The sequence below is a fragment of the Bos taurus genome, chromosome 3 (genome assembly GCF_002263795.3).
Source record: "Bos taurus isolate L1 Dominette 01449 registration number 42190680 breed Hereford chromosome 3, ARS-UCD2.0, whole genome shotgun sequence".
Taxonomy (NCBI): Eukaryota; Metazoa; Chordata; class Mammalia; order Artiodactyla; family Bovidae; genus Bos; species Bos taurus.
Window position 1 is genome coordinate 40,878,916 of NC_037330.1, and position 72,089 is coordinate 40,951,004.

The 72,089-nt window shown below is 36.1% G+C and overlaps 1 pseudogene; it reads left to right on the top strand.

The window, feature by feature from the left end:
• The first annotated feature begins 35,888 nt into the window (after positions 1-35,888).
• On the top strand, positions 35,889-39,314 carry LOC112445904 (large ribosomal subunit protein uL30-like; annotated as a pseudogene).
• Positions 39,315-72,089: the final 32,775 nt, after the last annotated feature.

Consider the following 72,089-nt stretch of genomic DNA (forward strand, 5'->3'; position numbering starts at 1 on the left):
ACAGGTTTGGTTCTTGGGTTGGGAAACCCTGGAGAAGGAAATGGCAACCCACTCCAGTATTCTTGCCTGGAAAATCCCATGGACAGAGGAGCCTGGCAGGCTACAGTAGCAAAGAGTCAGATAGGACGTAGCGACTGAATAACAACAACAATCTATCTTCCTGGCCAACTCACATTTTTTTAAATCCTCTGCTGGCTTTAAAGGAGCATGATGTCATGAAGTAGCTTTCATGCTTAGATACCTATGTGGCAAGAAATTGCAAGCAGGCACCAGGTTCTGAGGGTGACCTCCAGAACAAATCTAACACACTGAGACCTGCAACCATAAGGAAATAAATTATGTCAACAACCAAGGGATCTTGGAAATATACCATTCTTCACTTGAGCCTCTACCATGACTAGAGTCGCAGAAGACAACTGAATTGCTACAATTCTCTGTCATTTATCTGCTTCTCTATTTCCTGAACATGTCAATCACAATTATTTAAAAGTTATGGGATAAGCCTTATATATAGATTGGTTATAATCTTTTTTTATTGACTATTTTCTTGTGTTTTAGGTCATACAATCTGAATCTTGGAATATTCACTAACCTTTTAAAGTGTAAAATATTGTATATAAAACAAAATATTGTAGAGAATCCAGATGATTTATCCTCTCCTAGAGATAGCTGAAGGTTTTTTTCTAGTAGGCAGAGAGAGATGGAACCTAATTACTTTAATCCAAACATGGACTGAACAGAGTCAAGCCTCAATTATAGTATTAGTAAATTCACTCTACCTTTCAGATTTTGCTCCTAATGAAAGTGAAATTTTTAGCTGCTCATTTGTCTCTTACTCTTTGAGACTGTCATGGACTGTAGCCCATCAGGTTCCTCTGTCCATGGGATTCTCCAGGTAGGAATACTGAAGTTAGTAGCCATTCCCTTCTCCAGGGATCGAACTCAGGTCTCCTACATTGCGGGCAGATTCTGTAGTGTCTGAGCTACAATGAAACCGTATACAAGGACCAGTGTCCTTGTCTTATAAAGTAAAACACTGACTTAAGAGTTAATGACTGGGAAAGGTGAAGACAGAAAATGTAAAAACAAAGAATAGCTGTTGGGCTTGGGAACTGGTAACAATTTAGACTGTGAATCTACCTCATAGTGGAATCACCAAATTCACAGTTCTCAGACAGATACAGATAAAAGCCTGACACACATTCCTCAGTTGTTTTTACAGGAAGCATACCCACATCAGATGAAAAGTGCTGATCATAAGAACATAGACACTACACTGATTTGAACCCAAAGGTTGATGATGCAGATTCCCCATTACCTCATTACCAACCAACCAATCAGAAGAACGTCCACAAGCCGATCACATCCTGCTCCTTGAACTAGTACTATAAGATTCCTTGCTATCCTGTCCAGGACAGGACACACAGCCTTGAGGGCAAGAGACTGCTGTGCCCCTCTTTGCCTGGCAAAGCAATAAAGCTATTCTTTTCTGCTTCACCCAAAACCCCTCAAGATTCAGTGTAGTGCCTGTGTACAGAGGCCAAGATTCAGTAACCCAAGGATAGATCTTTAGAAAGGGACATGGTTTCAGTGTTCACCAGGAATCCTTCTTCTGAGGACTTTCAAATCAGTTGTCATCTTCTCAGCCTTCTGAGAACTGTATATTGCTCTGAAATTTTCTTTTTTTGCCTTTTAGGTGCCTGATCCATTTAGCTTCAAATTAGAAAACATATTGATGGTAAAAGGAGGGTAGATTTGAAGTCTCTCAAGTATCAAACTTTGTATGTTCAGCACCTCCTAGGGAATATTAAAAGCTCTGCTTGTTTCTCCATCAACCTGGGGATTATTTTTATTTGAGTAATACCTGGATTTGAGAATTCTATGTCCTCATTGTCCTGTCCAGTACCAGAAATGGAAATATTCCCCAGGGAAAAGTGGCTACTCAAAGGCAGCTTATCTCTTCATTTTCTTTCTTCTCTAGAATCTTAACCCATCCATGCTTTATGCTTTAGAACCCCTCTGACACCTTTAAACAGATAACAAATAAATCAGTGGATTCATTGATTTTTGAAGTTAGTCCAGTCTGCCTAGAAGCAAAAGTCCTTCCACATTCATTTTCATTTCCTAGCATATACATATGGAGACAGAGAGAGAGAGATTGATTTTTTTCAGGCAAATGTGAAACAAGATAATTTCCCTTAATGTTTTTGCACTGGTACTTTAAAAAATTTTTACTTGAAATTCTTCAAATAAATTCACGACAAGCTGATAAACCATTTCCCAAACACAGGTATATTTTCAACTTTGTTTAGCTTCATTCATATGCCTGAAAAAAAAGTTACATGCTTCATCCTATAGATGTTTCATGCTTCTTAAGATGTATATCATTGTTTGTTCTCATTTTTCTCCTTATTTTTTATTGTAATTTGCATAAATATATGTGTGTGTGTGTATATATATATACATATTTGAAGACAAATATTTCTTCCAGTGTCTAGAATTAAATAATAATATAAAAATGTTATGTTACTTTTGACACTAATTCCATATTCCATACACATTATTTGAAAGTCTTGTGATTTTAGATGCAGATTATTATAGTAAATTTGATTTTAATATTATATACCTTACATTAAGTAATTATATATTAACATATGCATTAATTATCATACTGAAAACATAATTTAAATATTAACTTCAAGTTTTACTGGTTTTAATGTTTACATCATTTATTTGATATGTTGTTGTTGTTCAGTTGCTCAGGTCTGTCAGACTCTTTGGAACTCCATAACTGCAGCAAGCCAGGGTTCCCTGCCCTTCACCATGTCCTGGAGCTTGCTCAAACTCATGTTTATTGAGTCAGTGATGCCATCCAACCATCTCATCCTCTATTGTCACCTTCTCCTATGCCTTCAATCTTTTCCAGCATCAGCATCTTTTCAAATGAGTCAGTTTTTTTGCATCAGGTGGCAAAAGTATTGGAGTTTCAGATTCAGCATCAGTCCTTCCAAAGAATATTTAGGATTGATTTCCTTTAGGATTGACTGGTTTGATCTCCTTGCAGTCCAAGGGACTCTCAAGAGTCTTTTCCAACACCACAGTTCAAAAGCATTAATTCTTCAGTGCTCAGCTTTCTTTATATTCCAACGCTCATATCCACGTGTGACTACTGCAAAAACCATGACTTTGACTAGATAGACCTTTGTCAGCAAAGTAATGTCTCTGCTTTTTAATATGCTGTTTAGGTTGGTCATAGCTTTTCTTCCAAAGAGCAACTGTCTTTTAATTTTGTGGCTTCCATCACCATCTGCAGTGATTTTGGAGCCCAAGAAAATACTCTCTCACTGTTTCCATTGATTCTCCATCTATTTGCCATGAACTGATGGGACTGGATGCCATGATTTTTGTTTTATGAATGTTGGGTTTTAAGCCAGCTTTTTCACTCTCATCCTTCATCTTCATCAAGAGGCTCTTTAGTTCTTCTTCGCTTTCTGCCATAAGGGTGGTGTCATCTGCATATCTAAGATTATTAATATTTCTCCTGGCGATTTTGACTCCAGCTTGTGCTTCATCCAGCCCAGCATTTTGCATGATGTACTCTGCATAGAAGTTAAACAAGCAGGGTAACCATATACAGCCTTGCCATACTCCTTTCCCGATTTGGAACCAGTTCATTGTTCCATGTCTGGTTCTAACTGTTGTTTCTTTATCTGCATACAGGTTTCACAGGAGACAAGTAAGGTGGTGTGGTATTCCCATCCCTTTAAGAATTTTCCACAGTTTGTTGTGATCCACACAAAGGCTTTAACATAATCTATGAAACAGAAGTATATGTTTTTCTGGAACTCGCTTGCTTTTTCAGTGATCCAATAGATGTTGGTAATTTGATTTCTGGTTCCTCTGCATTTGTAAATCCAGCTTGAACATTTGGGAGTTCTTGGTTTACGTAATGTTGAAGCCTGGCTTGGAGAATTTTGAGCATTACTTTGCTAGCATGTGAAATGAGTGCAATTGTGAGGTAGTTTGAACATTCTTTGGCATTGCCCTTCTTTTGGACTGGAATGAAAGCTGAACTTTTTCAGTCCTGTGGCCACTGCTGCCTTTTCCATATTTCTTGGCATATTGTGTGCAGCACCTTAACAGCATCTTCTTTTAGGATTTGAAATAGCTCAGCTAGTATTCCACCACCTCTACTCACTTAGTTTGTAGTGATGTTTCCTAAGGCCCACTTGACTTTGCATTCCAAGGTGTCTGGCTCTAGGTTAGTGATCACACCATCATGGTTATTTGGTCAGTAAGATCTTTTTTTGTATAGGTCTTGTATTCTTGCCACCTCTTCTTTATATCTTCTGCTTTTATATATAACATTCCTTATTGCTTCTTTTATATGTAGCATTCCTTATTATTGAGTTCTCTATGTGATTTATTTCTCAAAATACTAGTATTTTTCAAATACTATTTGACATATTTATTTATCAGAAGTGTAATGATTCCTAGTCTTTTGTATTAGTCTGCTTCACAAATGTGTATTAGCCTGGCTGCATATATAATATTTTCTACAGTATTTTATAGGGGGAAGAATTGTTGTAGATACACGGCTCTGAAGTGCTGCCTATGCACCATTCACCATCCTGGATTTCCTGCATATTTGAAGGACATTTACCCTGCATTAATAGCAGTGGTGCATAATTTCAGTGGCTTTCTAATGCTAAATTTCTACATAGAGGATAATTCATTATCTATCATGGGAGAGTTAAGCTTAGTGTAATTTCCCAGGAGTTTTACTTATGTTCCCTTTTGATGTTTGAAGAAGGGAAAAGTAATTGTTTTGGGTAACTTACTATGGATTTGTATTTACAAAGAAGAAAATTGGGGTGTGTCAGAGCAAGGGAGTTATATATGGTTTGTGGGGGACAGTTGGTGCATATTATTTTCTGTTTGATCCTCATAGGAGTTTTTCATTCTGAAAAAATTAGCTATAATATATCTGTGCTTTATAAATGGTTGATAATTTGTAGAACTTTGGGAAATTTTTTCAGATAAGGAAAATTTTATTCTATACTTTAAAACAAAATTGCTTCTTCTATGTTTTCTATTTTCTTATTTACATTTTAAATAGCTGAGTTTTTCTGGCTTTATTCATATATTTTATCCTTTTGCATATCTTTTTAATCTCTATGCTTGTCACTAAGCAACATTTGAATTCATTGTACAAATTAATGCTTTCTTCTCTAAGATAGCGAGCTGGTTTATTTCATATTACTTATTGGAATAAATCTCTTAAAGACTATGTGATCTTTCTTTTAAAAGAGCCACTGCCCAAATTTGGACTCTAGTGACACACTCTGGCTACGAATTCTGTAATACTATGTAAGTGAAGTACAGAGAGCATGGGATGGTGTCAGCAGGTCATTGCAGAGTGAGCAAGCCATGGTATAAGTGCTGATGGCATTTGCTTTACCTTCCAAAAAAAGTCTGTTTCACCACTGACTACATTTATTGTTTCTCTGAGCCTGTGGTTTTGGTAGTAGCAGTGGTGGAGGGGTGATTCTCCTGGGGAGGGATTTCATCTTCTCAATTCCCAGGCAATTTTTTTTTAAGCAAGTAATTTGGTTAGTGTTTCACACTAACTTCCATTTGAAATGCATAAGCGTGTCTTAAAATTTCTGGCATGTTTTGTCATCTCTCAGTCTTTCACTATATTCAGCTTGAAGTGACTTAAGTTAAATACGTAGGTTCAAATAGAAATCCTAAAATCTAATCATACACCTTGAAAATAACTAGATATTAATAAACTTTCCTACATATGGTTAGGTTTTTTGGGGGGAGTTATTTTGTGATCATTTTATTTTTGCTTAGATTTGATGTTAAAATACATACTAGTATCTAAAGAATAATGATTATATCCTTTCCACTTACATGTATGAAAAGATAGAAAGTAAATCCATGGTTTTCAAAGGAGTAAAGAAAAAATACAGTGGTCTTACTGTAATGATTACACATTATAGAAGTTGATTAATTAATCAATTAATTCCACCAACATTTATTGCATACTTTATGTACGGAGCACATTATAAAGTGCTGAAATACAGAGATAATAATATATATGATTAACTTTGGCACTGTTATTCAACATGTACATTGTTCATTGTCATTTAGCTGCTTCTTTTATGTACTGTAAAATTTTAGATTTTAGCTTCAGAATATTATAATTATATTAAGAATATTTTGTTTAATATTTTTTTATTATTTTAACTGCTTCATTTTCAGAAATAAGATTTTTTTTTTTAATACTAACCAGTCAACACTATAGTAGCATTCTTTGTGACTTAGTTTGGATGTTACTTGCCACACTAAAGGCAATGAAGACTTTTCAGATGGAAATTAAAAATTTTTTCCAAGAATATTGGTTTTTATTACAATTTCAGGTGTCCAATAATGAGAGCAAACTAATTTTTTATAAAATACCTTCAATGTTTATTAGCTTTTCAGAGATACTCAGGAAGAAAAATTTGTCTCCTTTAACATAGAATCGAGAAAGATTGATATGTTCACCTTAAAAATCAGAATAATCTGATTCTCTACTGTAATGAACACCTGATTAATGTGAAACTTCACATAGTGTCATTAAAGAGAGACAATATGATTGATTAGGTCAGGACAACTATGCATTTCACCAGTCTGTGTCATTTATGGAATAGTGGGTGTATGAATGAATAGTGAATGAAAGCAATTAATGTCACAGGTAAATAAATTTCAGCTAGAAATCTAGATTGATATAACATTTATAGAAACTGATATATGTGATGAAATTTGAATTAAAAGGCAAAAAATGGAGCATTGAAAATTGTTGAGACTTTAAATAGAGGTAAACACATCACTAATAGTTGGCAAACTATTTGAAAAATATTTCAGATTTATGAACACTACTTGAAAGATATTCCTACATTTGAATTATGAAAAATCACATGTAGATACTGAAACATTTTGCTATTATTTACTTCAATTTAAACTATCATGGATGGTAGAGAGCATTCTGAGCTAACTGGCAAAGAGTCAATGACAAATGAATCAATGAAGTATTCATTAGAGAAATTCAGTAGGAATCCTTAACCATCTCCAACCCCATTAAAATTTGCAAAATACTTCTGTGCTCTACTTTCAATCCTTTCAAAAGGTTATGAAAAACATCAATTTTAAATTAGGACATGGCTGCTATGATTGCTTAGAGCAATATTGGTCTTTATGGTGTCTAATAATGTCATGAGAGCAGCAACATTATGATCCCAAAGTAAATCACAAGATTAAACTTTTGCTCAGGACTTTTGGGTTGCTCCATCATGTTGCATGGAGTATCTTGTCTATTTAATCAGCAAATGACCACAAATCTTTAAGGGATAAAATTATTATAAAATAAGCATAAGAAAGCTATCTCATTTCTTTCCTTACTTTCTTCATTTATGGGAAAAAAGTCCATTTATTTATGGAACGTACATTCCATTCTAGGCTTTTTCATTACTGTTATTACTGGTAATTCATTCATAATAATTCAAAATATATAAAAAAAAACTCTATTCTCATGGGACTTACAGAAAGAGATAGAAAATAAATAAGCGAACAAGTAACATATGTATTATATTAAATATTGGCAAGTGGTGAGAAGAAAAGGAATACATCAGTGAAGAAGTGTGTATGAGGTTGAAAGGTTAGAATGGGCAAGAAAAGTTTCTCTAAAAAGTGAATTTTTAATAAATCTTGAATATAAGTTCCCTGTCACAAGCCTGGCATGTTCAGTGAAAATGAGACTTTCTGCCTGGGTGTAGACTGTGAGAGCGGAGTAGAAGAAACGAGACTAGAGAAATAAGAGAGTGAGGGAGCGACAATAGGAGCTCTAGAGATATTGAAAGGACTTCGGCATTTACTCTGAGCAAAAAAAAAAGAAAAGAAAACTATGATTAGCAGAGTTCAAGCAACGAGTGACACAATGTGACATGTATACTCTCCCTGTGGAGAGTTCTTACTTTGGGTTTATGAAATCATTCATTTATACAGTTAAATTTTTAGATTTACATGCATGTGTGCTAAAAAGTCTCTTCAGTTGTGTCTGAGTCTGCGACCACGTGGACTCTCCATGGGATTCTCTAAGCGAGAATACTGGAGTGGTTCTCCATGCCTTCCTCTAGGGGATCTTCTCAACCCAGGGCCTGAACCCACATCTCTTATGTCTTCTGCACTGGTAGACAGGTCCTTTACTACTAGCACCACCATAGATCTTCCAAATTCTTGATGCCAGTCATATATATCTCAAATTTATTAACATATAATCCATCCAGTGTTTCTAGAATTTACATGTCTTACTTGTATGATCAACCTGTTATAGAATTTCTGTGCAGAAAAAAAGATAAAGTTTAAAGAATGTATTCTTAAGAAATGTATTCTTAAGAAACTAAGTTAATTAGTTTAATGCTGCAGGGCAAAGTTAACCAGAAAGCTAGAAAAACCATGAATTATAGAAATTTTGTAAATGCAAAATGAAAATCTTGAGAAATCAAGCCAACATCTATTACTAAATCCCTAATATTGTATACAAGCTGCCGTTAATTTCTATAAACTTTTACTTCAGTTTTACTTTTATACTTAGTGCCTTTTTGTGCACTAAGAAATCTTTGCCACATGATAGTGAAATTTTATCCTATGCCTTTTTCCTACAACCTTTATAGCATTAGTTTGCTTTTAGGTCTTGTAATTATGTATGTGAGAGTGTGTGTGAGTGTATTGTGAGGTAAGGGTCAAATCCATTTTTTTTTCCTTGAATACATCCAGTTGTTTAAGCTCCATTTGTTGAAAATCTGTTTTTTCACATTAAATTGCTTTGGTTATTTTGTTGAGAAATGATTAGCACATATATTCATTCATTAATGGACACTCTCTTCTCTTCCATTGACTTATTTATACCACTTCAGTATTCTTGCCTTGAGAACCCCATGAATGGTATGAAAAGGCAAAAAGATAGAACACTGAAAGATGAACTCCCCAGGCCGGTAGGTGCCCAGTATACTACTGGAGATCAGTGCAGAAATAATTCCAGAAAGAATGAAGAGTTGCAGTCAAATTTGGAAAACCTAGCAGGGGCCACAAGACTGGTAAAGGTCAGTTTTCATTCCAATCCCAAAGAAAGGCAATGCCAAAGAATAATCAAACTACCTCACAATTGCACTAATCTCACAAGCTAGCAAAGTAGTGCTCAAAATTCTCCAAGCCATGCTTCAGCAATTCGTGAAACATGAACTTCCAGATGTTCAAGGTGGTTTTAGAAAAGGCAGAGGAACTCTAGGTCAAATTGCCAACATCTGCTGGATTATCGAAAAAGCAAAAGAGTTCCAGAAAAACATCTGTTGCTGCTTTATTGACTATGCCAAAGCCTTTGACTGTGTGGATCACAACAAATTGTGGAAAATTCTGAAAGAGATAGGCATACCAGACCAGCTGATCCGCCTCTTGAGAAATCTGTATGCAGGACAGGAAGCAAGAGTTAGAAGTGAACATGGAACAACAGACTGTTTCCTAATAGGAAAAGGAGTACATCAAGACTGTATATTGTCACCCTACTTATTTAACTTATATGCAGATTACATCATGACAAAAATCTGGGCTAGAGGAAGCACAAGCTGTAATCAAGATTGCTGGGAGAAATATCAATAACCTAAGATATGCAGATGACATCACATTAATGGCAGAAAGTGAATAAGAAAAAAAGAGCCTTTTGGTGAACGTGAAAGAAGAGAATGAAAATGTTGGCTTAAAACTCAACATTCAGAAAACTAAGATTACGGCATCTGTTCCCATCACTTCATGGCAAATAGATGGGGAAACAATGGAAACAATGAGAGACTTTATTTTTTTGGTCTCCAAATCACTGCAGATGGTGACTGCAGCCATGAAATTAAAAAGCTGCAGCCAGCTTACTCCTGGAAGAAAAGCTATGACCAAACTAGACAGCATATTAAAAAGCCCAGACTTTACTTTGCAAACAAAGGTCCATCTAGTCAAGGCTATGCTTTTTCCACTGGTCATTTATGGGTGTGAGAGTTGGAGTACAAAGAAAACTGTGTGCCAAAGAATTGATGCTTTTGAACTGTGGTTGTTGGAGAAGACCCTTGAGAGTCCCTTGGACTGAAAAGACATCCAACCAGTCTATCCTAAGGGAGATCAGTCCTGAATGTTCATTGGAAGGACTGATGCTGAACCTGAAACTCCAATACTTTTTGGCCACCTGTTGCAAAGAAACTGACTTATTTGAAAAGACACTTGTGCTGAGAAAGATTGAAGGTGGGAGGAGAAGGGGACGACAGAGGATGAGATGGTTGGATCACATCACCTGCTCAGTGGAACTGAGTTTGAGTAAGCTCCGGGAGTTGTTGATATACAGGGAAGTCTGGCATGCTGGCATGGGATTGCAAACAGTTAGACACAACTGAGCAACTGAACTGAACTGAACTGATGACAATACTAAGATATCTTGATTATTGAAGGTATATAGTATTTCTGAAACATTAGTTGAGTCCTCTAAAGTTTTTCTCATCTTTTTGCTTATTATTTGTTTATTTAGGATTTTTGCAATTCTATTTGGAAAATGTAATAGTTTATGTTTGGATTGGGTAGGATTGAAGGATCTTTATTTGGCCTAAGTAGGGGATATTCTGTGGGGTTATGCAATTGCATTCAAAAGGGTGAGGTGAGCAGGTGACTGAAGAAGAATAAAGGATGTTTTTATATATGTGTTATCATGTAATGGGGCTCCCTGGTGGCTCAGACAGTAAAGAATCTGCCTGCAATGTGGGGGACCCTGCTTCTATCTCCTGGAGAAGGGAATGGCAACCCACTCCCATATTCTTGCCTGAAAAATTCCATGGACAGAGGAGCCTGATGGGCTACATTCCTTAGGATCGCAAAGAGTCAGACACAACTAAAGCAACTGAGCAGAGGGCAAAGTAGTGATTGTGTGATTTAAGACCAGCATATGACATGCTTCAGCAGTTGAGCGACAAACACACTATTATGTAATACAGTCACATGTTTTAGGTATATTTACATTTTTTTGTCAGTTGTTTTTCTTAGGTTCAATTCTAGGTATGTGATGTTGTTTGATATAATGTACACGTATCTTTACATAAAAGGCATATTCTAAATCTTTTTGTTGTAAACATAAACTGATACAAATTTATATAAACAAGTTGATTTTAATTGACCTTCTGGCTAGCCAGTGAAGTTATCTGGATCAAAAGGTTTCTTTGAGGATATTTGAATTACAATTTCTGTTTCCTTAATATCTTTAGAAAAAACTTATGTTTTCCATTTCTTGTAACAATTTTGATAAATTATGTTTATTGGGAACTTGCATTTGAAAAACATATTTACTTAAAGGTGCATATATGTTGATATAAACTATTCCTAATATATACTCATGACTTTTTAAAAGTCTAAATAATCTGTAGCATTACCATTTTCTAAACCTGTTACTGGCAACATGCATTCCTCTTTTCTTATGATTAGTCTTGAGAGGTATTTTTAATTTTGTATTGTTTATTCAGAGACTATGTGTATATATGTATATATTTATCATTAAAATCAATTTTCTTTAAAACTAATGTTCTTGGCATCACTATATATATATATTATACAGGGATCAAGCCATCTCCAAGATAAAGAAATGCAAAAAAGCAAAATGGCTCTCTGAGGAGGCCTTACAAATAGCTGTGAAAAGAAGAGAAGTGAAAAGTAAAGGAGAAAGGGAAAGATATACCCATTTGAATGCAGAGTTCCAAAGAATAGCAAGGAGAGATAAGAAAGCCTTTCTCAATGATCAGTACAAAGAAAAAGAGGAAAACAATAGAATGGGGAAGAAACACTAGAGCTCTCTTCACGAAAATTAGAGATTCCAAGGGAACTTTTCATGCAAAGATGGGCTCAATAAAGGACAGAAATGGTATGAACCTAACAGAAGTGGAAGATATTAAGAAGAGGTGGTGAGAATACACAGAAGAACTGTACAAAAAAGATCTTCACAACCCAGATAATCAGGATGATGTGATCACTCACTAGAGCCAGACATCCTGGAATGTGAAGTCAAGTGGGCCTTAAGCATCCCTACGAACAAAGCAAGTGGAGGTGATGGAATTCCACTTGGGCTATTTTAGTTCCTAAAAGACAATGTGATGAAAGTGCTACACTCAATACACCAGCAAATTTGGAAAACTCAGCATCGGCCGCAGGACTGGAAAAGGTCAGTTTTCATTTCCAATCCCAAAGAAAGGCAATGCCAAAGAATGCTCAAACTGCCACACAATTGCACTCATCTCACACGCTAGTAAGGTGATGCTCAAAATTCTCCAAATCCGGCTTCAACAATATGTGAACCATGAACCACCAGATGTTCAAGCTAAATTTAGAAAAGGCAGAGGAACCAGAGATGAAATTGCCAACATCTGCTGGATCATCAAAAAAGCAAGAGAGTTCCAGAAAAACATCTGTTTCTGCTTTATTGACTATGCCAAAACCTTTGACTGTGTGGATCACAATAAATTGTTTAAAATACTGAAAGAGATGGGAATACCTGATCACCTGACCTGCCTCTTGAGAAATCTGTATACAGGTCAGGAAGCAACAGTTAAAACTGGACATGGAACAAAAGACTGGTTCCAAAAAGGAAAAGGAGTATGTTAAGACTATATATTGTCACTCTACTTATTTAACTTATATGCAGAGTACATCATGAGAAATGCTGGGCTGAATGAAGCACAAGCTGGAATCAAGATTGCCAGGAGAAATTATCAGTAACCTCAGATATGCAGATGACATCATCTTTATGGCAGAAAGTGAGGAAGAATTAAAGAGCCTCTTGATGAAAGTGAAAGAAGAGAGTGAAAATGTTGGCTTAAAACTCAAGATTCAGAAAACTGAGATCATGGCATCTGGTTCCATCACTTCATGGGAAATAGATGAGGAAACACTGGAAACAGTGGTGGACTTTATTTTTTTGAGCTCCAAAATCACTGCAGATGGTGACTGCAGCCATGAATATAAAGACGCTTACTCCTTGGAAGGAAAGTTATGACCAACCTAGACAGCATATTAAAAAGCAGAGACATTACTTTGCCAACAAAGGTCCATCTAGTCAAGGCTATGCTTTTTCCAGTAGTCATGTATGGATGTGAGAGTTAGACTAGAAAGAAAGCTCAGAGCTGAAGAATTGATGCTTTTGAACTGTAGTGTTGGAGAAGACTCTTGAGAGTCCCTTGGACTCCAAGGAGATCCAACCAGTCTATCCTGAAGGAAATCAGTCCTGAATATTCATTGGAAGGACTGATATTGAAGCTGAAACTCCAATACTTTGGCTACCTGTTACAAAGAACTGACTTATTTGAAAAGACCCTGATGCTGAGAAAGATTGAAGGCAGGAGGATAAGGGGATGACAGATGATCGGATGGTTGGATGGCATCACCAACTCAATGGACATGAGTTGGGTAAACACCAGAAGTTGGTTATGGACAGGGAGGCCTGAAGTGCTGCAGTCCATAGGGTCACAAAGAGACAGAACTGAGTTACTGAACTCAACTGATATACATTATAAATGTCATACATGTTTTGTTTAAAAATTTTAAGCTCCATTATAAGCAAAATATTTTAAAAATAAAAATATTACTTGATAAGTCTCATAATTGCTTTTGTTAATGAGTTACATATATTTGTAAACATCCCTAAGCTTCATTATGCATTTACCTGAAACATAGGAATAAACATTTCTAAAGATGGTTACCCAAGACAGGATTTATGATTGTAGACAAGTAAGCAAAAACAGCTTTACTGATAATTATTAAAGGATGTCATACACATTTCAAAAAGAAATGTTCTTATTTGGAAGCTTATAAATGCAATTTTTCTAGTTAATTATAGCTAAATATATATATATATATATAATTATAGTTAAATATATATATTTATAGCTAAATATAGCTATAGCTGTATATACTGATATACAAATATCAGTATATTTGTATACTACATATAAATATATACTATATATATAATTTTATGTATATATACAATTATATGTATAATTTTATATATATATTTCACATATAAAATGTATATATTTAAATTATATATATTTAATATATATATATATATAATTTAAGCATGCTAAAATAGCACATCATTTTCATTAACCAAATACAAAATGCAAACAAGATGCCAAGAAACTATGAAATTTGATTGGGGTAGACTGGAAATATACATTAATTTTTATCATATGTTTTAATTCAAATATCTGAATACATTGTTTTGCAGTTTACACTAATTAGCTAAGTTTAAGTATAATTAAAAATAATAAACATTTGAAGGCTTCAGTAAAGTATTCTTTTAAAAACATAACTTCAGGGATGTGGCCAAGATAGTGGAACAAGAAGACCCTGAGCTCACCTCCTCCCATGACAAAACCAAAATTATAACCACTTACAGAGAAACTATCAATGAGATGACTTGAAGAGCATCAGAAATTATTTTCCACAACTAAGAACATGGAGGAACCACAAGATGGGTAGGAAAAGCAGAGAAACAATATAGTCAGGACCCACACCCATAAATAGGCAACCCACAAATGGAATGATTATCACAATTAGAGAGGTCTTCCCCAGGAGGCGTCTGAGCTCCATATCAAGCTACCCAGAGAGGGGGTCCTTCACTGGGAAAAGATGCCTCAGAATGTCTAGTATTTAAAATCAGTGGGATGCTTGGGAGAGCCAGAGAGCAGTAGGAAACAAGAGACTTCACTTTTAAAGGACACATACAAAACCTCGCATGATTCAAGTCCCAGTGTGGAGGTAGCAGTTTGAAAGGAACTAGGGTCAGATTCACTTGCTGATCTTGCAGAGCCTTCAGAGGGGCAGGGGACATCTGGGAGCCCCCTTGGGGATGGGGAAGCTCATGGCAGCCATTTTAAGGGCTCATTCTACTGTAACACCAGCACAAGAAAAGTAGCTAATTGTGTAAAAGGAACTCACATGAGACTATCAGTTGACTTTTCAGCAGCAACTTTGTAGGCCAGAAGGAAGAGACAATATATTCAAAGTGATGATAGGAAAACACTTATAAAACTAAGATTACTGCTGAGATTTGAAGAGAAAAAGAATTTCATGAACAAGCAAAAGCTGAAAGAGTTCAGCACCACTAAACCAACTTTACAAGAAATATTAATTGGAATTCTCCAAGCAGAAAGAAAAGACCCAAACAGAAATATAAAAATAGTGAAATTAAAATTCTCACTGGTAAAGACAAACATACAGGAAAGGTAGCAGAAAACTGCCTATAAAGCTAGTAGACAGGTTAAAAGATAAAAGTAGTAAACGTATCTTTATCTACAATAAGTACCTAAAGGTATACACAAATAAAAAGATATAAGGTTTATGGGAAAAGATGTAAAATATTGTCAAAAACATTGAGTGTGGCTGGGGGAGTAAATATTTAAAGTTGTTGAAATGTATTCTACCTTGACATCACCAACTTAAATCACATATATACATATATAGAAGTTATTATATATGGACCTCATGATAATGACAAATCAAAAACCTATAATAGATACACAATTAATTCAGTTCAGTCACTCAGTCATGTCCAACTCTTTGCAACCCCATGGACCACAGCACGCCAGGCCTCCCTGTCCATCAACAACTCCTGGAGTCCACTCAGACACATGTCCATTGAGTTGGTGATGCCATCCAACCATCGCATCCTCTGTTGTGTCCTTCACCTCCCGCCTTCAATCTTTCCCAGCATCAGGGTCTTTTCCAATAGGTCAGTTGTTCATGTCAGGTGGCCAAAGTACTGGAGTTTAAGCTTCAACATCGCTCCTTCCAATGAATATTCAGGACTGATCTCCTTTAGGATTGATTGGCTGGATCTCCTTGCAGTCCAAGGGACTCTCAAGAGTCTTCTCCAACACCACAATTCAAAAGCATCAATTCTCCATGCTCAGCTTTCTATAGTACAATTCTCACATCCATACATGACTACTGGAAAAACCATAGCCTTGAGTAAATGGGCCTTTGTTGGCAAAGTAATGTCTCTGCTTTTTAATATGCCTTCTAGTTTGGTCATAACTTTCCTTCCAAGGAGCAAGTGTCTTTTAATTTCATGGCTGCAGTCACCATTTGAAGTGATTTTGGAGCTCAAAAAAATAAAGTCTATCACTGTTTCCCCATCTATATGCCATGAAATGATGGGACCAGATGCCATGATCTTAGTTTTCTGAATGTTGAGCTTTTTTTAAAAAATTTTTTTATTATTATTACTATTATTTTTTTTTTTACTTTACAATATTGTATTGGTTTTGCCATACATCAACATGCATCTGCCATGGGTGTACACGTGTTCTCCATCCTGAACCCCCCTCCCACCTCCCTCTCCATACCATCCCTCTGGGTCATCCCAGTGCACCAGCCCCAAGCTTCCTGTATCCTGCATCAAACCTGGACTGGTGATTCATTTCTTACATGATATTATACATGTTTTAATGCCATTCTCCCATATCATCACCCCCCTCCCTCTCCCACAGAGTGCAAAAGACTGTTCTATACATCTGTGTCTCTTCTGCTATCTCGCATACAGGGTTGTCATTACCATCTTTCTAAATTCCATATATATGCATTAGTATACTGTATTGGTGTTTTTCTTTCTGGCTTACTTCACTGAATGTTGAGCTTTAAGCCAACTTTTTTACTCTCTTCTTTCACTTTCATCAAGAGGCTCTTTAGGTCTTCTTCACTTTCTTCCATAAGGGTGGTGTCATCTGCATATCTGAGGTTATTGATATTTCTCCTAACAATCTTGATTCCAGCTTGTACTTCATCCAGCCCAGCATTTTACATGATGAGCTCTGGTGAAAATATACAGCCTTGATGTACTCCTTTTCCTACTTGGAACCAATCTGTTGTTCCACGTCCAGTTCTAACTGTTGTTTCCTGACCTGCATACAGATTTCTCAAGAGGCAGGTCAGGTGATCTGGTATTCCGATCACTTTCAGTATTTTCCACCATTTGTTGTGATCCACATAGTCAAAGGCATAGTCAATAAAACAGAAATAGATGTTTTTCTGGAACTTTCTTGCTTTTTCAAGGACCCAGCAGATGTTGGCAATTATATCTCTAAATAAATAAATAATAAAATAACATAAAATATGGTGAAGAAATAACTTATTCATTTGGAAGATCAAATTTTTATTTCCTACTAGCCAAATAAAGTGTCAGACTTTATTTTTTGGGGCTCCCAAATCACTGCAGATGGTGATTGAAGCCATGAAATTAAAAGATGCTTACTCCTTGGAAGGAAAGTTATGATCAACCTAGATAGCATATTGAAAAGCAGAGATATTACTTTGTCAACAAAGGTCCATTTAGTCAAAAACCACTGGTTTTTCCAGTAGTCATCTATGGATGTGAGAGTTGGACTGTGAAGAAAGCTGAGTGCCAAAGAATTGATGCTTTTGAACTGTGGTGTTGGAGAAGACTCTTGAGAGTCCCTTGGACTGCAAGGAGATCCAACCAGTCCATCCTAAAGAAGATCAGTCCTGGGTGTTCATTGGAAGGACTGATGCTGAAGCTGAAACTCCAGTACTTTGGCCACCTCATGCGAAAAGTTGACTCATTGGAAAAGACCCTGATGCTGGGAGGGATTGAGGGTAGGAGGAGAAGGGGACGACAGAGGATGAGATGGCTGGATGGCATCACCGACTCAATGTACATGAGTTTGAGTGAACTCCAGGAGTTGGTGATGGACAGGGAGGCCTGGTGTGCTGCAGTTCATGGGGTCGAAAAGAGTCGGACATGACTGAGTGACTGAACTGAACTGAGCCAATATTTTTGCATTTCCTTCAATAATAGTTAGAAAATATTAATTTTGTCATGATTTATTGAAACACTTAAAGAAAATGTTTATTAGCTGATTTTGAAAGAAATAACTCATTTTGATGCAGATTACCACTAATTTATCAGAACAAATTGTGGGACTAAATATGCTTCTGTGTTGCTTCATCAGAGCTATAAGCACATATAGTGAAAGCACTTAAAATGAATTAGTTTGATTCTTTTGTCATTTCCCTATGGCATTTAAACATTTGATATTTTTAAAAAAATACATTATCAAATACATATAAATATGTCATACTAAAGATTTTCTGTTTCTTTCATACTAGCAAAACAGTATTTATATCGGTAGTGTTATGCCAATTATACTTCATACATGACTTTGCATTATTATATTTATGATGGCTTGTTTGCATGCATGCATGTATGCTAAGTCGCTTCAGTCATGTCCAACTCTGTGCGACCCCATAGACAGCAGCCCACCAGGCTCCCCTGCCCCTGGGATTCTCCAGACAAGAGTACTGGAGTGGGTTGCCATTTCTTTCTCCAGTATAGGAAAGTTAAAAGTGAAAGTGAAGTCGCTCAGTCATGTCCGACTCTTAGCGACCCCATGGACTGCAGCCTAGCAGGCTCCTTCTGATGGCTTGTTTAAATACTACCTAATACACTATTCTTGCCTCTGAAATTCCATGGACAAGAGGAGCCTGGCAGGCTACAGTCCATGGGGTCACAAAAGAGTCAGACACAACTTAGTGACCAAACAACAACAAATAAAAATAGGCATATAGATCAATCATTGGAATATTTATTTTCCAAATATGTATTATAGATATTCTTTTGAACCGTAGGTCCTACCTTTTGAAGACCCTCTGGATTCAATGTTCAAATGATTTTACATTACTTTTAATAGATGTAGATCAAAGATCATTTGCAAAGCTCCTTTGTTTGATGCACTGTCAAAGTGCTGGAAGTTCAGTTGTGAAAATAAAGTGTCTCCAAAATATTGGGGGTAGATAGTTAATAAGCAAGTAAATGCATGAAGTAAATTTCAGGTGGAAATAAAAGCCACAGAACAACAGGATGATATGGTAAAAAGCATCATGTTTGGGGTGAGGTTATCTGAGACAGATACTCAAGAAATGTCCTTTGAAAAGACAATATTGAACAGAGGATAGAATAATAGAATAACTGTCCAGTAAAGAATTAGGAATAAGTCAGCAAATTTGGGGTTCATAGTGAAGGACACTGTAAGCATAGGGAGAGGTAGATATGAGGTAAAAGTGGAAAGCTGGACAAGAGATGCACATTTTTTTACACCATGATAAGCTAAAGCAATTTAATACCATAGTAAATATACACAGTGCAGTTGTCAGTAGGTGACTGGTTAACAAGACTGGAGTCACTAGCATAAGTCAGCGTGAAACCACAGGGCTAACTAAGTTTCTCAGGGGATACTATACAGACAGAGTGAAAAGGGTCCAGATTTCATTCTTTAAATTAAGATATTAAAAAGCTATATAGGCACGATGAATCTAAGTAGTATCTGAAATCAGAGAAGGCAATGCCACCCCACTCCAGTACTCTTGCCTGGAAAATCCCATGGATGGAGGAGCCTGGTGGGCTGTAGTCCATGGGGTTGCTGAGTCAGATATGACTGAGCGACTTCACTTTCACTTTTCACTTTCATGCATTGGAGAAGGAAATGGCAACCCACTCCAGTGTTCTTGCCTGGAGAATCCTAGGGATGGGGGAGCCTGAAGAGCTGACGTCTATGGGGTCGCACAGAGTTGGACACGACTGAAGTGACCTAGCAGCAGCAGCAGTATCTGAAATTTATCAAATTGCCATTGACCTAATATATGTAATACTGCCTCTTCAGCAATAATAATTGCTAAAATACACTAATTATGTGCGCAACACTGTTTTAAGTGTTTTATTTATTTAAACTAAACACAATTATGTGGTATGTTCTAAAGTCAACTGCATTTAAAGGATGGAGGAAGCCAGGCTAAGGAGGATAAATCACTCTAGATATGCTCAGCTTGTAAGTTTTAGAAACAGGACTAGAATCCAGGCAGTTTGACACCACAGCTCACTACCTATTTCTACTTCAAAAGTCATTATATGCATATATTGGGCTTATCTTTCCAAAGGTCTAGCATTAAATTTCCTGGAGACATGAAGATTTTTAATGAACTGGTTAAAAACCCAGAGCAAATTTTCTACCTATATCCATGTTGAAATGTGACTGTTGAAATATGACTTTGTAACTTAATTCCTCACATCAAGAGTCTCTCTCTCTTGAAACTGTGAGATTCATGTGATTGACTGTGAATCAACAAAATATAAACAGGATAACACTCTTCACAAATATTAGGGCAATGACAATCTGATTAATTTCAGATCTTACTGAGAAGACATTCTGCCTTTAAGTTCTTAAGGTTGTTGTTTACTTGCTAAGTCATGTTTGACTTTTTTGAGACCCCCCATATACTGTAGATCACCAGGCTCCTCTGTCCATGGGATTTCCCAGGCAAGGATACTGCAATGGGTTGCCATTTCCTTTTCTAGGGCATATTCCCAACCCAGGGATAGAACCCGCATCTCCTGCATTGGCAGGCAGATTTTTTTGTTTTTACAACTGAGCCACTTCCGAGGCCCATAAGCTCTTAATATAGAAAAGCAAATTAAAGCAAGGTATTCTTTCTCTGTGTGCTTTTATCGATGGCTGGTGCTGGCAGAAGTGACTGGGTAACAGATTAGGCCTCAGGAGTCCAGGCATGCTTCTACTCTCTCAGGACTTTGCTACCACCAAACAGCAAGACTGTACTCATCAGCTGGAGGATAAGAAAACAGATGGAGGCAAACCCAACAGTTCACACTGAGGTCACTCTAAATCACTCAAAGGCAGTAGAAAATGTAAGTTTAACATTTAAAATGTAAATTATTTAACTATATTATCAACATTGGGGGAGAAAATCACAGGATCATCTCAGAGGCAAAAATCTTGATGAAACCTTTTAGCAAGTCTATGGAAAGAGAACTTACTTTTATAAATTGTACCTATAAAAAATAAACAAAATCTTAAAAATGAACAACATATTTTATCACTAACTTTTTAAGGGTTGGCAAGAATAAATCAATAAGGTACATATAAAAATAAGATAGAAATGACTTATTTTTACCAATTCTGCCACATTTAGGTAAAAGCCTTAGTTAACACAATAAGACACACAAAATGAAAAGTCATATGAAATGAATGATAATAAATAAAAGTCTTATTTTATATAGATTGTATGTGTTGAAGATGTGAAAGTATACAAAAGACAAATTATAAGGCTAAGTAGGTGAGTACAGCAGAAGTATTGGTTGTGATCTTGGCAAGAAAGACTTGGCAGATTCACAAGTAGTAACTGAAAAGTTTAATGAAGAAACTATCTCAATGGCTGCAAGCAACCTCAAGAGAAGTTAACAAGATATGGGCTTCCCCTGTGGCTCAGCTGGTAAAAATCCGCTGATACGGTGAAACTTGCAGTGACGGACAAGAGTAGGAAGCCTGACTTGAAGGACCAAAGAATGGGAAATATGACCAGTATTTGAGAACTGCAGCTGTAGTGTAGTGCCACCACACATTATCTGTTTTCTTTAGTAAGGGAATATGGCTACCTTTAAACCATAGCTTGAAAGAGATAGAGCCTGTAAGATAAATTCCCATGCCTGTGTTTCCTCCTGCTCTCCTCTCTCCTGATAGTGCCTCCTAGTGGGTCCGCCAAAAGGTAAAGGGATTAGGAAACCAGTTGATGCTATCCATGAATATCAGATTTTAGAAGCAAGGAAATGGGAGTTTGGGATGTATATTAGATCTGGAAGGGCAGAATTTGTCAGAGAATATGCAACAACATGGGGCTTCCCTGGTAGCTCAGCTGGTAAAGAACCCTTCTGCAATGCAGGAGACCCCAGTTTGATTCCTAGCATGGGAAGATCCCCTAGAGAAGGGATAGGCTACCCACTCCAGTACTCTTGGGCTTCCCTGGTGGCCCAGATGGTAAAGAATCTGCCTGCAATGAGTAAGACCTGGGCTTGATCCCTGGGTTGGAAGATCCCCTGGAGGAGGTCATGGCAACCCACTCCAGTTTTCTTGCCTGGAGAATTCCCATGGACAGAGGATCTTGGTGGATTCCAGTCCATGGAGTCACAAAGAGTAGGACATGACTGAGTGACCAAGCACAGCACAGCACAGCACGTGCAACATCAACAACAAAAGTACATTCATTTTCTGTAAAAGTCCAATATAAAAAGATAGTTGTATTTTTATATCTATCAGTGACTGGTTAAATCAGTTCAGTTCAGTTCAGTTGCTCAGTCGTGTCTGACTCTTTGTGACCCCATGAATTGCAGCACGCCAGGACTCCCTGTCCATCACCAACTCCCGGAGTTCACTCAGACTCACGTCTATCGAGTCAGTGATGCCATCCAGCCAATAGTGTCCCCCCAAATTCATGTCCACTTAGAACCTCAGAGTAGCACTTTATTTGGAAATGTCTTTGGAGGTGAATTAAAGACTTTGAGACAGTATCATACTAGATTTATGCTGGGCCCTAAATTCAATAACTAGTATCCTTCTAAGAAGAGGAGAGGAAACAGAGAGACATAGGGAAAGAGGCCCTGTAAAGACAAATGTAGAGACTGAAGCTATGCTTCCACAAGCCAACGTACACCAGGAGCCATCAGATATTGGAAAAGGCAGGTAAGGGATTATCTCCCAAGCCTCTCATTAATCCTGCCAACATTTTGATTTTGTCCTTCTGATCTACAGAATTCTAAGAGAATAAATTGTTTTTTTTAATTAAACAGCCCAGTTTGGGGTAATTTGTTTTTTTACCTGTGAAAAATTAATAAATGTACCAAGAGTTATAGTTGAAATTGAAATTGAGAATGAAATTAATCAACTGAATGCCCAACTAAACTTCTAAACAGAAAGCTATAAAGGTAAATTTAAGAATAAAATTTTTAAAAAATTAAGTAAATGGAGGGACACAGAGAAAAATGGATTAGAAGTCTCAACTTTTGTAAAAACACCAATTTCCCTCTAAGTCATCTCCATTTTAAATATATTACCAAGCAAAATTTCAATAGATATTTTTGTTGAACTAGATAAACCCTTTACAAACCTTACAAGCAAATGATCAAGAATAGCAAAGACATTCTTGAAAAAATTGGAGCAAAAGAGGAGCAATTTCTCTACTGAATTTCAATAATTATAAACCTGCTAATTAGGTCATGTGATATTAATACCGATTAAGTACATTCAAGAATAAACAAATCGACCAATGAAAAATAATTGAGGGCCTAAAAAAGACTTATATACAAATAAATTCTTGATTTACGGTCAATGGAGTATTGTACAATAGAGTAGTGAGATAATAATTATTATTTCAATAAACTGTGCTGCCTATATTGACATCCTTCTGCATGATTAAAAAAAAAAAAACAAAAACCAAAAAACCGCCTTTGAGCTTCCAACATTTGCAAAATCAGTTTCAGTTTGATTGGCTCCTTAAGTGTGAAAGGCAAAAAAAAAAAAAATCTCTTTCTGGAAAGGATATTAGAAAATAAAATTATCTTGAACAAGAGAAAGAGTTCTTAAATAAAACATAAAATCACCAAATATGAAGATAAAGCTTGATAAAATAAACTATATTAAAATTAAGAGCTGTTGACAATCAAATTATGTCCTGTTGTGCTGTCCAAAATGATAACCAATAGCCACAAATGACTGTTAAATTTTAAATTAGATAAATTTAAATAAATTTACAAATTTATTTTCTTAGTTGCACTAGCCACATTTTGGGTGCTAATGGCTAAGTCGTATAGGAGAGTGGAGAAAAATCTGTGAAAAACACAGTTGTGTAGCTGCTCTAGAGTGAGTTAAATAAAAAAGACACAGAGTTGAGGAAGCTCTTTAAAATACATAAAATTCTTATAACCAGAATATATAAAAACTTCTACAAATCAACAAATAAGACAACATAATAATGAACAACAGACTTAAGACTCTAAACCTAGAGAATACCTTGCATACAGAGGGACTAAGTAGCAAAAAGAGCTATAGAAAATGAGATTAGTGAGATAACCAGTGGGAAACAACAGCAGGACATTACATTCTAAATGTGATGAGAAAACACATCTGGAAGATTGTAAATGAGAAGTGGCATGGATTGTTGTCATTTTTAAGGATCTCTCTGGCTGTGTGCATAGACTGAGGGTTATAAAAGTGGAAACCCAGAGATTAGTGAGGATACAATATACCTGTGAGACATAACAGAGGTTTGGACTATATGAAAAACGTGAAGTTAGCAACGACTAGGATCAAGATGTATTTTGAGAATAGTTCTGATAGTATTTGTTGTTTGATTTAAGTATATGAATGGATTCTGGATTAACTAACATAAAAAAAATGGAGAAGAATGAATGATTTGAGATGAATGAATCTATGAATCTAAGTCCTGCTTTGGACTTATTTTGGTATATAGAATCAATTTTTCTGGAAGACGTTTGGATATATGAGCTTGAAAATTAAGAGAGTCATAGATAAAGAAAAAGATGTAGGAGCCATCTTAATTTTGCTTAATATGAAGTTGTGCAGATGGAATATTCAGAAATATTTTCAAACTACATATCAGATAAGGGAATAATATCCAACATATAAAAGGAACTCGTACAACTCAATAACAAAGCAAAGTAAAATAATCCAGATTTTAAAAAATGGGCAAAGGACGTGAATAGATGTATTTTCCAAAGAGCACATACAATGGCCCAACAGGTACATGAAAAGATGCTCAGCCCCACTAATCATCAGGCAAATACAAGTAAGAAAACCACAGTTGGCATCACATCACAGCTGTTAAAATGGCTACTATCAAAAAGACAAGCAGACACATGTTGGCAAGGATGTGAAAAAAAGGGAACCCTTATGTACTATTAGTGGGAATGTGATTTGGCACAACCACTCTGGAAACCTGGAGTATGGACGTTTCTCAGAAAATTAAAAGTAAAAATAACATTTTACATAGCAACTGTTACTTCTGATGTATGTTTGAAGAAAGTGAAATCACTATGATGGAGAGATATCTGCACCTCCTATGTTTACTGCAACATTATTCATGAAGCCAAGATCCGGAAATACCTTAAGGGTCTACCCACCAAGGATTGTATAATAAAAATGTGGCCTCTCCCTCTCTATCAGTATGCCATATTTTACACATACAATGGAATATTTGTTATTGCTGTTTAGTCTCTAAGTCATGTCCAACTCTTTGCAACCCCATGGATGGTAGCCTGCCAGTCTCCTCTTTCTATAGGATTTCCCGGGTAGGAATACTGGAGTGGGTTGCCATTTCCTTCTCCAAAGGATCTCTCTGACCCAGGGGTCACACTCTCATCTCCTGCATTGGTAGGAGGATTCTTTATCACTGAGCCACCAGCAAAGCATAATGAAATATTATTCAGCCATAAAAATGAAATCCTGCCATTTGAGACAATGTGGATTAACTGTGAGGGCATTTTGCTGATTGAAAAAAGTCTAATAGAGAAAGATAAAAATTGTAAGATCTCACATATGTATGGGATCTAAAAAAAAAAAAAAAAAAGCTGAACTCATAGAAACAGAGTAAAATGATAGTTAAGAGGGTGCAGGAATAGAGGAAACGGGGAGATTTTAAAGGGTACAAACTTCCAGTAGTAAGAATAATAAATTCTGGGGATCTAATATTCAGAATTGTGTCTATAATTGTATTATATACTTAAAAATTGCTAAGAGAATAAATCTTAAGTGTGCTTACCTCTCACAAACACACACACAGATAATTATGTGAGGTGATGGAGGTATTGACTAACTCTGTTATGGCAATCATTTCTAAATTGATTCATGTGTATAATCGACACATCATGTGACTGGAACTTAGTGTTATGTCTGTTGTCTCTCAATAAGTCGTAAAACTGAGGGGGAGAAAAACAACAACAACAAAAAGCACCAATATTTAGTGTGAAGTTTTGGCTTACCCAGTGGGTGCTGATGTTCATTAAGTAAGATATAGACAGAGAGCCTGATGGGGTACAGTCCATGGGGATGTATGAGTGAGGTATGACTTAGCAACTAAACCACAAACCACCAACAAGCACAAAAGAAGGAGCAAGTGTGCTGGGCCTTCCATAGCAAGTGCAGTGAGAGGGAATGAGAATTTCATGTTAGTGGTATCTCTCGCACTTCTTGTTTCTTGTCTACCCTCTGCTTGGTTCTTTTATTCCAAGAGCAATAAAAATGTCAGTACCAGGAGATGACATGAGATGATACAGTTGCTTGGCATCAAACGAAACAGGCAAAAGCTGGAGAGATTAAGAAAATTGTGTTGCAATTTAAAAATTTTTTTTCTCTTGCTAGCTATCACTTTTTTTTTATACTTTTATTTTTTTTAATTTTATTTTATTTTTAAACTTTACATAATTGTATCACTTTTAAGTTGCATTTCTTTTGTCCTCCATTTTGATTGTTGTCCCCTAGCCTCTTGCCTTTCCCTTCTGCATCTATTGTTAGTATTTCCATCATATTCTGTTTTCAGCCTTATTTATGATATTTAAAAGTGATTTTCTGTAGTTATGTTAGTTTGCAGTCCTCAAGTTGTTTCCTTAGTTTATAAATTCTCTTCAACTCTCATTCTACTTTTCGTAAAGATTACTGCTTTGAGTCATTTTTTTTTTTTTTTAATTTCGTAATTGGAGCAATTTATTTCTATAGCATACAATACTTGTTTAAAAGACTAGTGTTTTGATTACTTCTGCTTATTCTTTGAGTTACATTTTTCTATAGCCTGAATTTTTCATCTTCTTTGCACACATTAGTGTTTGTCATTTTGTTATTTTTCTGTATAGTTGCATAACTGTCTTGCCATTCTTAATTTGGCTCTTATTTAAAGTGACCTGCTCTTTCTAAGGTACCTAGTTAGTCCTCTGCAAAACAGATTTGAATTCTTTTTAACTGCGTGTTTTCAATACAATGTGAGGGCTGGAAATTGTATAAATCTACCCATTTGGAGTCCAAAGGCATAAACCCCTTCTTGAGGACTTGATTTTGATCTCTCTTTTGAGGCTTTTTTTTTTTTCTGTGTAATGTATAGTTGTTCCATTTAAATCAGGATATTCTAACACAATAGATGGATACTCCTAACCTTGCAGTAATTTCCCAGTGTTCATGCCTTGTTTAGCCAATGCCTACCTTTCAGTTTATTGTCATTTTTCAGCATCACGTGATCACCCATCATAACAATTTCAAAAATGAAAAGCCGAAGGCACCTATTGGTTTTGATACAGTTTTTTTGTAGTATATGACAGGAGCAGAGAGTCACACCTGGATTTCTTTGTTTGATACTCCTATTTTCTCTGGGGATTCTAGAATATTTACTTTCTCTTCACAGTATTTCTCAGTTATTATGTATTGTAGGAAAAACTGGCTCCCTGTGGTTATAGTAACCGCATTTTCTCTTTCTGCAATTTTCCCAGACTGGAGAGGGAACATTGTGAGCAGCTGTATTCCTTTTGTCTCTGTTGAGATAGTTTAGTATTGATTCTTAGACATTTTTCAGGGACTTTTCCATGAATATTGGGGAGAATTGCCTGATTTTGTCATCCCACCTTCATTTTAAAGTGTAGATTCTGGGACTGAAGGGCTTACATTTTTTAAATTAAAAATAATTAATAAAATGCAATATCTAACCAACCCCTTCATGTTTTTCTTGAAATGACACAGGATTATTTCATTTCCAAGAAACTTCTGTTAGGCCTATACCTTATGAAGTTTTAATTAATACAAGCTTAATTTACTATCTTAACATGTAACTTTCACTAGTTTATAGAAATATTTAGACTTACACAGCTTTTGGTTTCACCTGAACTTTCCTGGAAAAAATTATTTTAAGTGGTTCACCAGGATTTATTTTTCTTTCATATATAATAAATGCAGTCCTTCAATTGCCCATTAATTTTTTTACAGAGATGATCAAAATGGTTAAAGGTTACTTGTTACAGCTGTGTAACATTAAAAAGAAGAAAGAACTACTAATTACAATAATTAGAGGAGGAAATTGAGGGAAAACAGTGAGATATATTGGGCTTATTGCTGTTTTATTTAAAGATACACTTTAGATGATCTATTAAAGATTATATAATTAAGAGGAATAAGATTTTGTGATCACAGACTTGAGTCAATTTGAACAAAGAAATAGCTATGTTGAAACTGCTGTTCAGTTAATGAGACCAAGGCTGATCCAAACACAATATGAAGAGGAAATATTAAAGTTCCAAACTCAGTCTCCCAGGCTTATTAATTACATGTATAATTATAGAATCTGTACATTTTCCCAAACTCAACCTTACAGTCCCTCTTTACTGAAACACTATTATTCAGAAGTTCTTAAAATTTCTCTATCTGTGATGCCCTTATGGTGTACTTTTTTTCCTCATGACATCCATAGGCCAAAAGAAATCATCATTCTGTTTGTTTAATAGGTAAAAAAAAACACTTAAAACTGTTCATATTCTAAAATATACTAGCGATTTGAAAAACAAATGTGCATAAATTGAAAAAGAATTTTATTTCATTCTTAAAATATTCACTAACCTATTAATGGGTTGTGCGTGCCTATTTCAACCCTTGAATTAGATTGGATGCCACCATCCTAATTCCTCTTCCAAATTGATTTTTGAGTGGCAGTTGCTTTTTAAAAATATATTTTTCTATTATTAATGTATTAAGAGTTTATTTTCAGAGCAGTTTTAGATTTACAGCAAATTTGAGGGAAATACACAGAGATTTTCTATGTATTTCCTGACCCCACACATGCAAAACATTCTATATTATCAACATTCACCGCCATAGCATTTGTTTTAATGATGAATGTATGCTGACAAGTCATCCAAAGTCTGTATTGACATTAAGGTTCACTTGATATTGTATATTCTATACTTTTGGACAAATGCATAATGATATAAATCCATCATTATATAATCATACAGAGAATTTTCACTGCTCTAAAATCCTATGTGATCCAAATGTTCCTCTCTCTCCCCTCCCCCAAGCCCCACCAACCAGTAACTTTTTTATTGTCTCTATAATTTGTATAATCCAAAATTTCATATAGTTAAAAATATACAATATATATATTAAAAAAATTAAATTGCCTTTCACTTGGTAATATGCATTTATGGTTCCTCCATGTCTTTTCATTACTTGATAGCTTATTATTATTATTTTTTTTTTTTTTAGTGCTGAGTAATATTCCATTGTCTGGATGTACCAACCAAGGATATCTTGGTTGCTTCCAAGTTTTGGCAATTATGAGTAAAATAAAACTCCTTTAGACATCCATTTTCAGGTTTTTCTGTTGACAGAAGTTTTAAATTCTTTTGGGTAAATACTAATGAGCATGACTGTCATATCACATGGTAAGAGTAAGTTTAATTTTGTAAGAAACTGCCAAACTGTGGCAGTGGAATTTTGCATTTTTACCAGCAAAGAATGAGAGGTACTGTTGCTCCATATCTTGGCCAGCATTTGGGGCTGTCAGTGCCTAGATATTGGGTGTTCTAATAGGTGTGTAGCAGTATTACATTGTTGTTTTAATTTGCATTTCCCTGATGATCTATGATATGGAGCATCTTTTCATAGGCTTATTTACCATCTGTGTATCTTCTTTGATGAGGAGTCGGTTAAAGTCTTTAACATTTTTAAAATCAGATAGTTTGCTTTCTTATCACTGAATTTTAAGAGTTCTTTGTGTGTTTTGGATAAAAATTCTTCATCAGATGTCTTTTACAAATATTTTCTCCAAACCTGTCTTACCTTCTGATTATTTTAATATTGTCTTTCACAGAGTTTAAGTTTTTAAATTTAATGAAGTCCAGCTTATCAATTCTTTCTTTCATGGATATTGCCTTTGGTATTATATGAAAGAAATCATCACCATATCTAAGGTCATCCATATTTCTCATATTTTCTTTCTAGAAGTTTTATAGTTTTGAGTTTTACTTTTATACCTGTGATCAACTTTGACTTAATTTTTGTGAAGGGTATAAGGTATATGTCTAGATTGATAGTTATATTTTAAACACTAGAAATCTAGCTTGCAAAAATGCATTATTATTCAAAAGAATGTAGCACAATATAATGCTGAAATTGTTAACTTCCTTAAGCTAATATTTTACACATTGTTCAACAGATGTTCAGCATTGCTGAATTTCCTTTCAAAATTTAACATATCCTACAGCATTCTATGAGTTCAGGTGGTATACTGAAGTGTCACAAGATGCATTTTGGGAATTGCGGGTATCTACCATTGATAGAAAAACCAAGGGTCTCAAATGTATAAAAAAAATGTACAGACATTATTAAAGCAAAAATGCTAAGTAGCAGAAGATATTTGAAGTACAACTTATTGGCTGGGAGAAAATATTTGCCAATGTTTTCTCAAAATATTTGATGTTCCTGATGAGGGCTTAATTTCCAAAATATAAAAATAGCTCATACAATTCAATAACAACAACAACAAACCAACCTACTCAAAAAATGGGCAGAAGACCTAAATAGACATTTCTTCAAAGAAGGCATACAGGTGACTGACAGTCACATAAAAAGATGCTCAACACTGCTGATTATTAGAGACCTACAAATCCAAACTTCAATGCAATACCACCTCACATCAGTCAGAATGGCCATCATAAAATGTCTACAAATAATAAATGCTGGAGAAGGTGTGGAGAAAAGGAAACTCTCTTACACTGTTGGTAGCAATATAAGCTGGTGCAGCCACAATGGAAAAGTGGTATGAAACTTCCTCAAAAAGCTAAAAACAGAGTTACTGTATGATCCAGCAATTCCACTCCTGGGCATATATACAGCCAAAAACTATAATTCAAAAGATTCATGAACTCTATGTTTATAGCAGTACTATTCACAATAGCCAAGGCATAGAAACAACTTAAATGTCCATCAATATATGAACAGATAAAGAAGATGTACGTATATACATACATACAATGGAATAGTACTCAGACAAAGTAAAGAATGAAATGTCATTTGCAACAACACAGATGGGCCTGTTATACTAAGGGAAGTAAGTCAGAAAGACAAAGACAAATACCATATGATATCTCTTACACATGGAATCTAAAATATGACCAAAATGAACTTATCGAGGAAACGGGACTCACACATATAGAAAACAGACTTGTGGTTGCCGAAGGAAAGGGGTGGGAGAAGATGAATGGGAGTTTGGGATTGGCAGATGCAAACTATTATATGCAGAATGGATAAACAACAAGGTCTTAATGCATAGCACAAGGGACTATATTCAATATCCTATGATAGACCATAGTGGAAAAGAATATGAAAAATGCCTCTATATTAATTATTAATATGTATAATTGAATCACTTTGATGTACAGAAGAAATTAACACAACATTGTAAATCAACTGAACTTGAATCAAATAAATTTAAAGCAATTCTACAAAGCAATGATAAAAGAAAAATAATTCAACAGGAAAAAAATGAGTAAATGCCATAACTTTGTAATTAAATATTTCCAAAGTATTTTATAGGAGAAATATATGAAAATGCAATTGATTTCTACAGCAATAAGTGAATACAAAATAAAGCTAATAGATACCATCGTATACTCACTGTAGTGACTTAGCAATACATTGAAATCATCAACAATTTCTATTTTTCCAAAAGTACAGAATGATGGAATTTTTATATACTACTTGTAGGAGTGTAAACTAATATATGGACTATGGAAATGAGTTTGGTGATTAGAAATTCATATATTCTCTAAAATGTGACTCCACTCCAAGTATATACTCTAGACACATGCATGCTCAATTATACAGATGTTGCTCACATTGAGAAAAACTGGAAACAAACTGAATCTCTAATAAAATAAGGAATTAAATTGTATATTCATGAAATGACATATTACACAGGAAGGAAATGAACAATATTGAACACAGGAAGGAAATGAACAGGAAGGAAATAAAAAATAAAATGTCGAGTCAAAGCCAGACACATAAAACATAGTATGTGAAGCTACTGATATAAATTTCAAAATTAGACAAAATTAAATGATTTTTCATGGATCGCTGGAGGTAAAGTCAACAAAACGTTACTGATTTCCACAGGTTTCTGAGTAGGGGTATTTTATAGAGAGTAAGATATTGTGGGCTTCCCTCATGGCTCAGAAGGTAAAGAATCTGCCCACAGTGCTGGAGTCCTGGATTTGATCCCTGTGTTGGGAAGATCCCCTGGAGAAGGGAACAGTTACCCACTCCAGTATTCTTGTCTGGAGAATTCCATGGACAGAGGAGCCTGACAGGTTAGTCCATGGGGTCACAAAGAGTCGGACATGACTGAGCCACTTTCACTTTCAAGATGTTGTAAGGAAGAGACAATTGGGAACAATTTAGGAGATTCTAACAATGTTACATATTTTGATCTGGGACATAGATACACAATGTTCACTTTGTAATAACTTGTTTAACTGCAAGTTTTGTTTTACACTATTTTCTATGAATGTATTACATGTCTCAATTTAAAAAAATAAATGGTTAAAAAACAGGAAATACAAAATGAAAATGTTAAGAACTGATTAAAATGGAATTCAGTATCTTTTTTTTTTTTTAAGAATTAGGTGAAAAGTTTAGATAGCAAAAATTAGCATTTAAAATTTTGGGTGGAGAGAGATGATTAGTAGTTGCATTTTCTACATTTCTGCTGTGTTTTTTCTCAAGATGTATCAACAATAAACAAACAAAAAAATCAAAACAGGCCACGTATACTAACAAAGCACACTTACTCTCTAATACCTTCTGCAGTTGTCCCTACTGTATAGTATAATGATGTTTTTACTGGTAGTTTTTACAGGTTTTGCAGGTTGTAGAGTCACATGAGACAAAAGCAAAAGAGTTTTCTGCAGATTAATGGATTGTATTACTATCTAGAGTAGAATGCATAATAGAAAAGGGAAGAATGGCAGGTCTAATCGGTAAAGGCAGAACAAACTTGAGAAGATGCCTGTGGAAATAAATTACATTGCTAAGATCAGGCTGTTTCACCATTACAGAAAAGTTAGAAGAAAAGTTTAATTTTATTTAAAATTCATTTGTTAGGCTACAGAGAGGGAAAATTTATACTTTGCAAGTGAATATGATATAAGATATAAATTTTATAAGTGTTTGTAACCCAATGAAACAAGTATAATCAATTGTTATTACCTAGGCTTTAATTGTCTTCATCATATAATTTTGACTGAGGGGCTAAAATGAGTAAAAAATTAAAAAAATATTTTTAAACAATTTCTGGAATGGGAAACTGGTTTTAGTGTACACTGTGTGTGTGTGTGTGTGTGTGTGTGTGTTCAGCCATATCTGACTCTGTGACCCCATGGACTGTAGCCTGCCAAGATCTTCTGTCCATGGAATTTTCCAGGTCAGAATACTGGAGTGAGTTGCCATTGTCTACTCCAGGGGATCTTCCTGACCCAGGGATCATACCTGTGTCTTTTGCATCTCCTACATTGTCAGGTAGATTCTTTGTTACTGTGCCACCTGTGAAGCCTATTGTATTGCAGACACACCAAAAACACATATTAATAAGATTTTTTATCTTGAAAACAGCCATACAACCTCCACCTTCCAATGTAGAAGAGTCAGGAGTTGTGGGATGGATCCCTGGGTCAGGAAGATCCTATGGGGTAGGAAATGGCAACCTACTCCAGTGCTCTTGCCTGGGAAATTCCACGGACAGAGGAGCCTGGTGGGGTCACAAAGAGTCAAACACTACTGAGTGACTGAACATGCACATACAACCTAAAGCAAAATCTTAAAATGTTTTATATATTGACAATTAAAATATTTAAAATAAAATACAAGTCTTTTTTTTACTTGTGTCATAATCTATTCTAAGACATTTTCTGTAGCACTCCTGCAAAAGTGGCCATGCTCAGAGTAATGTCTTTCCATTAAACTCTCTTAATTCTGGTAGTAGGTTGCACAAGATCAGGGATTCAAGAGCAAATGGACTGGTGAAAAGAAGTTGTGCATAGCTCCGGTCAGCCCATAGGTAACTTTTTTGTTTGTTTTTGAAAATATAAAATAAATTCTTCCTTTTTTTTTTTTATCAAAGGGAGTTTGGCTTTATCCCACCCCCCATCACTCCACTCCACACCCACTTCCCATAAGCTGGATGCCTTGTGCAATGTACAGTATGCAAAATCATACTCGATTACTCTGAAGTTGAGGGACTCCTGGAGTCTGGTATGATGGTATTTTTTTATGATGGTATTTTTTTAAGTCACTGTTAATTTGACAAATTAGGTTAAATCTTATATATAAATATATATATGAATGAAATTGTTTACTTAAAAATACACAATTAAAAAAAAAAACTTCAGGCTAATTAATTTAGTAAAAGTTCAACTAAATATTTTAATGTGAAATAGTGTTTTCAACAATTTCTGTTTATACCAATAGATCAGGCTGCTCTGTTTCCATCTCTCTTAATAAGTTTAGTATCACACTTATGTTGTAGTACAATTTATTTTGCCAGGATTTCCTTTTAATGTGATGAATTCTGTTGCTTGTGATATGACACATTTATTAAAAATGAATACTTTTGCGTGAAGTGAAGTAATGTACATAATGCAAGTTGTGTGTCCTACAGGAAAGCAATACGATCATACCTCAAAGTCCTGTCGAGGACTTTTATTTTCTATTTTAAAAGCTAAAATAGTTTATGGCACCATAAACCACATGTAATAAATACTTTTCATGATGTGACTATGTGAATACTGGGCCCAATAAATATATTATTGTCCTAATACTCACAGCTCATTAGAGAAATGCTGCCAGTTTGTAAACAAATATGCAAGCCATCAAACTTTAAGGCCAAACTTGATCAGCAGAAGAATTTTAATTAAAAATGGCTCAAATCCCAGATCACAGGTATGAAAAAAATAGTATAAAATGTGAGCCTTGAAACAGAAGGAAATTTTATTTCCCTGATTTCTTTAAGCTATTCCATCTACAATGTAATATATTGTGCTTGGCTTCTTGGAAGGAGACTAAAAGCAAGAATGCTTGACTGATTAGGATTGTTCCCATGGAAATAATATATGTCTGTTATTAATTATAACATCAAATGCAAAACAAGAAGAGATTTTTTATTTCTATTTTTGATGCTAGATTATTAAGGTAGGTGAAAATTAAATTTGCTTTTCAGATGACAGCAGAGTCAGATCACTGGTTACTCTCTACTAATTTTCAAAATATTTTAAAAGGTAATATAAAGTACTTAAATGTTAGTTTTTGCAGAATCTTGTTTCTGAGTAAATATACTCCATTGTTCTTTAGAACAATGATGTCTTTCAATTTTTTGACTGAGAACACACACAAAAATATATTTTCCATCATGATGTAGCATATATGTATGAATTACATATGTGTGCATAAGCAAAAGTTCACACACACACACACACACTGAATGCCCTTTATAAGTGTAAAAAGCTTGCATATAATCTGCACTATGCTTTCCTGGAAGCTCAGATGGTAAGAATCTGCCTGCAACACTGCAGTGCAGGAGAGTCAGGTTTGATCTCTGGGTCAGGAAGATCCCCTGGAGAAGGGAATGGCAAACCACTTCAGTATTCTTGCTTGGAGAATTCCACAGACGGAGGAGCCTGGCAGGCTATAGTCCCTGGAGTCACAAAGAGTCATAGATGACAGAGCGAGTAACACATACATGCTATTTTATCTATTCTATAATTTTCATTAATAATACCATTTTATTATTTTTCATTAAGAAAAAATAAATTAAGATCTCAAATCTCTTCAAATTAATGTTACAGTTTAAAAAACATCCCCTTTCTCTTTCCCAGCTGGAACCATGGAGGGTGCAGAAGAGAAGAAAAAGAAGGTTCCTATTGTGCCAGAAACCCTTAAGATAAAGGGAAAAGATTTCAAAGAGATTAAGATCAAGTGCCTTAGAAAGAAATTTGCCTAAAAGATGCTTCGAAAGGCAAGGAGGAAGCTTAACCATGAAAAAGCTAAGCACTTCACAAGGAATACAGGCATATGTGAACTGCATTTGAACTGAAATTTGAATGGCTATAGTGGCAAAATAAGCCTTCAACTTCTATGTACCCATGAAACCCAAATTGGCATTTGCCATCAGGATCAGAGTTATAAATGAGGTGAGCACAAAGTTTCCGAAGGTGTTGCAGCTTCTTTCCCTTTGTCAGATCTTCAATAGCAGCTTTGTGAAGTCCAACAAGGTTTCAATTAACATGCTGAGAATTCTGGAATCATACACTGCATCAGTTCAGTTCACTTCAGTTGCTCCATCCTGTCCGACTCTGTGACCCCATGAATCGCAGCACGCCAGGCCTCCCTGTCCATCACCAACCAACTCCCGGAGTTCACTGAGACTCACATCCATGGAGTCAGTGATGCCATCCAGCCATCTCATCCTCTGTCGTCCCCTTCTCCTCCTGCCCCCAACCCCTCCCAGCATCAGAGTCTTTTCCATGGAGTCAACTCTTCGCATGAGGTGGCCAAAGTACTGGAGTTTCAGCTTTAGCATCATTCCTTCCAAAGAAATCCCAGGGCTCATCTCCTACGAATGGACTGATTGGATCTCCTTGCAGACCAAGGGACTCACAAGAGTCTTCTCCCACACTACAGTTCAAATGCATCAATTCTTCAGCACTCACCTTTCTTCACAGTCCAACTCTCACATCCATACATGACCACAGGAAAAACCATAGCCTTGACTAGACAGCCCTTTGTTGGCAAAGTAATGTCTCCACTTTTGAACATGCTATCTAGGCTGGTCATAACTTTCCTTCCAAGGAGTAAGCATTTTTTAATTTCATGGTTGCAGTCACCACCTGCAGTGATTTTGGAGCCCAGAAAAACAAAGTCTGACACTGTTTCCACTGTTTCCCCATCTATTTCCTATGAAGTGATGGGACCAGATGCCATGATCTTAGTTTTCTGAACGTTGAGCTTTAAACCAACTTTTTCATTCTCCTCTTTCACTTTCATCAAGAGGCTTTTGAGTTCCTCTTCACTTTCTGCCATAAGGGTGGTGTCATCTGAATATCTGAGGTTATTGATATTTCTCCCGGCAATCTTGATTCCAGCTTGTGCTTCTTCCAGCCCAGTATTTCTCATGATGTACTCTGCATAGAAGTTAAATAAGCAGAGTGACAATATACATCCTTGATGTACTCTTCTTCCTATTTGGAACCAGTCTGTTGTTCCATGTCCAGTTCTAACTGTTGCTTCCTGACCTGCATACAAATTTCTCAAGAGGCAGGTCAGGTGGTCTGGATTCCCATCTCTTTCAGAATTTTCCACAGTTTATTGTGATCCACACAGTCAAAGGCTTTGGCATAGTCAAAAAAGCAGAGATAGATGTTTTTCTGGAACTCTCTTGCTTTTTCCATGACCCAGTGGATGTTGGCAATTTCATCTCTGGTTCCTCTGCCTTTTCTGAAACCAGCTTAAACAACTGGAAGTTCACAGTTCACGTATTGCTGAAGCCTGGCTTGGAGAATCTTGAGCATTACTTGACTAGAGTGTGAGATGAGTGCAATTGTGCGATAGTTTGAGCATTCTTTGGCATTGCCTTTCTTTGGGATTGGAATAAAAACTGACCTTTTCCAGTCCTGTGGCCACTGCTGAGTTTTCCAAATGTGCTGGCATATTGAGTGCAGCACTTTCACAGCATCACCTTTCAGGATTTGAAATAACTCAACTGGAATTCCATCACCTCCACTAGCTTTGTTCAGAGTGATGCTTTCTAAGGCCCACTTGACTTCACATTCCAGGATGTCTGGCTCTAGGTCAGTGATCACACCATCGTGATTATCTTGTTCACAAAGATCTTTTTTGTACAGTACTTCTGTATATTCTTGCCACCTCTTCTTAATGTCTTCTGCTTCTCTTAGGTCCGTACCATTTCTGTCCTTTATCGAGCCCAATTTGCATGAAATGTTCCCTTGGTATCTCTAATTTTCTTCAAGAGATCTCTAGTCTTTCCCATTCTGTTGTTTTACTCTATTTCTTTGCACTGATCACTGGGGAAAGCTTTCTTATCTCTCCTTCTATTTTTTGGAACTCTGCATTCAGATGCTTATATCTTTCCTTTTCTCCTTTGCTTTTTGCTTCTCTTCTTTTCACAGCTATTTGTAAGGCCTCCCCAGACAGCCATTTTGCTTTTTTGCATTTCTTTTCCATGGGGATGGTCTTGATCCCTGTCTCCTGTACAATGTCATGAACTCAGTCCATAGTTCATCAGGCAATCTATCTATCAGATCTAGGCCCTTAAATCTATTTCTCACTTCCACTGTATAATCATAAGGGATTTGATTTAGGTCATACCTGAATGCTCTAGTGGTTTTCCCTACTTTCGTAAATTTCAGTCTGAATTTGGCAATAAGGAGTTCATGATCTGAGCCACAGTCAGCTCTTCGTCTTGTTTTTGTTGACTCTATAGAGCTTGTATATAAGAATATATAGCCTTATATACAAGGCTGCAAAGAATATAATCAATCTGATTTCGGTGTTGACCATCTGGTGATGTCCATGTGTAGTCTTCTCTTGTGTTGTTGGAAGAGGGTGTTTGCTATGACTAGTGCATTTTCTTGGCAAAACTCTATTAGTTTTAGCCTTGCTTCATTCCATATTCCAAGGCCAAATTTGCCTGTTACTCCAGGTGTTTCTTGACTTCCTACTTTTGCATTCCAGTCCCCTATAATGAAAAGGACATCTTTTTTGGGTGTTAATTCTAATAGGTCTTAGGGGAACCCAAATCCAAAGTCTGTAAATGAATTGATCTACAGCATGGTTATGGCAAAATCAACAAGAAGCAAATTGCCTTAATGGATAATGTGTTGATTTCTCAACCTCTTGGCAAATATAACCTCATCCATATTGAGTATCTGGTCCATAACATCTGTCCTGTTGGAAAATGTTTCAAAGAAGCAAACAGCTCCCTGCGGCCCTTTAATTGTCTTCTCCATGAGGCAGAATGAAGAAAAAGACCACCTGTCTTGTAGAAGGTGGAGATGTTGGCAACCAGAAATACCAGATCAACAGGCTTATTAGAAGGATGAAGGACGCTATCTACCATAATTATTTTTGCAACCTGGTCAGTTAATAAATACTGATTGTTTTCAAATTGAGAAAAAAAGAAAAGAAAAACATTCCTTTTGACAAACCTAAATTTGTGCTGTTTAGTTTAATGCTTCAGAGCATGTGCCTTCCATAGCAAGGAACACTCAATAAACACTAATGAATGAATGAATGGATGATGCTTAACATTTCTCTGTTGTATTCACAATCTAGCCCTACCTTTCTGAGAAAACATTTCCATACTTTACTGGGAATTGGGGTATTTTCCAAACTCCCAAGGATTCATTTATATCCACTCTCTTGAGTTACTTCTACAGGGAGTTGTTGCAGTTAAGTGTTCATTCGATTACTTTCTTCTTCTTCTTCTTATTTTTTTTTAAGAAAGGGCACACTTTAAGGCTGAAGCAGGGAAAGACAGAACTGTATTTTAATTCTAACTCTACTGTGTATTATTTGTTAATTTCTGAGACTGCTTTCTTATTTACAAATCTATACTAACAATTGATATCCATATTTGTTATACAGATTAAATTTTAGGATGAAGACAAAGCACTAACTTTCAAAAAAGTCAATAAATGTTAAATAATGTTGATGCTAATGGCTGTCTTGCAATATACAGCACTTCTACAAATAATTTTGTTGGTGTTCTGTTGGCCTTCTTGCTTTATCACATCTTTCTTCCTTTAATTTTAGTCTTATAAACTGAAGCAATTTAACCAACTGCCATGAACCCATTGACATGACTCCTGTTCTTTGATTTAAACAATTTATAATCATAATCCTAACTTCATCATGTCAGGAAAACATTGATAATAATGCTAATTAAAATAATGATAGATTGCATGGAATTTTCTATAAAGTCGCACATGTATAACTCTATTAGACACATACAAAAATAAGTCATCTTTGAGGGGGAATACCAAAGGGAATTATAGGATCAGTATGTTACACTCATTCAACAATTATTTCCCATGCTTCAAAAAGCAGAAACTCTGTATCTGGCAACTTTCCATAAACAAAAAATATGTATCTAGCAAAAATAAAGGAACAAGGGTATTCCATTAATATTTTCTCAAATACAAACCTGACATGGAAGTACTGCATCTTACAAATCCTGTACTATGTTCTCATTTTTTATTTCTGCACTTGAGAGATGTCAGCCTTCTGATTCTTACTACGACAGAGTAGCTTATTTCAGACCAAACAGTCCATATGAATAATGATTAAGAATTTAAAAACAAAAATATTTAAAGACAGTAGAGAGTGACCAGAACAGCTAGGCTTTGTGCCAAAATCACAAAGAGGAAAATAATGCATTGAAAGAATCAGATTTTTTGCTACTTCTTCCACTTGGGGCATTGACTGGTTCTTTGTTCAGGCTTTTTATACTCATCATAATTATTTAGAGATTAATCTATTTTGCTCTATGTGGTTGTTACTTTTTTTTTTTTTTAATCACTTGGTAGTATTCTGTTGGAAAAGGCAATGGCAACCCACTCCAGTACTCTTGGCTGGCGAATCCCATGGACAGAGGAGCCTGGTAGGCTGCAGTCCATGGGGTCGCTAGGAGTTGGACACGACTGAATGACTTCACTTTCACTTTTCACTTTCATGCATTGGAGAAGGAAATGGCAACCCACTTCAGTATTCTTGCCTGGAGGATCCCAGGGACGGGGGAGCCTGGTGGGCTGTCATCCATGGGTACACACAGAGTCGGACACACAGAGCAACGGAGCAGCAGCAGCAATATTCTGTTGCTTAGACAATATCAGCTGGTTTATCTATTCATCTGCTGATGACATTTGTTCTTTTTCCAGTATTTGGCTATTATATTATATTTGGCTATTTTGGTTAATCTCCCCAATGGAAAGTGATAGATGCTCAGTCGTGTCCAAATCTTTGTGACCCCATGGACTGTAGCTTGCCAGGCTCCTCTGTCCATGGGATTTTCCAGACAATAACACTGGAGTGAGCAACCATTCCCTTCTCCAGGGGATCCTCCCAAACCAGGGATCAAACCTGGGTCTCCTACATTGCAGGCAGATTCTGAGCCAACAATGAAACCCACTATATTATATTGTTATAGTTGCTTTAAACATTTGGGGAAAGTCTTTCTTTTAAGAAATTGTCCATTTCATATAAATTGTTGGATTATGGACAAAATGTTGTTCATAATTATAACAGACAGTCTTATGGCATCTATAATTCTTACCTCCTAATGTTCTTGCCCTGTATAATCCCCTCCCTTGCTGCATGGACAAGACCTGTGACTTTCTTCTAGCCGGTAGCACAAGGCAAAATTTTTTGCAGAAAGAATTGTGCAAGCTGTAAAATTTCCCTCATAAATCTGAGGCAGAGTATTTCTTTTATGCAGGAAAATGAGGCAATCATAGGTTCACCTCATTTGTTTCCCATCTCCCAAGGATCACTTTTTTAATATCCACTGTCATGAAAACCCTTTTTCCTCCCTAGATTTTTCATTTTTTTTTCCCTGTGGAAGGATAAATCTGGCCCCTGTTCCTCCAGCTTGGTCAGAAATGGAAGTCCCCTTATATGTTTTGAAATATAAATTTTTGAGAGAATTATGTCTGCCTCTGAATCTTGTTCATAGAATTTAATTATGGTTTCTCGAAGTAAAACTATAAAGTAGTGCCATTGCATATCATAAACATTTATAATTAACAATTCAAGTTTTCATTTTCATATTAGTTAAAAATTTAAACTTATACTAAAAAATTAATGATTGTATTGCTCCTGTTGTTCAGTTCCTCAGTCACGTCCACCTCTTTGAGACCCCATGGACTGCAACACAGCAGGTTTTCCTGTCCTTTACTATCTCCTGAAGTTTGCTGGAACTCATGTCCATTGTTTTTTCTACCTTCTTTTACCAGTCTGATACCTTTATTTATTCATTTTCTCAGATGCTTCTATTTTAATATCCTCTTAAAGTCTGTGATAGGTGTTGGATGTCTCTGTCTCCTGTCCTCTGTTGATGATGCTGATCAGTACATAGGGGCCACAGAGGGAAAAATTCTCATAATACACTGTACATTTCAAAGACTGAAGACACAACCAAACTTAAGGACTGCTTTGGGAATGTTATTCACTGATTTCAGAACCTGAAATAAACAAACAAAAAAAGTCTAGTGCAGTTCTACAGACAGAGATAAATGTTTTCTCCAAATGCCCTGGCCCTTGGTGGAATAAATCTCCTTGAATACTTTTTCTTTTAATTGATTGTGGGGCTGTAACTGTGCTACTCAGCACAGAAAGACACAATGATACAAATATTATGTGCACATTTAGCCCTGTAGTTTACTATAGTTGCAGTAGATTGATATAAATAATTTAATACTGAAGGGATTCTGTGTTGTTGCTTAGTTGCTAAGTCATGTCTTACTCCTTTGTGATCCCACAGACTGTAGCTCACCAGGTTCCTCTGTCCATGGGATTTCCTAGGCAAGAATACTGGAGTAGGTTGCCATTTCCTTCTCCAGGGGATCTTTACAATCCCGGGTTTGAACCCACATCTCCTGCTTGGCTGGCCGATTCTCTACCACTGAGCCACTTGGGAAGCTGTAATAATTAAGCTCTAACTGTATATTTTTTCTTAAGTTTATGTTCACTTATAGCTATGGAACCAAGAAACACCCTGTGGGGTCATCCCCCAGGTAAAGGTCTCTCCACGTCCCTTGTCTGCTGTTTGTAGAAAAGCTGAAATCTCTCAGGCTTCCCTGAGTCAAAAAAAGAACAGGCTCAAGCAGTTAATGATTAGGAAAATAGAATCACAGACTCACTGTCTAATGTACATTCCTGAGTTGTTTTACAGACTCTATAATTGCCACCAGAGGGAAAAAGCTAACTGCATGATGACCAGACTGCATCCATTACATAAGCTGTTCCATCTTAAGTAGTATTGAGTCTATGGCTAGCACAATTCTAAGAACTGGCCTTAAAAGGATGGGATTAACAGTATTTCTCACAATAATCTACATATTTATGGGTATTAAAATGATTGTAGCTTGTTCTATCCATACATGTAAGTGGGCAATTAAAACTATCAGCAAAGAGATTCTTCAAATCCAGGTCAATGTCTTTTTTCCTAAGACTTCAATACCCTTTCTCAGCATGAAGCTGTTACAGGAGACAGACCTTTGTCCCTAATCCCATAGAAACGAAATGAAATGATATCTGCTGGGGGTGGGTGGGGGTATTTGTAAGCAGCTCTTTGCAGGAAACTACCCTCAGCAAGAAATCCCTTTTCCTCATCACTTTAGCAAAGCTATATTGCAACTAAACTTAAACCAGGCGCATCTATTCTCTGCTCATCTCCAGTCCAAGCACACTTTTCAAATCATTTGATCACACAATACTTACATAACCTGTGGTTCCTTCCTGTAGATCAAAGCAATAGACATGAAGAATAATGTAATTAACAGAAGACCAAACCTTTTCCTAGCTTCCCCTTCAGTAATCTTAAGAAAAAACTGTGTGAACAAACTGTGAGCAAGGTTAACATCTAAAGAAAGATCATAAGAAGTTAACAAGCTTGCACTTAGTGGGGATGACAATGGCTCTGCCCTCTGTCTCAGTGATTAACTGAGATTTACTTCCACTTTTCCCTTTAAAATTTTCACAGCCAAGCAGAATCTTCAGAGATGGTTTTTGGGTGGATACTGAGTTCACCATCTCCCTAGACTTAAAGTGATCTTATTAAAAGCAACTTTCTTTTCTACCAACAACTGCCTCTTGGCTATTGATTTTTGAGTGGCAAGCAGCCAGACATGAGTTCAGTAATAGCTAAAAAGTTATAGGCATCCTATAATTATTATTTAACTTTATTCAAGAGAGACCTAAAGTTTTCCATTAGCTATCATTTAAAAAATCAACTAATAAATTATGGTTAATTATTGGCTGGAATAATTAGTTAACTAATTAACCAACTCATTAAGTTGTCAATTAAGCTTATCATAGAGCAAATAGAACTGCTTGTGAAAAACCATGGTGTTAAAAGTGAAGACATGCAGGGAATACTCTTCATAGAACAGAAATGATAGACTCATGCTTGACAAGAGAAAAAATACTACTATCACTGGACTTCTTTTCCCTTAAGCTTTTTAGACCAAGACTAAGGATTTTTTTTTTTTTTTAATAAGTCATACTAGAGTTTCCTCCAGGGGGTAAAAATAACAAGTTTCAGAATACAGAGTAAGTGAAAAATTTGTGAGCTCTGAAAATTTTTGTTTTCAGCAGCACTTGATATTATTATATTCTAATTAGTGTGTGAATATTTAAAAAATGATTTTAAAAACAACTTGCATATGTCATTTACCATAATATGAAATACTTGGACATATACAGAGTTTCTTTTTTAAAAAAATATTAAATTACTGTTATTTCTATTAGTAGTGTGCCCTGTTGGCTCAATTTCAATACGTGTAGGTCAGTGTAGTAGTTTATCAAGCCAGTGACAAAGAAAGTGACAAAATTATTAACAAGTTCAAAATTTCATATGTTAACTTTTTATCATTAGAATGGGGGAAAAAGTAAATGATCAGATTTGTAAATGCATTAAACACCAATTATATCTTTATATCTTTGTAAGTTTTATGTTCTTCAAAGATAATGATAAGCATTATTATGTAAAGTGTCATTATGTAATAAGAAAAATCTGTATTATGTAATTATTTATAATTACTACATAATTATATAATTATTTTATATAATTCATTTTCAAAAAGTATTATATGAATACAGCAGACTGTGCATAAATATTACCCTTTTCAGCCAACATTCCTTGAAATAATATAAAATGAACTTTAAGAAGAAAATATTTCCATAGCAGCACTGAAAAATAAATCAATGATCAGTAGAATAAATATATTAAGGAGATATGTATCACAGCCTGAAAAACTCAAGATAGGAAAAATGTGCAGGTGCAAATATGAAGATAAAATCAAAACATCTTCTGTTTGATGCCTCAGTTCATTTTCTTTTTCTTTTTCCTCTTGCACATTTTTAAAATATAGCATAATACAGGAAAATGCTGAAATCATACCTGTATAGCTGAACAAATTTTTGCAAAATGAACTCACCCATGTATTCAGAACCCAGGGAAAAGAGCCCACTATTACCAGTATCCCAGCATACTTACTATTATCTCCCTCCAGTTACTAATCTCACCAGCAATAACTATTTCCCTTCTGGAAATGAGACTGTGGTAACTCATTGTGTTTTATATTTGCTTGCATATGTTACGCAGTTTTCTCATATGTATTGACCATTCTTTTTTGTGAAATCACAGTCAAATATTTTGTGCATTCCTAAAATTGGATTGGCCTGCCCAGGGATACTTTATGTCCTATTTCTGTTTGTGACTTCATTTTTTACTTCCTTAATACTGTCTTTTGATGAGCAGAGGTTTTTAATTTCAGTGACATCCAGTTTGTGGATAATGATTTTTATGTCTTTTTAAGAAAGATGTTACTTTAAACTGCTGCAGATATATTATCATCGAATTGGTCACAATAGTCATTTCTAATCATTTTGATATCTTGAGTATCTGTTGCAATGTAATTTTTAATTTTTGATATTCAAAACATGTCTTTTCTCCCTTTTTTTCTCAATTTCTCTAGAGGTAAGTTAAATGTGTTAATTGCTTAAAGGCCCAGTGTTTAGTTCATTTTCTCAAATGTATATTTTCTATTCTGTTTAATCTTCTATTATTTTACTATATCTTTACTTGAATTTATTTGTGCTTAATTCATTTTTTCCCTCCAGTTTCATAAGCTAAAGCCCTTTATATTTTTATTCAAGCTTTTATTATTTTTTATTTTATTCATTTAGAGATATGACTTTTTCTCTGAACACTGGCTTAGTTGCATCTCCCAAATGTTCACGTGTTTTAATTCCATTATCACTGAATTCAGAAATGGTTTCTAACTTGGCTTGTGTCTTTTTTTTGTTGTTGTTTGACCCATGGGTACATAAAAATGTGTGCCTTAATTTTCTCACATGTGGGGAATTTTAAGTTACCTATTAGTGAGCTCTGAATTAATTCAGTGTTCACTAATACTTGGTAAATATATCCTGTATTATAGTTCTCTGTAGTGTACCATTTTGTCTCCTTTCTCTCTTCCTATTCATGTACTTTAAAGACATTCTTATAGTGACTACTGTGGGGATTACAATTAATATCCTAAATTTATAACAACTGAGATTGAATTGATACTAAATTTAACTTCAATAGCATGCAAACTATTCCTATTCATCTTTGTTTTTTCCCCTTTATACTGTTATTGTCACAACTTACCTTTACAAACACTGTGTGTTCTTGTTAATGTAGTATTATAATTATTGTTTTATACATTTTCCCTTTAAATCATATAGGAAGTAAATAGAAGATTTACAAGCTAAAAAATAAAATATTGACTTTTATGTTTACCTATAGTGTTATCTTTACCAGAACTCTTTATTTATTCATATATCTGTGAGTTATCGCTTATTATCTTTTGTTTCAGCCTGGACTCCTGATAGCATTTCTTATAGGATAGATCTACTAGGGAAAAACTACCTTAGTTTTTGTTTAGCTATTTGTCTAACTATTCTAATTTCTCCTTCATTTTTGAAGGATAGTTTTGTCAGATATGGCAGATCTCATTTTATTGCACTTTGATTTATTGCACTTCACAAGCGTTTCTTTTCTTTTCCTTTTTTTTTTTACAAATTGAGGGTTTGTAGGAATCCTGCATTGAGCAAGTCTGTTAGTGTCAGTTTTCCAACAGTATTATTTTTAAATTAAGGCATATATGTGTTTTTATAGACATAATGCTATTGAACATTCAATAGACTACAATATAGTGTCCACATAAATTTTGTATGCCCTGGGAAATCAAAAATACTTGTGTGACTCACTTTATTGTGATATTTGCTTTATTGTGATCGTCTGGAATCTAATATACACTGTCTCTGAGGTTTGCCTGTATAGGATTGTTGGTTGACCGATTTTTTTTTTCAACTTCACCACTTTAAAACTGTCATTCCACTCACTTCTGGCATCTAAGATTATAGATTAGAAATACACGGTTAATATTGAGGATTCCTTGTAACTCATTTCATTGGTTTGCAGGTTCTTTACCACTAGCGTCACCTAGGAAGTCCATTATTATTTTACTGTATCTTTACTTCCACTATCTTTGTGCTTAATTTGATGCATTCAAGATTATAACCTTGTCTCCACTTTTGAAAAGCTGATTATAATGTGTCATAGTTTGTGGATCTCTTTGAGTTTACTCTGTTGGAGTTCATTTAACTTCCTGAATATGTAGATTTGTGTGTGTGTTTTTGACTCTGTGTGTGCCTGTTTTAGATTAAATTCAGGGAGTTTTCTGCCATTATTTTTCCAGATGTTCTTTCTGTCCTTTCATCTATTTCTGGTTCTTCCAGGATTCCTATTATGTTATATTAGTATGTTTAAGGATGTCCCCCATGTCTCTTGGGCTTCCCTTGCAGTTAAGTTGATAAAGAATCTGCTTGCAATGCAGGAGACCCAGGTTCGATCTCTAGGTCAGAAAGATCCTCTGGAGAAGGAAATGGCAACCCACTCCAGTATTCTTGCCTGGAGAATCCATGGACAGAGGAGCCTGGCAAGCTACAGTCCATGGGGTCCCAAGAGTTGGACATGACTTAGTGGCTAAACCACCACCACCCATGTCTCTTAGACTGTGCATTTTTTCCTCCATTCTTTTTCCTTTATGCTCCTCAGACTAGACAATTGCTCTGTCTTCAGGTTCTCTTATATATTATACTGTCTGCTAAAATCTACTACTGAACTTTTCTGGTGAATTTTTCATTTGTTACTATACATCTCAGTTCCAGTATGTCTGTATTTTTTTTCTTTTTCACATTTTTAAAAATTTCTCTTCATATTCTCTATTTTTCATATAGTGTTCTCTTGGTTTCCTTTAGCTTTTTGGCTGTGGTTTCTTTTAGCTCTTTGAGAATTCTTAAGATAGTTGATTTAAAGTACTTGCCTAGTAGATCAGTCCAATGTCATTCTTTCTTAAAAACAATCTTTGTGAATTTTTTACATGCGTGTGTTACATTTTCTTGTTAAAGAAATGTTTTCTTTGTTGAAAACTTGCTTTTTTGAATATTATAATGTGGTAACTGGAGAAGGCAATGGCACCCCACTCCAGTACTCTTGCCTGGAGAGTCCCATGGGCAGAGGAGCCTGGTAGGCTGCAGTCCATGGGGTCGCTCAGAGTCGGACACCACTGAGTGACTTCACTTTCACTTTTCACTTTCATGCATTGGAGAAGGAAATGGCAACCCACTCCAATGTTCTTGCCTGGAGAATCCCAGGGACGGGGGAGCCTGGTGGGCTGCCATCTATGGGGTCATACAGAGTCGGACACAACTGAAGCGACTTGGCAAATATGGTAACCCTGGAAATACAATTATTTCCTTCTTCACAGTTTTTGTGTATTGCTTTCTATGCCCTGTAGATGTTTGTTTAGTGACTTTTCCATATTATTTTTGTAGTGTGTGTTCTTTGTCATGTTTGATCTCTCAAGTCTCTTCTTATTAGTGCTTAGCATAATTTCCTTGAATACCAGGAGCTCTCTTCCACCTAGGGTAAAAAAAAATAGAGATAGAAGAATGAAAGCAGATAACAACAAAAAAAGAAAAAATTATCTCTCATAATCTTTGCAAATTTACTCTGTGCTGGGAGCATTCCATCACCCTTCAATTCTTAGCAAGGGTCTTTACAATTCTGCCTTATCTTTACTTCCTATCTACATACACTAAGCCTAGAGATGAAAGTTTAGTGTCTTTACAGGTCTTTTCTGAGCATGTGGTATGCCTGGGTACAAATGTCATTTTCTGTGTTTCCCAGAATGCACGGGTTTTGGCATGCCCTAATTTCCCCAAAAAACATTCTTTCTAGCTTTTCCTCCGTGACTTTCAATCTCTATAGTTTGTTTGAACTTTAATCTTTTCCCCTAGGCAAGAGAAATGCCTGCCACTTTTCTATCCTGAATGAGTTTTAAGTTAGGCAAAATGAAGACAAATGTTTCTCCTGAATTGTTCAGGTGCATACAAGGACAATTCTTTGGTAATAAAGTCTGCTCTACTCCCTACAGATACAGGAAACTGCTTTCCAAGCTGGGAATCTAGGCTACTGCAAAACCAGGGAGGCTGGTAAAGCAATGGCAATTAAAAATACCGTAATGCTTTCCAATTGTTTCTTTCTTTGTTAAAATTTTTTTAATTTATTATTTTATTTTTGTCTGTGCTGGGCCTTCTTTGCCATATTCAGGCTGCCTCTAGTTGCTGCAAAGCATGGGCTTTAGGGATCAAACCTGCATTCTCTGGACTGAAAGGCAGATTCTTAACCATAGACCACCAAGGAAGTCTCTCCAATTGTTTTTAAGTTGCTTTTTGCTTGATTAGCATTTGCTTGGTTGCTGTAAACTTTTTATTATATCCACTTGTTCTCCAGTTTCTGTGAAAAGATAGATCCTAGATCTACCTACTCTACCATTTTCACTGAAATCACTCAGACCACTTATTTGTTAAATTACACCCTATGCAGGACCCTGATATGTCAAAATACTGCTTCTTTAAATTGGAGCAATTTGGAATGTGAAGGAGGAAACAGAGTCATTACAGTCACCTCTTTCTAGGATTTGTCTTTGGAAGTGTTTCTTTTAACATCTAAGCATTTTTGATAAACTGCTTGAAAAATAGTGATATAAACCCATTTTGCAGACAAGAAAATTGTGGTTCCTAGACATGAAGTAAAATCTTCTAACACTACAAATAAGAGAAGAAAAACCTGAAACCCAGATCTAGCTATTTTGGCTTCTTTTATATTGTTCTTCCTGCCATGCTTTTCTCTCATCTTTCCTCTAACGCACCTTTTAATAAAGAACTATGACACTGTTAGGGGAAGCACACTGATTGAAACCACCCACCCTGGCCAGGTACCATAGTAACTATTTGCATGAGTTGTTTTATGACAGGAAGTCCTGGTAACATGGAACTAATAAGCCTCCACCAACCAGAAGAGTTCAGGAAAGGTCAAAAGGAGACACCACATGTCCGACCACCTCCCAGAATCCTTCTTGCCGGCATCCATCTTGGCTGAACAAGGCTGGACCACCAGGAAGGACCCTGAGTCAGAATGATTGGCTAAAGACAACCCAGAAACTAATCCCATCACCATAAAACCAGAGACTGCCAGCCACATGGCAGAGCAGTTCTCCTGGGTTCTCTTACCCTATTGCTCTCCCCCCGGGCACCCTTCACAATAAAATCTCTTGCTTTGTCAGGACATGTGTCTCCTTGGGGGAGAAGGCAATGGCACCCCACTCCAGTACTCTTGCCTGGAAAATCCTGTGGACGGAGGAGCCTGGTAGGCTGCAGTCCGTGGGGTCGCTAAGAGTCGGACATGACTGAGCGACTTCACTTTCACTTTTCACTTTCATGCATTGGAGGAGGAAATGGCAACCCACTCCAGTGTTCTTGCCTGGAGAATCCCAGGGACGGCGAGGCCTGGTGGGCTGCCGTCTATGGGGTCGCACAGAGTCGGATGACTGAATCGACTCAGCAGCAGCAGCAGTGTCTCCTTGGACAATTAATTTCCGGGTGTTAGACAAGAGCCTGATTTCAGCCCCTGGAAAGAGTCCCCCTTCGTGTAACACCACCAATGAATTTTCATTTAATTTTGAAAATAAAAATATGTGTGAAATAGAAAAATATGGATGATATCAATGAAAAATTATGAATTCAGAAAAGTAACAGATCACCTGATGTGAAGAACTGACTCACTTGAAAAGACCCTGATGCTGGGAAAGATTGAAGGTGGAAGGAGAAGGGGACAAGATAAGAGAGAAGGGGAGGATGAGATGGTTGGATGGCATCACCTACTCAATGGACAAGAGTCTGAGTAAACTCCAGGAGTTGGTGATGGACAAGGAGGCCTGGCGTGCTGTAGTCCATGGGGTAGCAAAGAGTCAGACTTGACTGAACGACTGAACTGAACTGAACAGATCAATAAAATATTAAGCAAGCTGACAAGAATTAAGGTGAAATAGATCCAGAATAAAAATTAAAGTTTGAGGATTGAACTAGTTCATACATCCATGCTCTCTAACTTCTTACCTGGTGTACTTTCTACTGCCAAATTAATACTGATATTGAATCCTGAATTTGCCTTAAAAGGCTTATATAATGAAAAGTTTGTCTGAAAGACTGAAATGATGAAATTTTAATAGCATACAATACCTACAACTTTATATGAATTTTTTTTAATAGTGTAAAAGGTTTTACTTCTTGCTCCAAATAATGACACAAATTTCTAATTCTCCATATGGACTCATGAGGTCTTGTGCCTAAGTACATGAGTGCGTGCTCAGTGGTGTCCAACTTTCTGTATGTAACAAACTGGCCCCCACTCCACCCACCATTTTTAGCTTTTTGAATTGTATTTAACACTTCTCTCAAGGAACTTCAGCTTAATGCAGTGAAAGTTTCCAAACCCACAGTTATCTTGGCTTATTGTGAACTCTAGTTATATTACCAATATTTGTGTCATTTATTATTCTGTGTAAACTATATAAGATTCTTGCTCCATTATTCTAGTTACTTATTACCAAGCTATTATTGCTATTTTCCAGGGAAGCCTCCACCAATTCATGCAGCAAATTGATAATCAAATTACACAAAAGTGAAAAGCCAAAAGCAGACTAAAAAGTCCCCAAATTACCTATACAAGATATGCTTTTGTGTATGTATTTGTTTTTTTTTCTTTTTTTTAAATTTTATTTTATTTTTAAACTTTACATAATTGTATTAGCTTTGCCAAATATCAAAATGAATCCGCCACAGGTATACATGTGTTCCCCATCCTGAACCCACCTTCTTCCTCCCTCCTCATACCATCCCTCTGGGTCGTCCCAGTGCACCAGCCCCAAGCATCCAGTATCGTGCATCGAACCTGGACTGGCACCTCGTTTCATACTTTGTGTATGTATTTGATTGAAAGTCAAAGTGAAAGTCGCTTAGTTGTGTCTGACTCTTTGTGACCCATTTGATTATATTCCTATAATTTTTGTTAAAAGCACACTTGTTTTTTCACCATATCTTTATACACAGACACTGAATTGGTACATCATTTCATAAATCTAATTGGAGAAAATATTTTAAGATATAAAAACAAATATAATATGGGTTTTAATTTACTACAGCAAATTTTAAGTGAGTTTTACATTTTTCCAAAAGCAATGGACTTCTTTTGAAAACATTAATCTTTATCATCTCCTCTAAATTTTCTGCTTTATAGTCATTTCTCACATCACCTTAGCTCTCCACAAGCAATGTGACATTATAAAGATTGTCTAAATATATGTAAATATGGAAGATATTAACATTTAAATTCATTCTGAGATTGTAATCGTGCATTTTTCTTGGGATTCCATTGCCTGCTGAAAACCAGAGGTCCCTCAAAATAGCTTTCCAACTGCTATTCAATATTCATTCACTGGAAATGGTACAATGAGAACACCACATGATGAAACACTGTGCAGAAGGAACTAAATATTCCATGTAATTCAGGAAGAAGAGTGCATCTTGAAAGACATGCACTAAATTAATGGAAGCATGAATTTAGAAAGGTTTATTTTAGCATTTTGTATGGTAGTGTTTCATACCACTACAGCATGTGGGATCTAGTTCCCTGACCAGGGATGGAACTTCTGCCCTCTGCATTGGGAGGCTGAAGTCTTAGCCACAGGACCACCAGGGAAGGCCCCTGATTGGCTGATGAATTTGGGATGGACAGGTACACATTGCTATATTTAAAATGGATAACCAACAAGGACCTACTGCACAGCACATGAAACTCTGCCTAATGTTATGTGACAACCTGCATGGGAGGGAAATTTGGGGAAGAATGAATACATGTGTATGTTCAGCTAAGTCCCTTTGCTGTTCACCTGAAACTCTCACAACATTGCTAATCAGCTATACCCCAGTACAAAATAAAAGGTTTGAAAATAAAAACACTGTAGAAACATTAAAAAATAAATAAATAAAGGCAATTAACATAAGCAAAGAATTTTATGGCAGCTTAATGCTGGAGACCAGAGTTCAATCCCTGGGTCAGGAAGATACCCTGGAGAAGAAAATGGCAACTCACTCCAGTAATCTTGACTGAAAAATCTCATGGAATGAGGAAAATGGTGGGCTACAGTCCACAGACCAGAAAAGAGTCAGAAACAACTGACTGACTTCACTTTCAGCTACCACTAAAATCAGATTCCTAAATAATTTAGGTATGATGTTTTCAGAATATGGCTTTTACTTTGATATTATTAATGAGGAGAATGTAAGGAGCCTAAGAAGTTTCTGATATTCATAGATAGTAGAAGTTCTCACAGTATACTATCCCGTCTTTCTCAATATGCTTAAAACTGCTTTGTTAAAACCTGCATTATTGTCAAGTTCAGTCAGTTCAGTCGTTCAGTTGTGTTCGACTCTTTGGGACCCCATGAATCGCAGCACACCAGGCCTCCCTGTCCATCACCAACTCCCGGAGTTCACTCAAACTCACGTCCATAGAGTCGGTGATGCCATCCAGCCATCTCATCCTCTGTCGTCCCCTTCTCCCCCTGCCCCCAATTCCTTCCAGCATCAGAGTCTTTTCCAATAAGGCAACTCTTCACATTAGGTGGCCAAAGTACTGGAGTTTCAGCTTTAGCATTGTTCCTTCCAAAGAACACCCAGGGCTGATCTCCTTTAGGATGGACTGGTTGGATCTCCTTGCAGTCCAAGGGACTCTCAAGAGTCTTCTCCAACACCACAGTTCAAAAGCATCAATTCTTCAGCGCCCAGCTTTCTTCACAGTCCGACTCTCACATCCATATATGACTACTAGAAACCAAAAGGTAAATATAAACTATTTTAAAAACTGAATTACAGATACAAAAATTTTTTTCTTATAATATCCAATCTATTTGTCTGTAGTGCAGGTTAATGTGATTATCTGGCCACGTATTGTTTGTCATTTCCTTTTTGGAGAAATTTGGCTTACAAATACATAAAAACAAAAAGCTGCCTAACATCATTATAAATTTCATGGGGAAATCTGAAATGTAAGAATATAATTTACTAAAAATCTTAACTGTCAATTTAAAAGAATGATGACCGTAATTTATCATTTCATTAAGCTGGTTTCAGAAAAGGCAGAGGAACCAGAGATCAAATTGCCAACATCTGCTAGATCATCGAAAAAGCAAGAGAATTCCAGAAAAAACATCTATTTCTGCTTTATTGACTATGCCAAAGCCTTTGACTGTGTGGATCACAATAAACTGTGGAAAATTCTGAAAGAGATGGCAATACCAGACCACCTGACCTGCCTCTTGAGAAACCTGTATGTAGGTCAGGAAGCAACAGAACTGGAACAACAGACTGGTTCCAAATAGGAAAAGGAGTACGTCAAGGCTGTATATTGTCACCCTGCTTATTTAACTTCTATGCAGAGTACATCATGAGAAATGCTGGGCTGGAGGAAGCACAAGCTGGAATCAAGATTTCCAGGAGAAATATCAATAACCTCAGATATGCAGATGACACCATCCTTATGGCAGAAAGTGAAGAAGAACTAAAGAGCTTCTTGATGAAAGTGAAAGAGGAGAGTGAAAAAGTTGGCTTAAAGCTCAATATTCAGAAAACTAAGATCATGGCATCTGGTCCCATCACTTCATGGGAAATAGATGGGGAAACAGTGGAAACAGTGTCAGACTTTATTTTTCTTGGCACCAAAATCACTGCAGATGGTGACTGCAGCCATTAAATTAAAAGACGTTTACTCCATGGAAGGAAAGTTATGACCAACCTAGATAGCATATTGAAAAGCAGAGACATTACTTTGCCAACAAAGGTTTGTCTAGTCAAGGCTATGGTTTTTCCAGTGGTCATGTATGGATGTGAGAGTTGGACTGTGAAGAAAGCTGAGCGCCAAAGAATTGATGCTTTTGAACTGTGGTGTTGGAGAAGACTCTTGAGAGTCCCTTGGACTGCAAGGAGATCCAACCAGTCCATTCTAAAGGAGATCAGTCCTGGGTGTTCTTTGGAAGAACTGATGTTGAAGCAGAAACTCCAATACTTTGGCCACCTGATGCAAAGAGCTGACTCATTTGAAAAGACCCTGATGCTGGGAAAGATGGAGGGCAGGAGAAGGGGACGACAGAGGATGAGATGGTTGGAATGCATCACCGACTTGATGGACGTGGTTTTGGGTGGACTCCAGGAGTTGGTGATGGACAGGGAGGCCTGGCGTGCTACAATTCATGGGGTCGCAAAGAGTTGGACACGACTGAGTGACTGAACTGAACTGAACTGTTATTTCATGAAATTATAAGTTGAAATGTAAAAACATTAAGCTTTTATGTCTAACTGGAGAATATTGGGAGGAAATAAAGATAGCCTTAGCTTAAAAATAAATCCAAATTCAATCCCTTTCTTTGAAAATCCTTTACTATGTTTAATATAAGCAAGCAATTTACCTCTATGAAACTCAGATTCATCGTTTTTTAGGTGAGGATAATAATACCTAACAAATGATTCTATGAAGTTTATAAAGGATAAGCTTTTAAAGGATAGATATAGAAATTGTTTTGTTTTTAGAGCAATGCTTAAATTAAAATCACTGAAAGGCTTTAGTTTTACTTACTATAAATAATATATTGATTCAAGTATAATTTTCAAATAACAACATTTCAAAATGTTTTGGAAATTCTACTGTAAATAACATAGTTATGTTAGCCATTGTTTACTAAGTATTGGGAACTATGCCAAATTAATCCTTGTGGCAAGCAGATCAGGTAGTTTTCATTAATCACATATAATAAACAATTTTAGCAAAAATTAGGGGGTTTAATTCAGTTGCTGAAAGTCCCAGAGCAATTGAATGGTAGAGCCAAGATTTATGTTAAACTCTGGCTCAACATATAGTTAAGGTGTTTAAAAACTAAGCCACACAGAATCCCAATAACTTTCTTGGTGTTTGGGCAAAAAACAGGATATCCTTTTCTACATTTAGTTGGGAAAAAATTTCTTGTAAACAAAATTATTTCTCTAAGATGAAAAATAAGAAAGAAATTTAAAATTCAGTTAGATATAGATGTTTGCATCATATAGGTTACATAGAGATGTCCAATAATTCCAGAACTATTTGCTGAAATAATGCTTTTAAAACTGAATGTCCTTGGCACCTATGTCAAATATCAATCAAATGCCAACTGTGTGCCTGATCTAGACTCTATTCTCTCCCATTTATTTCTATGCCTACCCTAAAAGCAATGGACTTCTCTGGTGGTTCAGGTGGTAAAGAATCTGCCTGCAATGCAGGAGATCTGGGTTTGATCCCTGGATTGGATTCCTGGGTAGAGAAGATACCACACTACTTTGGTTACTCGAGGTTTATATTAAACCTTGGGAATCAAATAATGTGAGTTCTCCAAATGTGTTCTTTCCGGTAATTGTTTTGTCTCTTCTAAGCTCAATCTTCTTCATATAAATTTTAGGATCAGTCTATCAATTTCTACCAAAAAATCCTTCCAGGATTGTGATTGAAATTGCAGTATATCCACAGATAAATTTGGGCAGAATTGATATCTTGACAATTTTGAATCTTCTGAACTATGAACACAGTGCATTTATCAATTTTTGAGGTTTCCTTTGATCAGTCAAACTTTGTAGTACAATAGGTATTGTACGTATTTTATTATATTTCTGCCTAAATAGTTCATTTTTCATTAATATTATACATAGCACTTTTATTTCAATTTTCACTTTTTCATTGTTAGTATATTAATAGTCTATTGATTTTTTTTTTTTTTTTGGTATACTTAAATCATTCTACGGTTACCCAAACTGCTTAGTAGTTCTTGCAGCACAATTGGAGGCTTTTCTAAATAGTCAAATTGTTTATTAATAGAGGGTCTTATTTCCTTTTCCATAAGTAAGCACTTAATATCTTCATTATACTGATTACATACTGTGGTAAATAGAAAAAGTGAAATTAGGTTTTATTGACTTGTTCCCAAAATTACAGGGGGAGAAATAAGATTTTATTGAAAAATGGAATATGAACTTTAGTTTTTCTGAACCTGTTCTGTAAGAATGAGAATGTTCTTTACAGATCCTATTGTGCTGACAGTTTTCAAACACATTTATGCATATATTGTACTGAGATGATCATACTGTTCTGTTGTTATGCTGTTGTGTTTTTGTTTTTTTTTTTAACTTTTTATTTTGTACTGGGGTATAGCTGATTAACAATGTTGTAATTGACTTAGTCATACATGTATCTATTGTCCCCAAACTCCCCTCTCATTCACAACATTGAGCAAAGTTCCATGTGCTATACATTAGGTATTTGTTGGTCATCCATTTTAAGTAGAGTAGATTGTACATGTCCAACCCAAACTCCCTGTCCCTTCCCCCATCCTTCCATCTTTCCCCAGGAAACTGTAAGTTTGATCTCTAAGTCTGTGAGTTGGTTTCTGATTTGGAAGCTCATTTGTGTCATTTCTTTTCAGGTTCCACATTTAAGGGACGTCATACAATACTTTACCTTCTCTCTCTAACTTACTTCACTCACTATGACAATCCCTATGTCCTTCCATGTTGCTGCAAATGGTATTATTTCATTATTTTTAATGGCTGAGTAATATTCCATTATCTTCTGTATTCATTCCTATGTTGATGGATTTTTAGGTTGTTTCCATATTTTGGCCACTGTCAACAGTGTTGTAATGAACACTGGGGTGCATGTATCCTTTGAGATCATGTTTCTCTGAATATATGCCCAGGAGTAGGATTGCAGTGTCATAAGATAACTCTATTTTTACTTTTTTAAGGAATCTCTTTACTGTTCTCCATAGTGGCTGTACAAATTTACATTCCCAACAACAGTGTGGGAGGGTTCCTTTCTTTCCTCATCCTCTCAAGCATTTATTTTTTGTGGATTTTTAAAAAAATTTTTAATGACAACCATTCTGGCTGGTGTGAGGTAACATCTTATTATAGTTTTGATTTGCATTTCTCTAATAACTAGTGATGTTGATCATCCTTTCATGTGCCTGTTGACCATCTGTCTTCTTTGGAGATATGTCTATTTAGCTCTTCTGCTTATTTGTTGATTGAGTTGTTTGATACTGTTAAGCATTATGAGCCATTTGTATGATCATACTGTTTTGTTTATTCAGTCTAGCCTGTTATTATGGTGACATATTGATTGATTCATCAAATACTGGACATTTTTTTTTTCCTAGGATAAACCCTACTTGGTCATTGTCATATTATGATATAATAAGAAATACATATTTTGGTCTTTGCCCATGGTTTCTGGCACTTAGCTCCTAAATCTCTTGCCATTTCCTAAGTGATAAGAGCTATAGGGACAACTTCTGTTATGATCTTCATGTGTTTGTTCCTGAAAGAAAATAAAACTGAAATGGATATGTTTTTATTCCTAATAAGCTCTTTTCAATCACATCTGAGTTTATGATAATGAAGTGATTTTTGGAAAGTCCTTAGGTAAGAACAGGATGAGCGCTGTTTGCCTAAACTAATCATGTGATTAGAGGGGTGGAATTTTAAACCAAATCTCCTGATCTCTGGAGAGAGGAAAGGAGCTGGAAGCTGAATTAACTCCTAATGGCCAATGATCTAATCAACATGCCTATGCAATGAAGCATCTGTAAAACTCCCTAAACTACAGGATTTGGGGAGTTTCTGGGTTGGTGAACACAGGAAGTGCAGGGAGACTGATGTGTGTGAAATAGGCATAGAACCTCTATGCCTCTTCCTCCATACCCTGACCTATACACACCTTATTGCCAAATTCAGACTTAAATTGAAGAAAGTAGGAAAAACCACTAGAGCATTCAGGTATGACCTAAATCAAATCTCTTATGATTATACAGTGAAAGTGAGAAATAGATTTAAGGGACTAGATCTGATAGATAGAGTGCCTGATGAAGTACGGATGGAGGTTCGTGACATTGTACAGGAGACAGGGATCAAGAGCATCCCCATGGAAAAGAAATACAAAAAGGCAAAAGGGCTTTCTGGGGAGGCCTTACAAATAGCTATGAAAAGAAGAGAAGCGAAAAGCAAAGGAGAAAAGGAAAGATATAAGCATCTGAATGCAGAGTTCCAAAGAATAGCAAGAGATAAGAAAGCCTTCCTCAGTGATCAATGCAAAGAAATAGAGGAAAACAACAGAATGGGAAAGACTAGAGATCTCTTCAAGAAAATTAGAGATACCAAGGGAACATTTCATGCAAAGATGGGCTCAATAAAGGATAGAAATGGCATGGACGTAACAGAAGCAGAATACATTAAGAAGAGGTGGCAAGAATACACAAAAGAACTGTACAAAAAAGATCTTCACAACCCAGATAATCACGATGGTGTGCTCACTCACATCCTGGAATGTGAAGTCAAGTGGGCCTTAGAAAGCATCACTATGAACAAAGCTAGTGGAGGTGATGGAATTCCAGTGGAGTTATTTCAAATCCTGAAAGATGATGCTGTGGAAGTGCTGCACTCAATATGCCAGCAAATTTGGAAAACTCAGCAGTGGCCACAGGACTGGAAAAGGTCAGTTTTCATTCCAATCCCAAAGAAAGGCAATGCCAAAGAATGCTCAAACTACTGCACAAATGCACTCATCTCACACGCTAGTAAAGTAATGCTCAAAATTCTCCAAGCCAGTCTTCAGCAAAACATGGACCATGAACTTCCAGATGTTCAAGCTGGTTTTAGAAAAGGCAGAGGAACCAGAGATCAAATTGCCAACACCCGCTGGATCATGGAAAAAGCAAGAGATTTCCAGAAAAAAACATCTATCTCTGCTTTATTGACTATGCCAAAGCCTTTGACTGTGTGGGTCACAATAAACTGTGGAAAATTCTGAAAGAGATGGGACCACCTGACTTGCCTCTTGAGAAATTTGTATGCAGGTCAGGAAGCAACAGTTAGAACTGGACATGGAATAACAGACTGGTTCCAAATAGGCAAAGGAGTACGTCAAGGCTGTATACTGCCACCCTGCTTATTTTACTTATATGCAGAGTACATCATGAGAAATGCTGGGCTTGAGGAAGCACAGGCTGGAATCAAGATTGCCGGGAGAAATATCAATAACCTCAGATATGCAGATGACACCACCCTTATGGCAGAAAGTGAAGAGGAACTCAAAAGCCTCTTGATGAAAGTGAAAGTGGAGAATGAAAAAGTTGGCTTAAAGCTCAATATTCAGAAAACTAAGATCATGGCATCTGGTCCCATTACTTCATGGGAAATAGATGGGGAAACAGTGGAAACAGTGTCAGACTTTATTTTTTGGAGCTCCAAAATCACTGCAGATGGTGATTCAGCCATGAAATTAAAAGATGCTTACTCATTGGAAGGAAAGTTATGACCAATCCAGATAGCATATTCAAAAGCAGAGATATTACTTTGCCAATAAAAGTCTGTCTAATCAAGGCTATAGTTTTTCCAGTGGTCATGTATGGGTGTGAGAATTGGACTATGAAGAAGGCTGAGCACCGAAGAATTGATGCTTTTGAACTGTGGTGTTGGAGAAGACTCTTGAGAGTCCCTTGGACTGCAAGGAGATCCAACCAGTCCATTCTAAAGGAGATCAGCCCTGGGTGTTCTTTAGAAGGAATGATGCTAAAGCTGAAACTCCAATATGGGCCACCTCATTCGAAGAGTTGACTCATTGGAAAAGACTCTGATGCTGGGAGGGATTGGGGGCAGGAAGAGAAGGGGACGACAGAGGATGAGATGGCTGGATGGCATCACCGACTCTATGGACATGAGTTTGGGTGAACTCCGGGAGTTGGTGATGGACAGGGAGGCCTGGCATGCTGCAATTCATGGGGTTGCAAAGAGTCAGACAGGACTGAGTGGCTGAACTGAACTGAACTCCTTTGCTGGGCTTCCCTGGTGGCTCATCAGTAAAGAAACTGCTTGCAATGCAGGGGATTTGGTTTCAATTCCTGGATTCAATGTCCTGGGAAATCCCATGAACAGAGGAACCTGGTGGGCTACAGTCCATGGGGTCACAAGTTTCAGATATGACTTAGCAAATAAACCACCACCACTACCACTCCTGTGTTGTGTCCTTTTAAAATAAAGTGACAAACTATTAAAAAAAAAACATTTTTCTCAGTTCTGTGACCCACTCTAGAAAATTACTGAACATTAGGGAGAAGTCACAGGAATCTCCAATTCACAGCAAGTTGATCAGGAGCATAGGTGACTTGTGATTCGTAGCTGAAGTAAGGGGTGGGGGGGCAGTCTTGGGGACTGAGCCCTTAATTTGATTATTGGGGAACAAGGTTAGCTACCCCCAAATGTGCCATAATGGCATACTGATTATTTTGAATTAAAGTTACTTAAAATACATGAGGGACACTCTGACACTCCTCTCTGTCTCTTGATAGCAGGAAATAAACCTTTAATGTGAAATGTGCACTCCTGCACCTGGAGGAGTAAAGATACCCTTACTGCCAAACATAGGGAATTCAGGGAAACCTGTTATTTCTTTAATGTACTGCCCCAAGCCCAAACTCTATTAAGATGTTTCACCAAATTGAGCAACCAAGACCTAAATTTCTTTGTCCTATCAATTTCTTACACATTTATTATTTGTCTAAAAATTGTAAAAGCTTCCTGCCTTGGCCACTTCTTAGGTCCCATTTCTAAGAGACCTCTGAAATATGAATTAAAATTGGTTTCTTTTTCTCCTGTTAATCTGTCTTGTGTTGATGTTATTCTTTGTCTAGTCTAAGAACTCAAGACGGATAGAGGGGGAAATTTTCCCCTCCTGACACCTGTGAGATCTGATGCTATCTCCAGGTAGACAGTGTTAGAATATAGTTTAATTGTAGGATACCCAGTTGATGTCAGAGAATTTCTTGGAGTATCAGAAGACCCATTCATTTTGTCAGAAGTGAGGTGGTAAGAGTAGCAGTAGCAGTGTAAAGAGAAACAGAAACTTTCTTTTCCCCTTTCCCTCATAGCATGTTTTTCATTTATTGATAAGTTCAATTTGCTACAACTATGTTGATTTTTTTCTTTTTTGCATTTATAATCCTGAGACCAGAAACATAGTTTTCTTTCCCTGTAATAACTTTTTCTGATTTGAGTTTGGGGGTTATGCTAGTTTCATAAAATATGTTGGAAAGTATTATTTCAGTTTTCTTTTCTGAATGAATGATTGTAGGATTAGTATTATTTCTTTCTTAACTGTTGGGCAGAAATGTACTGTGATGCATCTTTTCTTGGAGCTTCCTAGTTGGGGAATTTTAAACTATGATTTTAACATCTTTAGTATAGACTCCAGTTATTTTATATCTTTAATATATATTCCAGTTATTTCCCTTTAGTATATATTTCCCTTTAGTGTATATATATATATATATATATATATATATATATATATATTTCCCTTTAGTATATATTCCAGTTATTTCCCTCTTCATAAGTGAGCTTTAGTACTTAATATTTATAGTCTGTTGCAATCTCTCATCATCTGTTTCTAACACTGTTATTTTCTATCATTATTTTTTTACTGATAAATCTTATCATTTCATTAATTTTTTGATCAATTTCAAGACCCAGAATTATGATTTATTAATTTTTCTTTTGCTTTTCTCCTCTCAATTTCATTACTTTCTATCTTATCTTTATTATTCCTTCACTGTGCCTGCTCTGGAAATAACCTTCTATACCACTAGTAATATTCCTTGCTCTAAAACCCACTTTGTATGATGTTAAAATAGCCACATCAGCTATTTTGGCTACTGTTTTCAAGACTTGACATTCTTGATCCTCTTATTCTCAGATGGTCTGTGACTTTACAATAAACAATTATAATTAGAATTAATTTACAACCAGATATTATATACATTTTCTTCAGTATATTTTATTTTTATGTCATCATTTATAGTTGAGTCTTTCCCACTAATTGCTTTTTGTTTTCTTTTGGCTGTGCCACATGGCCTAGGAGATCGTAGTTCCCTGACAAGGGATTGAACCTGTGCTCCCTGTATTGGAAGCATGAAGTCTTAAGCACTGGAGCACCAGGGAAGCCCCTCCTACTGACTGTTAGCATCATTTCTGTTACAATTTTCCACAGATGTGTGTGTGGAGATTTTTAAAAATCTATTTGTCAATTAGCCTGTATTATTTCAAACTATCTACATTTTTATTGCATTATAGTGAATTCTGATATCAGAAGGAAATAATTGACATTTTCGTAATACTGAATTTTCCCACCCACAAAGGTAATGTAGTTTTCCATTTATATATCTAACTGTTATTTGATATTATTGAATATTTTAATTTTGGATATAAAGTCTAATTTTAGATAGGTTTATTCTTATGTGTGGAGAAGGCAATGGCACCCCACTCCAGTACTCTTGCCTGGAAAATCCCATGGATGGAGGAGCCTGGTAGGCTGCAGTCCATGGGGTCGCTAAGAGTCAGACACAACTGAGCGACTGATCTGATCTGATCACTTTCCTGAGTTCTGTGAATTATTCTTGCAAATTATCAAACCTGAAGGGGTCGTGGAAATTCCTAAATCTGTACATGGTTTGTCAGAAATGTGGGTAGCTTTGGGACCCTCAAACTTGTGGCTGGCATATGAACTGTGGACAGTCTGTTTGGGACTGCATCCTCAACTTTGAAAAAGTCTGTACTAAATCCAGATGGTTGGTATCAGAATTACATCGCAGTATTGTGATCTGTTAGGCATTTTAATACACATTAAATTTTTCTGACGAGACATGTTTCTTAGTCTATATTCTATTCCTTATGTATGTGAAAGTCTTGTATTTTTCACTAATTATTACTTATGAGGATTAAATGGAAAAAATACATGTACTTAAGTCAGGTGCAATATTTGGCATCAAAAATAGATTAGATAAATGGAGAATATTTTTTTAAGTGATTAGCAAAAGTTAGGGCTTTCAAGATATCAATCCCCACCTCCTTTGGAAACATGGAAGATTGACAGTATTGACAACCACATGGCAGATTATTTCACTTACCAATTTGCAAAAGGTTGAGCTGATCTGAATTTAGAGCTTTGAATTCATTGGAGTCTTATACTCTAATGACTTGCATGCATTATAAATTTAAATGAGAAATTATGTAAGTGAATAAAATGATGTATTTTTTAGTTTGGTAAAGCTGATTAAATTGAAATACATATTATTCTCAATAAAACTTTGAGTGCAGGAAAAGAATGAGGAAAACAGAAATCACCATTAACTAACACAGCAGTGATTGCCATGAGGTAGATCTGATGGTTGCTAAAATTAACATCCAGAAAATTTAAGCAAATTCAGAATGCTTCCATGTTCATAAAGATTTTTCCCATTAGATTTATTACTAGATGCAAAGTGGGATTGGACATTAGATCTGGAATAGAGGTTGGTATAAAAATCGATGAAGTTTCAAAATATTCTGCTACTTACTTTATATACTATGCCAAAATTAATCTCTTAGTTTTCATCATCATTCTATGATTATTGAAGATGTTTACATGAGAGGAAGATGGATGGGTGGTATTTAAGAACTTAATATTATGCTTGCAACATAACATAACAGTAAAAGTATCTTAACTATAAACATTTTTTTAAAGCATAACTTATTACTGGTTGCCAGGGTCTTGTTACTGGGGGAAGAGAATTGACTTCAAAGGGCACAAGGGCAATTTTGGGAGTGATGAGACTGTTAGACATATGTACATCAATTGTGCTTTGGTTACAGGACTATATTTAAAGTCCATCACACTATATGTCTATTTAGGTTGAATTTTGGTATATAAATTATACCAATAAAAATTATAATAGTTTTCCAGTATATGATGGACTAAAAGGTTAATATGAGATTTTTTTAAAGCTACTGTAATAAATTTGTGTTTTGCAATAGCTTATTCTATTTCTATAGTGTTTAACTTGTTGAAATGCTATTTTAATTCTGTTCACTATAGCAATTCTTCTATAAATAACTATACACTGAGTTAATATATTACAAGCTAATTAAATATGGATTCAAAGAAAATGTCAGCCAAAACCTATTTTTTCACATTCTGTGCCAGGAGAGTGTGTCAAACTCACAAATTAGTTTTATTTAATTCTAATATAGTAATAACAAAAATAGCTTTCATTCATAGCATTCTCAGATTGAATCAAGCATTACACAGTTGATATGGAATATTTTAGTTAAAATGTCAGAACAATTAACAGGGATAGATTACCAAACTAAAGTTTTTAGAATTGAGGAAATTAATGAATCAGAGATCAAATTGCCAACATTCACTGGATCATAGAGAAAGCTAGGGAATTCAAAAAAAAACATCTACTTCTGTTTCATTGACTATGCTAAAGCCTTTGACTCTGTAGATCATAATAAACTGTGGAAAGCTCTTAAAGATACAAGAATGCCATGCCTCCTGAGAAACCTGTATGTGGGTCAAGAAGCAACAGTTAGAACCATGTATGGAACAACTGATCGGTTCAAGATTGAGAAAGGAGTATCACAGGGCTGTCTACTGTCACCCTGTTTATTTAACCTATATGCTAAACACATCATGAGAAATCCCAGGCTGGATAAGTTACAAGCTGGAATCAAGATAGGCAGGAGAAATGCCAACAACCTCAGATGTGCAGATGATACCACTCTAATGGCAGAAAGTGAAGAGGAACTAAGGAGCCTCTTGATGAGGGTGAAGGGAGAGAGTGAAAGAGACAGCTTAAAACTCAATATTTAAAACAAAATTAAATAAAACCTAAGATCGTGGCATCCAGCCCCATTACTTCATGGCAAATAGAAGGGGAAAAATGTGGAAGTAGTGACAGATTTCCTCTTCCCGAGTTCTAAAATCACTGCAGATGATGACTGCAGACATGAAATCAGAAGATGTTTGCTTCTCAGCAGGAAAGCAATGACAAATCTATACAATGTGTTGAAAAGCCGAGACATTACTCCATGGACAAAGGTCAGTATAGTCAACGCTATGGTCTTCTGAGTGATCACGTTCAGTTGTGAGAGCTGAACTCCAAATAGGGCAGAATGCCAAAGAATTGATGCCTTCAAACTGTGGTGCTGGAAAAGACTCCTGAGAGTTCCTTGGACAGCGAGGAGATCAAACCAGTCAATTTTAAGGGAAATCAACCCTGAATACTCCTTTGAAAGACTGATGTTGAAGCTGAAATTTCAGCATTTTGTTCATCTGAGGTGAACAACTGATTCATTGGAAAAGTCTCTGATGCTGGGGAAGATTGAGGGCAGAAGGAGAAGAGGGCATCAGAGGATGAGATTGTTGGATGGCATCACGGATGCAAAAGACATGAACTTGGGCAAACTTTGGGAGATGGTAAGGAATAGAGAGGCCTGGTATGCTACAGTTCATGGGGTCACAAAGAGTTGGACACAACTGGAAGACTGAACAGCGACAATAAAATTAATGAATGCACCCAACTAGTGTGTGCTAGAGCCGAGATCCAATCCAGAGTTAAGACTTCACTCCTAGGCAATATAATGGTCAAAATATGGGATTCCTTTCCTACTCTAGTTTAAAATATGTGACAATTTTTGGTTCTGTTTCTATCAGGTTACTAACATTGTAGTCTTATCCCTACACAGTACAATATTTCAAAGTATTTTCTAAAAGAATAGGATTCAAAATCTTTCTTTGTTTTCTAAAAGTATTATTAAATCTAAAAATTACAACTGCAGAGAGAAGCAATCAATTAAAGTTTATTTTACCTTGTTTTCTAGCAAACTAATCTCTAATCACAAAACTGTAACTGGCTTATGCAACCTATTATCATTTGGTTAGAAAACAATATTTGGGGTTAACATAGACCTCAGAATGTAAGCAGTAATGCAGCATGTTCATATAGCCACAAGATTTGAGCTTCTCCTTTTTTTTTTTTTTTAATAACCCTGGCTTCAATAATGTTTGACTTCATAACAACATTTATATCTCAGTCTTTATGCAAAGAAATATATTTAACGAATACTGGGGAAAGGGATGGGGCTTTCCCGATGGCTCAGTGGGTAAAGAATCCGCCTGCAATACAAGAAGCCACTGGAGACATGAGTTTGATCCCTGGATGGGGAAGATCCCCTGGAGAAGAAAATGGCAACCCACTCCAGTATTCTTGTTGGGATAATCCCATGGACAGAGGAGCCTGGATGTCTACAGCTCATGGGGTTACAAAGAGTCAGACATGACTGAGCACACATGACAGGGGAAACGGATAAATTTATGTAGAAAACATTTGTGATTAAAAATCACAGTTTGAGGGTTTCAAAGCCGAGACTTAAAAAAATTAACCAAACTTATCATATTAACAAACCCAAGTGTATTCAATGCCTTGTTTTACCTTTCCCATTTAGTGAATCTTTACTCCATGTGTGCTAAGTCGCTTCAGTCATGTCCAACTCTTTGCAACCCTATGGACCATCGTCCACCAGGTTCTTCCATCCATGGGATTCTACAGACAAGAATACTGGGGTGAGTTTTGCTGTGCCCTCCTCCAGGGGATCTTCCTGACCCAGGGATTGAACCCACAGCTCTTATGTCTCCTGTATTGGCAGGCGGGTTCTTGACTACTAATGCCAACTGGGAAGCCATTTATGCATTTTTAGTGCTGTTTCACTTAACATTTATTCAATGCTAGAAATTCTTAAGACTAGTGTAAAGCCGAGACTTGTTTCTGAATATATTAATAATGGACTATTAATGCAAACACATATTTGTTTAGTACTTAAATAAAATCCATAGATGATATTAGATTAAATAAACCTTCAAGTACTGGTATTCTTCATTTAGAGAGTATGAGGTAAATTAGAACAGTTAGACCCCTTTCTAAATATTATTCAAGTCATGTTTTTACCCAGGAGTTATTGTTACTGCTATGCACATCAGTAATGTATAATAATGAACTTGTTATAGATTCTTATCATTTTGATATGCTGTTCTAATCTGCATATATATATATATGAAAATAGTGTATCTTATTACTATGTAAGAAGTGTAGCATGTTAGTTAAAACCTCAGGTTCTAGCCACTTTTATCCTCAATGAAAACTTCATCTAGTTTCAGCTGAGATTCCATGGTTCAAGATTTATAATCACTTGCAAAAAAACCGAACCTATTATCCCTTTGCCTGCCACAGTCATCTAACAAAAGTTCAACTCAATTTATACCCACTTATCTGCCTATTTCATGCCTATACTTAAAGCAGCTGATTCAGGCTAGAGTGAATTTCTTAACTGATGAACTTGTCTCATGCTTCATGGTGAAAAAGCACAATCAAATATCCCTGTTGGGATGAAAAGCTAACCTATCCACAATGCACTAAATCCAATAGCCTTATATTTTCTCTAGAATGGTAGTTAAATAAGCATCTCTGCCCTTTGGTGTTTCTAATCCCTTATTTCACCTTGTTCATTTAGCAAAACTTTCCTACATCCCTTTTGTTAATTCCAATAGTCACTTCTCTCAAGAACATCTAATTTCTTCATTCACACTTTTTTTGATCCTTTTGTAGATGTTTTCCAGAACTTTACTTCCAATACTTCTGTGTCAATGTATAGTAATGCTTCCTGGAAAAAATATGTTCATTGGCTTCCTTTTTGAAAAATCTAGGTTGACAATATTTTCCTTTCATTGATGTGCTAATCTATTTACATTTAATGTAATTTCTAAATGGGTCACCTTAAATTTTTTTCTATTTCCTTCATCTATTCTATGACCTTTTATTCTTTCTTTTTTGATTTATTTTGATTTGTTTAATGTTTTTTTTACTTCAATTTCTCCTTTATTATAATTTTATTTATATGATTTTTATTCTACCTCTACCTCATAGACTTACTACAATTTATCACAATAAACTATGGAAAATTCTGAAAGAGATGGGAATACCAGACCACCTGACCTGCCTCTTGAAAAATTTGTATGTAGGTCAGGAAGCAACAGTTAGAACTGGACATGGAACAACAGACTGGTTCCAAATAGGAAAAGGAATATGTCAAGGCTGTATATTGTAACCTGCTTATTTAACTTATATGCAGAGAACATCACGAGAAACGCTGGGCTGGAAGAAGCACAAGCTGGAATCAAGATTGCCAGGAGAAATATCAATAACCTCAGATATGCAGATAACACCACCCTTATGGCAGAAAGTGAAGAGGAACTCAAAAGCCTCTTGATGAAAGTGAAAGTGGAGAGTGAAAAAGTTGGCTTAAAGCTCAACATTCAGAAAATGAAGATCATGGCATCCAGTCCCACCACTTCATGGGAAATAGATGGGGAAACAGTGTCAGACTTTATTTTTCTGGGCTCCAAAATCACTGCAGATGCAGACAGCCATGAAATTAAAAGATGCTTACTCCTTGGAAGGAAAGTTATGACCAACCTAGATAGCATATTCAAAAGCAGAGACATTACTTTGCCAACAAAGGTCCATCTAGTCATGGCTATGGTTTTTCCAGTGGTCATGTATGGATGTCAGAGTTGGACTGTGAAGAAGGCTGAGCACCGACGAATTGATGCTTTTGAACTGTGGTATTGGAGAAGACTCTTGAGAGTCCCTTGGACTGCAAGGAGATCCAACCAGTCCATTCTGAAGGAGTTCAGCCCTGGGATTTCTTTGGAAAGAATGATGCTAAAGCTGAAACTCCAGTACTTTGGCCACTTAATGTGAAGAGTTGACTCATTGGAAAAGACTCTGATGCTGGGAGGGATTGAGGGCAGGAGGAGGAGGGGACGACAGAGGATGAGATGGCTGGATGGCATCACTGACTTGATGGACGTGAGTCTGAGTGAACTCCGAAAGTTGGTGATGGACAGGGAGGCCTGGCATGCTGTGATTCATGGGGTCGCAAAGAGTCGGACATGACTGAGAGACTGAACTGAACTGAACTGATCTCAATTTGACCATTTACTAACCAATGCTAGAAACTGTTACTTAATCCATTTTAATTCCCCTACTCTTTGCACTACAAATGTCATAAATTATATTGGTATATATTGATAACCTCAAAGAACATTATTGACATTTAAATTGTTCAAGTCTATGTTCACTTATTACTCTAATTTTAACTCTATAATGACCTTTATTTCAAAATTGAAAAGAAATGAAAAATAGGTAGCAAGGTAACACAACTATTTTGAATCTTAGAATTCAAATCCAATTTTCTAATAAATTCCTGTTTTAAAATGTTCTTAGTATTTGTTTATCAGGCATGGTGAGATACACAGACACAGAAATCACTGTTATGAAGGACGAAATTTTTATTCACAGTTTCTTGGAGGCAGGAAGCATGGTGCATCTTACATGGCCACATGAGGAAATACCAGGGTTTATCACAATGCAGAGGAAGTAAGGGGAAAATGTAGACCATAGCCTTTATGGTGCTTTCTTTGAAAGGAACGGATGAGGTAATTAGCAGGCTAAGCAGGTTTGGATTGGTTGGTTTAATTAATTTCATCAGACTCTGAAATGTAGGACCTGTCCTGAGTTGTCTGCTATTTGTGCCTGGGTGATTAGGGTACATAATCTTTCTCCAGTGCTGTTTTATTATTCTTTATACAGAAACATAAGGTCAGAAGGGTGGGGATGGGAAAGCAGACAAAGGTCTTAAACTCTTTCCCTAAGGTCAGTAGAGCCATTTTTAATAAACTCAGCTTATTCTCTACCCCAATTCTATGTGGTTAAATTTTCTTAACCTTCAGAGAGACCCAAGAAAGCCTCCCATTGCTCCCTTGGTTGAGAAGCTAGATCAGTGCTTCTGCATTCTTTGTAGAACCCATTCTTCCTCAGTCATTGCCAAATGTTGCATTGTTCTGTATTACCCAGGTTATTGGAAGAATAATACTCTTAAGTGTGGGGTAAGTTGTCTCCAGAACACAGAGGTCTGCTAAGATTAGACTGTTTCTTTCTTCATAGCAGTGGTTGCAATAAGCAGTAATTGTCTCTTACTTTAGATGGGATTTACTGGCACATTTGTGATACCTGAACCTCTGAAAACATTACTGAAGAGCAGTCTTTGATTCTTATGGGATTTATCACCTACCCTGTAGTGTGTATCTTGCTTATCATGATCTCTAGCATACTAGGCACTCTTGATTGCCTTTCTAGGTCATGATACTATCATTAATATATGGGATCAATGTGCTGTTCTGTAGTATGACTAAATAATTCAGATCTCTGTGCATTATTTTGGTAGAGGATGCAAGATACTGGGCAGCAAGAGAAGGCTGATATTCTGCAGGCTTTGTTAGTTGATTCTAACAATGAAATGCTATCTGACAAGGTGGAAGATAGTACATAGTCATTCTCCAAGACACATTCAGTTTCTGCAGGGACAAGACTAGTAAATTTAATGGATATATAAAGACTGATCAGGACTATCTCCCTGAATCCTTTAGATCATTAAGCATGGCTTAATCTCTATAGGTCCACTGAAATTTTATATATATATATACACATAGCATTTACTATCCTGGTCAGGAGTGCAGGGTTGCTAGTTTCAGATGCTAAAACATGATGAGGTAGACAGCACTGTAGGCCAAGGACTCTATGGAGGGATTACTCCAGCAGCCAATTATGTGACTCTGATGACCAGGTAGTTCTATGCAGTTACTTGATTCACTGTGAAGAATTTTAAACATAAATTCATTCATACCATTGTCTCCATCTGCTGCAACTATAAACTAAAGGACTATGATGATGCAGGTATCCATGTATCAATGCCAACTCAGACTGGGTGTTCAAAATTCCTCCTTACCATGCAAATAGAAAAATTTTATTT